This window comes from Haliotis rubra, unplaced genomic scaffold, assembly GCF_003918875.1.
Source record: "Haliotis rubra isolate DU_JTF1 unplaced genomic scaffold, ASM391887v1 Scf1498, whole genome shotgun sequence".
Lineage (NCBI taxonomy): Eukaryota > Metazoa > Mollusca > Gastropoda > Lepetellida > Haliotidae > Haliotis > Haliotis rubra.
The window spans coordinates 98,012-167,917 of NW_025765445.1; the positions used below are offsets into that span (position 1 = coordinate 98,012).

Consider the following 69,906-nt stretch of genomic DNA (forward strand, 5'->3'; position numbering starts at 1 on the left):
ATACATATTAGTTTTAAAACTATATCTGCGATACTATAGTGCTTTTATGTCATTTGTTTTAAAGCTAAAGATGTTTTGTCAATGTATTAATTGTGTTAGTCAGGATATGCGTGAAACATTGCTGTTTAGAATATGCATACTCTCTCACCCACCTTCCTGTACTGGGAAATTCTCGTAGGGGGTCCGGGATGTCACCATGTGAGTGTTACCGGGATTAGCTGGAGGACAAACAAATGAGTATGAATACCTTTACCAGGTAAAGGCAGTCGGTGTGACCTAGTTGTATGTTGTATGTTCAGGTGCACACCGTCCGTCCATCTCCGTCAGCTTGAAGGTTTATTATCGAAATACATTTATTGGGGAATTCTGACAGTGTTGACTACTTGTGTCATCAGCCCGATTCAGACGCCGACTCAGCTCATTAACGTGGGCGGTGGGGTAGCCTAGTGGTTAAAGTGTTCGCTCGTCACGCCGAGGACCCGGGTTCGATTCCCCACATGGGTACAATGTGTGAAGCCAATTTCTGGTGTTCCCCGCCGCCGTAAAACCCAACTCACTCACTCAATCACTCACAGACCCCACACAAGGCTATTCAGCTAAAATGAGTTTAGACCCTTAGATCTGCTCTCTATATCTTAACGATTATATTGCATACAGAAGGATAGTTATATACATGTATAAGTTCATTGCGTAATAAGGTAGTAAGCTTGAAACATTCTACAATAAATTGAAGGAGCTTTGCATAAATTAGCCTGACAAAATTGGTTTATTACACGTAGACAGATTATTGAATTCGGCATTTTGTTTCATTCAACTGTTTTGTCTACTTCTTGTAACGTCTACAGCTTGTAGTGTAACAGGTCTTAACAGGTGTAACAGCCCTCATCAACATCTACATAACAATGAGTTTGGTATCCAGGTCACCTGTCCTGTCTAACTGCTTTTCCAGGGTCACGTTCCGAATCACAGAAAGCATACTCGCACTGAATGCGTGACGAATCATTCCCCTCCTCAAAACTCTCACGTGATACAGGACTCTGTAATGCAGTAAACTTTTCACGGACCTGTCAAACAAACTGTATATCTTAACTACTACATTGCATTAAGGGGGCATATATACACACAATGTTCAATGTGTAGTAAGGTAGTGCAAGAATCAGCATTGATTTTCCGGGGACAAAATTGCATATTGTGAAGGATGATTGCCTATCTTGACAAGAGTGACTTTAATATTTCATACAGTCGTCAAGCCATCTGAATTATGCTTTGGATTAAACGTAGAAAGGTTATTGACTTTGGCAAACATTTTGTTTCATTCAACTGTTTTGTCTACTTTTTATATCGTCTTCAGATTGTATTGTAACAGGTCTTACAGATCGTTCAGCCCTCTTCCACATGGACATTACAATGAGTTTTGCACCCAAGAGGTCACCTATCCTGTCTAACTGCTTTTCCAGAAAACATACTCTCACTGAATGACTTGACGAGTCACCCCCTCGCCTCAAAAGTATCACGTGTTACACGACTGTGTAATTCACGTGACCCGTCATCGCCATCACATGGATATCACGTGATATAACCTTGTGGCCATGCAGCATGACTGTCCGATCCCGTTCAGAGGTGAGGTGAGGTGAGGTAAGGTGAGGTGAAATTGGGCATAACGTTTAACGTCGGTGTTATCCCTGAAATGTTAGTTATCCATCCATTTCTCAACTATTTATTCACTGTTCACCTATTCTCACGAAATGTGCTCCATTTGTAATTTTACGTGTCTCCGCATTAAAAACAACAACTTATTTACTTATTTCATTTCATGTTTATATTAGGGCGACAAGCTTGATAGGTATCCGAGATATACAAATTGTTACTGATCTGTTATTCGTGTGTGTAAAAAGTTAGTCAAAATCACCAAAATATGCATGTTTCCAAAGATAGTAGGCCATAACATTTTGAGTGAATATTTCAAAGTAAATAGTCATCTAGTGTGAACAAAACATATACCCAGACCATATCTTCATATGTTTTAATTTTTTTAGGATTTATGTTTAATATGATGTCTCCAAAAAGTGTAATCTATGTTACCCCACGAAAATGACCATATATTACTGTTAAAAGTGTATGTATTCACTAGATGTTATTCCTTATTTGCAGTTTTATGTTGGGAGAATACAATAACAATCCCATAGCCACTAAATTTCAGTCCATTCCTCACCATGATGCTCCACAGGTTTAAAGTTGTAGAGATTTTTTAAGGACGTTATGTACATGACCAAAAGAGTTTTAAAATGAACGAGGACACTCTTCCTTTACGCTTTAAACGTTTGGTGGGCGCTCAAGGACGTCTGTGTAATCTACGTAATGTAATCTACGTTACCTCATTTCCAAAGGAGCATCATCGTTTTGTCGGATTGCACACAATAGTTACGTACCTTTGGCACTGACCGTCCACTGGTTCCAGAAGTAGTATTGACGCAGTATATCCAAGCGCCCAAAACACATGGAATGACGGACATTTTGTTCAGTGGCGTGACTGAAATGTGCACCATTGTCCAGTGACTGTCTCACCTGAGTAGAACAGATCACACACAATAAGGGCTACTCAGGTAAAACAATTTTATGGGTCTAAAGTTTTGACATGACCTCTTCTAAACGTTAAATGAGTATTTACTTTTGATTGGCTTATCATTGTTGATATTCAACATCAAGCTGAACTGATTACAGTTTGGATGAATTTTCACTGTGCTTATGTACTGTCTGTACTTTAAATAATGAATTAAACGAAGACACAGTTAATCTCTTTTGTATCTTTCAAAGTAACTCCGTGTAATAAAATAGCAACATTTCACCAGTAACGTTTCTATATTCCTATATAGATATGGTAGTGTTACGGTAACGGTAACGTAGATTACAAGATTTGTATTCAAGTTGTGTAATGACCAGGTTTTGTTGTTTATCACAATATAATACAGATAAAACTTATGTGAAATGTATTTCCAGTAACACTTTGTTTAAGAAAACCTGAATAGTAAGTTTGATTATCAATTTATGCAAATTATAGTTTACCCAATCATGATTGGCGATCTTCGTGTTCTCCTTGACATCTGACTTTTGATAGTTTGAATTTTGTGAACAATTAAATAAATGATAATAAATGATTAATATAACGACTTATCATTTAAAAAACTTTAATTTTTCATCATTTCCAGTTATCAGTTGGTGCTTATTTTCGAGAGAATATGTGTATTATGCCCAATGGAACTGTTTCGAAGGTGAGGTGAGGTGAAATGGGGTTTAACGTAGTACTTGAGAATATTTCGCTCATATCACGACGTGTGTATGTGTGGCTGCTTGTACTAGCCCCGACTTAAGCTGGTTTTATAGTGCTAGCTCACTGAGATACCATGCTGCAGTAAATCATGGATACCCCACTGATACTCCGAGCCAATCAGTCCTGGTTGTACCCATTAATGCCGAGAGCCAGGCAGGGACCACGAAGTACCATATTTAACCTCTTTTAGTTCGACGTGGCCGGGGATCGAACCCGCGACCTTCCGGTCTCCGGGCGCATGCTCTAACCACTACACCACGGAGGCGGAAACTTGTGCAGTCAACGATGATACTTCTCACACTCGAATCACCATGAAAGTAATGGTGTCTTCCCAGGAAGACGACCTTTGTGATTTCAGTAAAATCTTCTTTGAAGTGCACCGTATGTTGTAATAGGGGATAAAAGTGGTGGTTAGGTTAAAAACTAAAAAGTCGAAATCGATTTCGGAAAGAACTCAAAAGTAAGAATCATTGGTAGTATCAATGGCATTGATTACTTTATTGATTAACCAAAGATATATACTTAAACTACAAAGGATTTACCTTGGTCACTACGATTTACCTCCAATACACAGCGGTATGTTGACTGTTTCTTGTCTGGCAGGTCATACACAAGTGGCATAATCTTGCTGCTAACTCAATCATATACTGAACAATAGTTAGGGATATATTTAAATTTTGAAATTATGAATTATGATCGATTTATTCATTGACACACTGATAAAATATAAATCATAAAAATACCAATATCCCTTATTTTGTCCAGTATAGGTTATATTCACGCATAGGTTATATTCAGTTATAAACATTGACATGAAAAGTACTCATTCATCATTTATGAATCACAGCAGAGCTTGGATCACAACTCATCATTACCGTGAACAGACTATAACAACTCATGGGCGACGGTCAATACCTTATATAGTGCATACTTGTCTGTCCAGTAAAAAGATCTTACTTAACTGGATGTAGCACTGGAATATTGTTGGTGTGTCGTAAAGCAATAAATATTCATTCATTCATTCATAGCATTCATTCATTCATTCATTCATAGCATATTGGGAGCAGCTGAACCGTTAAGAACAGAAGACATTTTGCCAGTACATGCTACCATTAAATCTAAGGTGTAACACTGCCATTGATAGATTATGTTCAGCAGAGTGGTGGTTTCAGTCTCACAGATCGGGCTATTAATCTATACAATGTATATGAAAGGATTACCTTGGTTTGGTCGGCAGGTCTGTGGGGGGAGAGTCATGGAATTGTTGGCAACCACATGTACGATCCCGTGTTCAATGCCAGCTTCAGTTTTAGCACCACGGAGACTCGGTGGTGGGACGGAGGAGAACCACTGTGGGTCACGGCCAAGAAGCAGGTATACTCAGTATTTAGAATCCTATCTTCTACTACTGTAATTCTCAATGGGTAACATGGGCCTATGGCGTATACATGTATTACTTTTCTGAAATAAGCCACCATTACTTCTTTACTGTTTTCCGTTAATCAATGGTAGCCAAAGCTGTAAAAGAATATGTGTAAGGTCACAGAAACGTTAATCTAACTTCTTTCCTGCTACTTTAGTTGATCTATTATGGTAAAGAATCGGGGATGCCGTGAATAGCAATGTTCCAGCAATATCACGGCGGGGTACACCAAAAATGGGCTTCACACATTGCGCCCATGCAGGGAATTGAACCCGGGCCTTCGGCGTTGACGAGCAAACGCTTTAACCACTAGCTATGGGCTAGCCCCACCGTCCCGTTCACAATGTTAACGCTGACTTGCTAGGCCTTTGTTCTATTTATTTTGAAGGGTTTGAAGGCGGGGACATACTTTTGGCCTGGCAGCGAGGCTGAGATTCAAGGTGTGCGACCTGACTACTGGTACCCCTATACGAACGACACGCCTTATAAGGAGCGAATTGACACCGTCGTTGACTGGTTCAAGAACCAAAATGTCCAACTTGCCACTCTGTATTACCCAGAACCCGATAAAACTGGACACAACTTTGGGCCAGAATCACAAGAGGTCAGGGACAAGGTCATGTACATGGATGAAATCCTTGGTTACCTCGTGCAGAAGATGAAGGAGAATGATCTGGAAAGTGAGGTCAACGTCATCGTTACCAGTGACCATGGAATGGTTGAAGTGGATAACATCAATAAAGTAAGTCGCTTGTTACCGTAGACAGATCCTACGTTTCAAAAGGTATGCATGTTGATGACGTAACTGATGACGATTTCAGTATATCGCTACCCAGCAGAGGTGGGTGATTTCACTCTCGTATATTCTGCTCGAAACCAAGTAGATGATAAGAGATCATGCTAGATGAAATCCTTAGGAAGATATTTTTTATTGTTCGAATACCTTTGATAATTATCACACGTAATATAACGGTATTATTGATAAAATATTTTTCTCTGAACATATCAAAGCGATATTACAATTCCAGAATTGGAGTTTAAACCAGAGCAAGTCTGTTTTTGCTTCAGTGGCACTGTGGGTTTTCCCCACATGGGTATCATTCGCGGAAATATTTTTCAAACATGGTATTTGATGAGAGAAAATTTATTATCTTTAAGGTTGTGGATATTACCGATTACGTTGACATGACGAAGGTCGATCGTATCCCGATTTACGGCCCCTTGATGCATATTCTGCCGGTAGAGGGCCAGGACGACGCCATTATACAGAGTCTGGCTGGAGTGGAACACATCACAGTGTACAAGAAGGAGGATGTTCCAGAACGTCTCCATTACCAGGACAACAGAAGGATCATGCCCATTATCATCATAGCGGATGAGGGATGGCAGTTAACCACTGTAAGTTACAGGTCATGGATGTAGATGGGTCAAACGCAACGTTATCATGGAAGGGGAGATAATCACTGTATGGTTACTGTTCATAGAAGTAGATTTTTGTTTGTTTTAAACATTTTATTCACTGAGAAAAGGATTAGGAACAAGTTCTCCAACTTAGAATACCCTCTCCTTGGTATGTACATAGGTAATTTAGATTTCCGCAAATAAAGATGACAGATAGTGGACAAGAGAGTAGAATAAGTAAAAAGAGATAGAGCTTATACAGAATAATATCAATACGCTATACAAATTGTTTTGTCTCACTAATGAACGATTGCACTTACTTGAATACTATTGCATTTTGCCATGATAGATTTTTAGATATGTCATGCACGTCACTAATAAAGGGGAGCTAACCAGCGTAAGTCATTAGTCATAAGTGTAGAAGCGTCCGCTTTCCCCCTACGGTCTCTGTATTTTCTACATAACACTTGAGTATTCAAACTGATATACATGTACAAGCAAAACGTTCTAGGGAAATCTATCCAACTAAGTTTGGAAACATAACCATTAGTCAGTACGTTTCTCGGACATCAAGCATAGCTGTGGCTGGAGGCATCGATATAAATGGTCCAGTCGACTAAGGCGCCGAGTATAGCTGTGAAGGGATATATGGTCTGTTGTTCTATGCAGAGAGCTCATGCACAACTCAGTTGATATTAAGCAACGTTGGGTGTGGCGAGTCTTAGATGGGTGATCGTGTTTGGCAGCTTGTTTCCTGCGAGTTTCTAGGACGTCAGTCCTACCCCACAACGAAGCTCATGTGATACATGTGGTCTCACCTTAGGCATGTGGGGTTGTTCAAAATTGTCTCTGTTCATCCAGCAGAAAATGGGTACCCGGTGGGAAACGTCATGTGATTATCAACTGTGAGGCAGCTTGGGTTATCCTAGATAATTATAATAATAATAATAATAATCAGATTACATGTATATTTGTGCGCTTTGAGCAGGATATGAAGCCTGGAAAGGCGCGATATAAATATTCTACATCATCACTATCCCTTGGACACCCCAGAAACCTATAGTTTACCATATCCGTGTTCGTAAGCTCCAACAAACGGTGAATGTGTGAGTCTGGTCTCCTCCCACATCCTGCCGTGAAGCTCCGACATAACTGATACACTGTCCGAAGCGACGCTAAACCCACCTCACTCAGTCATCACAATTTCTTCTCATACATTTTCAGAACAAGACCAAAAAGGCCAAAAGTACTCTAAAAGCCACCCACGGTTACGACAACGCATTGATGTCAATGAAGCCAATATTCCTGGCTAGGGGACCCAACTTCAAGGCCAACCTCACGTCAGATCCAATCCAGAATGTCGACATCTACCCTCTTGTTTGTAAACTGCTCAACATTAAACCAGCGCCGAACAACGGAAGTCTGGCCCGTGTCAATGCCTTTATCCAAGATACGCCTCCAGTTTCTGGGTCTCCAATCAATACACCTGTACTGCTTTTCGAGTGTATATTTGTATTCACAATCTTCCTTATACTGTAGCTGAATTTAACTCGATCACACTTAACAGACATAGGTCTCACTAGTAATTTAAAAGTGAGTTTAGTTTTACGCCGTACTCTGCAATATTCCAGCTATATGGCAGTAATAATTAAAGAAGATAAATTCAAACGATTGAAGAATAAAATTATATTCAAGTTTTTCGGAGAAAGACTTTCGATTGGCCAATATTCAATCCTTATGAAACCGAAGTCTATTTAAACGTTTCACGGTTACTATAAATCCACCTCACCCTGTTCCAAATTTGTAATTAACCTGGCGACGAGAGCAAACAAATGCTCTTTCACTCTATTGTTCCAATCCTTGGTGTAACACCACCGACTATATATTCCAAACTATTTTAACCGATTTTACTATATGAATCCGAAGTAGGGGGTTTTAAAGAGTGTTCTACCACAGAAAAAATTCACTTGCCTGCCTGTAGAAAGTTTCTGAATGTTGGTTTGTCAACCCCAAAGGCTATGGTTTATGATGAATGTGGTAGGTTTCCATTGTACATATCATCTTATTGTCGTTGTTTAAAATTGGTGTAAAATAATTAATATGCCTGAACATCATTTACTAATAAAAACCCTTCAATTTGCATGTACATCTTGATTATCTTGGTAAGCATCATTGGACATCTCATATTCACACCTTACTATTGAGATATGGTTTTGGTTGTATTTGTTTATCATAGAGTTGGCAGTGTAAATAAGTTAATTACAGTTTCGTATTCGGGCTATTGACATGTTTAAGCAGGAACGGTATTCAACTATTATTGAAAGTTCTAGATATGTTCATATCGTCAATTTAAGTCGTTGCTTGAGCCAGTGTCTTATTTGCTCACCTATACTACAGAAATGTTCGCAATGTTTTTATCCGTTTTAGATTAGGCCTCAATGATTTAGCAATTAACCGTGGAAGATATCTTTCTACTGAAAAGACCCAAAGATATTGTCCATTCTGTAATTTTATTGAAGATGAATTCCATTTTATGTTTATTTGTCCTGTATATAAAAATCTAAGAAGTAATTATCTAACACAATTGTCTTTATCCGAAATCAATGTTAAACTATTGCCTTCCTTACTTTCCTGCAAAGAACCTCCAAATCAACACAAAGTAGCCCTATTTTTTTACAATGCATTTTTCTTAAGAAGATAATTGATCAGTTAGAAAGTTGTGTTTTTTTTGTTTTTTTTAAGTATTTTTATTTCCCATCAGTATGTTGTACATCACATTTCAGAATCAAATGCAATTTTTACATGCTATACAGTTTTTGCGTTACACACCACTTTCAAGCAGTATACATATCACATGTTACAGTATTGATTTCCAATATTTTCAGTTTTGTAAACACAGTAGTATGTGTAATAATAGATCTGCGTGGTTGCAGTGATCATGAAACGTATTCATTGCTTAGCTGATACATACTAGGGACACTGTTCCGTATACATACATATACTTCATCTATATATACCTTAGGTGCATGTACATATGCATTCTTATATACTTCTACACACATACATATGTTCATCTGCAGACACATCCATACACATGCACATACTCATGCTTACACATATACATATGTATATACACATACACATTACATGTTTATACCCGCATGTATATACTGCGATTGTTTATAAAGACATCATGAGTAATGATATTCGAAAATAGTGTATGGAAGGAGGACCAGAATGTAAAAAATTGTGTTTGCCTCGCGTTTGAAAAGGCAATGTATTTAGTGGATTTATAGTTGTTGAATATTTCCCGCTGCAAATATTGAAAGTTTGGCTTCATATTTTTCAAACTCATGTTATATAGTGTATATTTCATATATTTCATAATAAGAAAGATCACGTTTAGTGGATTATTATTTTTGCCCTTCCAGCCAAATAATATATCTTCAGGATAGAGGTTATACTTCCTTCGGATAATACATCAAGCCATCCGGATACCTCCTTCCATATTTTTACAGTATACGGACATTCACATAATAGATGTATTATCGTTTCAGGAGTGGATTCACAGAAAGAGGACATGGGCGAATCAGTATGTTTCATTAAATGTAGCCTGTACTTTGTCATTAAAATATTATGAGTGATCTTAAAGTGAAACCATCTTAACTGTACGCTCTCTGTGCATCTGTTTGCCATTAAATAAATATTAGTCCACTCTTCTTTGTTATAATGTTGCTTCAGAATATCCTCCCATTTATTTTGACCACTGGGATTGACGTGACTTTGTGGCAAGAGAGTATTATAAAAAGCTTTACTCCTTTGTTTTTTTCCACATATACAAGAGATATTAAACGGTAATACTGGGTTTTGGAATTCTGAATTAGTTTTCCCTATATCAGTTATATGTTTAGACCTGCAGTATGCCAATACAGCACATTTTATACCCTCTAAATGCAAAAAGTTTATCTTGGGTATTCCATATTTTTTTTCTATCTCAGCTTTTTGTAGGAAAATCCCATTATAGTCAAGAATATCTTTAAGAAGATGTATTCCTTTTTTTGGCCATATATTCATAATAAACAAATTTTCCCTCTATCTGTATATTATCGTTGAACCATAGAGACTGACGGAGAATTTCTGAAATTTCTTTTACCTCTGGATAACAGTTTCTTAGGTAGTAACACCATGCCAATAATGCATCTTTCCAAAAAGGATTTGTAACATTTGTCATAATATAGTGGCATACATAATCTGTATCAGCATAACATAGCTTAATCCTATCAAGTATACATACATTGGTGGGGCGGTGGGGTAGCCTAGTGGTTAAAGCGTTGGCTCGTCACGCCGAAGGCCCGGGTTCGATTCCCTGTATGGGCACAATGTGTGAAGCCCATTTCTGGTGTTCCCCGCCGTGATATTGCTAGAAAATTGCTAAAAGCGGCGTAAAACTAAACTCAGTCAGTCAGTCAGACATACATTGGCAATAGAGATACATTTTGAATTTTCGGTAATGAGCCTCTTTATCCACATTAGTTTCTGCGCATATATAGTATTTTGTATATCTGGTACGCTAATGACTCCATTCTTGGGTTTTTGAAACATGGTTTCTCGTTTTACCTTATCCTTTTTTCCTTGCCCCACAAACATAAAGCATTTTTTCTGAAAGTTTTGTATTATATCGTCCGGTGGGCTTGGAATTGAAGAAAAGAGATGATTTAGTTTTGGTGATAGCAAAGAATTTAAAATAGTGTTTCTACCCATTGGTGTCATATATCTCAACGTCCAGAGGTTCATTTCTTTGTAGATTATTTCAAGTTTGTCTTTATAGTTGTGGTCTATCATAGCGTCTAGCTCGACATCAAAGTCTATTCCTAACAGCCTAAAGTTTGACTGCGTCCAGTCTAGATTCCATTCTTTGCACATCTTATACCTAGATCTTTTTTTGGATCCTATCCATTTCAGCCTAGTTTTGTGTGTATTTACTTTTAGCCCTGAAAATCTTGCAAAGAAAGCCAATGTGTTTAAAACTGCGTAGAGACTTGATTCTGATCCATCCAAGGTTACTTGTCATCAGCAAACTGGGCATGTAAGCTTTGAATATTTCCTATTTTTATTCCCTTAATTTTTTTTTTTTCCTGATTAGTAAAGCTAGCACTTCGGCGCATAGAATAAAGATATACGGTGATATTGGGTCTCCCTGGCGACATCCCCTGGTTATCTTGAAAAAATCGCTTGCAAATCCGTTTGCTAATACGCTAGATTCAATATCATTTGAGAAAATATTTATCCATTTCTGTATGCTTGGCCCAAAGTTAAAAAACTTTAGAACATTCTGCATGAAATTTCTGTCAACCGAGTCAAAAGCCTTTTCGAAATCGATAAGTAGTAGTAATCCTGGAATTTGGTATGATTCTGTATAATCCATAACGTCAAATATTTGTCTTGTGACTTCCCCTATATACCTTCCAGGAACGAAACCTTTCTGGTCTTCATGGATAATATTCGGAAGTATTGTTTTTATCCTATTTGCAATTACGGCCGATGCTAATTTGTACGAGGTATTTAGTAATGATATAGGTCTCCAATTCTTTAGGAAATTTTTGCTTTTGTTACCCTTTGGCAAGCATGTGACAAGTCCTTGTTTTTGTGATACAGACAGCGAAGCATTTTCATAAGCATAATTCAACGAATTTATGAGGTATATATTTAGATCATTCCAGAAAAAATTAAGAAATTCACTTAAAATCCATCAGGGCCTGGGCTTTTTCATTTTCTTTAAAGCAGATAGTGTTTCATGGTAAGTTAGTTTCCTTCCAGGGAAGATGCTACATTTTCAGACAGTTTTGGTATTTCAATACCTGTAAATAAATCTTCTAGATTTATCTGTTAGAAAGTTGATTATATATGCCATTGTTAATATGTATCTCTTTTGTATATGGGCCTATGGTCTTTCATGCAAATACATAATTGAATTGAATCTCTCAACAGTAGGTGCCTGGTAGACGGTAAGACAAAGTCACCGTTTCTTCAGAAAATGCATAAACGTCACTTCTGACGGCATGTTTACAAGACAAGTGTTTGTCGTCCTTTTCAAAGTACTGACTTCATGTCAAGGTGAACTACACTGTCGTGGACCTACTCTCAAACTATCCAATACAAGAGGATAGTATACGACCTAATAAACGTACTCATCGTCCACGACACGTGACTTAACCACATCATAACCGACGGCCTGCAAGTAGCTGTAGTCTGTTTTTAAACACATTAAATCAGTACAAAACAAGCAGTTGTCACCAAGGTGACATAATTCCCCGCCGCAAATCATGAAATCAAACTTAAAATGTAATGAAAGTGAAGGTCGTAGTTTAAGATGAAGTCCAACGTCAACAAAAACATGACCAGTCAACCCTCTCTTGATATCTTGCGCTGCTGCTATTCAAACACAGAAATATTTTCAGGATTCACTTTGACCTTAACATGACTGACTGACTGAATTTAGTTTTACGCCGCTTTTAGCAATATTCCAGCAATATCACGGCGGGGACACCAGAAATGGGCTTAACACATTGTGCCCATGTGGGGAATCGAACTAGGGTCTTTGGCGTGACGAGCCAACGCTTTAACCACTAGGCTACCCCACCGCCCCTGACCTTAACATGAATGTGATGGTGAATGAAATATGCAAAAAATAGTAATAAAGAAAATTGCTTATCAAAAAAGACGAGTCCTGAAAGTCTCTAAAGAAAATCCAGTGAACCTTTCTTAAGATATCTTGCTGACAATCCCACTTGTGACCTTAAAATACTGTAATGAGCCTAGATATCAAATATGAAAAGCATCTAGACAACGGGTACGTACGTCCTGACCAAAAGATCTTGTTTTGAGGTAACCCTATCCTCTGCACCAGTCCTACTGCGCAGGTGTCAGGCAATGGCATATCATTTCAAGGGTGGCAATATTTACGTACCGATGGCGTAATTTCCGGTAGAGGGGACGCCTGTGATGTCATTTCTGGTTTCAAATATAGCGCCAAGACGAGACAAACCTGTAGAAAATCATTTTAACACCCAGTTCCATTATTCCAAACTATGGCCAGAGATATGCCCACCCTACCACCAACTCACCTTCGTGTTTTGTAACTTTCAGGAACCTTCCTTTTCTGATGAAGTGTTTTAATTAAAGTCACATCGGCAATAGCTGAACAGGTATTTTCTCTGTTTCTTTGGGGTCTAGATATGCTGTCAGTGGTATTTGAGCTCCGATGGGACATTGTGGCTTGCAGAAAATCCATACGTTTTACATCAGGCAGTGATAATTGCCTTGACACATGGGAGGCCAAATGCTGAAGTCCGATTTGGTGAAAAGATTAAAGTGGGGACTTGAGTATTGACCTCTAGCGTTATGCTTGCGTAACTGAGGAAATATCAACAGCATGTAGATCTGACACCATGGCAACAATTGCCATAGCTAGGAGAATGATTTCTGGTTTTCTCTTGTGTTTCCATGAATGTTTACTTTTATAGCCACGTTTCTCTTTGTTAGTAACCGAATTGTCTCATCCGGCTGTCATGGGTGATATGTCTATGAACTAGCGACTATTTCAGATTCGAACTTGCCTTTGCTGTGATAATTGTGATAAGAGGGAGTGGAGGGTGGGACAATATGTGAAGTTCTCAGCTGGTAGAGGAAATCCTGTCATTCTTGTAGTCAGAGAGGCTCTTCCATCAGAAGGTGACAGCCTCTAAAACATGCCAGAGCTTGCAGAATAACCAGTGTCCTCTGTCAATTTACTACTCTGTCTATGGTGGTGGGGTAGCCTAGTGGTTAAGTGTTTGCTTGTCACATTAAAGACCCGGTTCGGGTTCCCAAATGGGTACAATGGACACAGCACAATTTTCTGCATGAATGATAAACCTGCATGTTAGTGACCAATTTCCAGAGAAATAACCCAATATTGTCATACAGGTTTTCGGGAAAGGGTAAACCCGCCCTGTTCTACAAGCAGCACTCCCATATCAAAAGTGAAATATCTTCGCCTTGTGTCACAGCTTAAATCATCATCAAGTATCATCAGGAAAAGGGTCATGTCCTGCCCTTCCAGTTTTACCTTTGTAGCATCTGCCGCTTTCTTTAACTGGAATAAAAACATATCTGGCCTGAGCTGCACAGCAGTCCTCCTAAAGCCACGAAAACCCATACTAAGTTACTGATCCCACAGGAAACAAACAACAGAACACAGAGAGTATGGTATTGGCTTATGTGATGATTCAGCATACAACAAGGTTCTGAGGTGCTAGATAAACCAGTTATACTACAATATCCTGTTGAAAGACTGATATAATCAATGATCTCACAGACACAGTTAAATATTAATCTTGTCATAGAAACTTCATGCTACAATAATAATGTCAAAGATAATGTTTTAGTAAGGATTTTCTCAAGCATACCAGCACAATCAATGCAATAAAATCACAAAGGGTTCTTGTTTGTTCTGGTCCCTTTGTCTCTTCTGGTCAGGACTTCCAGTCTTTCTGAACTTGCAAGCTGGATGAATGGTCTTGGGAACCAGATATAGGTAAACACACAGCAGCCATTTCTCACACGGCTTGGTGTAGGCTTTGTGAAGAACAGAGTAATAAAATATTTACTCATATAAAAGGTACCTTTCACATGAAACGTTTGCCAACTTGTACTGATGGAGCATGTTAGGTGTCATTGTGATGTATCTAGAACAGGTATTTAAGCCCATGACTCCATGACTATCTGTGAATGAATATAATAAAATATTTACTCATATAAAAGGTACCTTTCACATGAAACGTTTGCCAACTTGTACTGATGGAGCATGTTAGGTGTCATTGTGATGTATCTAGAACAGGTATTTAAGCCCATGACTCCATGACTATCTGTGAATGAATATAATAAAATATTTACTCATATAAAAGGTATCTTTCACATGAAACGTTTGTAAGACTTGTACTGATGGAGCGCGGTTGTTAGGTGTCATTGTGATGTATCTAGAACAGGTATATAAGCCCATGACTCCATGACTATCTGTGAATGAATACACTCATCAGCTAGTATGATGTCGAATTACAATAACATCAAGAATCTCTCTGTTCTATTTACAGTCAAGACACTGGTTATTACATACATATACATACTAACATTTGTATAGCACCGATATCCAGCTCAGCTGCTCAAAGGCGCTTTGTTATTACTGTTTACAAACTGAGGAGAAGTTGCTGAAATATTTTGGATGACAAATTGAATCCTTCCCTCATGATGTCCAAGTTCAAATATATCTAGACTTATTGGTGAGCAATTTTACACTGCTGTGTCTAAATAAGATTTATTCAAATATTCAAATACTCTGAATGACAAAACAGTTTCCAAGCAGATTACTTTTTGGAACACATAATAAATCTAACCTGCCTTCTTAGTTAAAAAGATATCAAGGTAAATTTATCCAGGAATATACATGTCAAAGTTACAAATATCTGAAGCTTGATGACCATACTTCAACTTTTACCATTAAGTACTACCATATACCTAGATTGGATATCATGAGGGAAAGATTATATTTACCATCTAAAAAATAAATAATTTATTACTCTAGGTGTAAGTGGTATGCAGGCCATTTTGCATCAACTCCTAAACTCCAATTTAATAACACTGTGAACTGAACGCATTGCAGACAGACTGAATGAAATCATAATGTCCAGTAGCCAGGGCTTGAAGAAGAAACCGGTAATTCAAGGAGTTCTGGTTATTTAGGGTGAAAAAAAAGCAGCACATTAGCCTTTCCTAAATATCTTCTGAAAAAAAAGAACAAAACAGATTCAAAATTTAAATCCCATCTCGTTGAACAAGTTATTATGAAATATCTGGTTTGTTCCAATTGGAGATGAAATGAAACATAAAAAACTTCCAAAGTGTCCCAAAACTTTCCTGTATACTAATCAATGTCATCGGTCTTGGTAAATGGTTAGATAACTAGAAAGGTAAAATATTTGTCAAGACAAATCATGAAAGTGATCATGCAACATACGGGTCATACATCTTCTAATTATCACTAAACTGGACTTGTTGGAGTATATTGTTCACAAAATAAAAAATAGGTTCATATCTGAACGCCTTTTCTAATAAATAACCTACAATGCCTATGTCTTGCTAAGAGGGTTCGATCGGAAGCTATTTTATAATTGAGTCATCTCGCACCTCAGAATTGGTAACAATCAAATAGATCTGATTCTGCAACAAGCATTGATATTATTTTCACATTCTTCAAATTTTAACAATATGACTGGAAAAAAGATAAACAATGTTCTTTTGGAGTTTCTTCAGATCAACCAACACTGAGAAAGTTCGGCTCTTCCACATGTGCAGTCAACATGATTCGTGTAAATAAATACTGACAACACTGAGAAAGTCTTCATCTTTCCACATATGCAGTCATTTTTCTCATCACATTGGTAACGCTTTCAAGCCTAGTAGGCCCAGGTCAGATGCATAATATCCTCTTCCTTGGCTCGACACTGAGAAAAGTCTGCTTTCTACAAATGGCAGCCATTTTGGACTTCTTTCACAGGGTTGAACTGGGCAAGTTCTTCTTACCACAATCACATACACCGCACTCACACAATTTATTCATCACTTCAGGAAATAGTTAGGAACATAGATCCAGCACAATCATCTCACTGGATTCTGCAATTAAAACACACCTGGCAATACATTGTAAAAGTTCTTCTTTCAGCAAAATGCCAACGGGACGATATGTCATTAAAATTACTCCATTATGTGAAAGTTCTTCTTCCAACAAAAGGGAAATACCAGATCTAGTTGAGGAATAAAGCACTAAAATATTATTGCACTGCTCGCAGTGTAAAAGTCTCTCTTCTGACACCCTGCAGCACCGATGTATAGTCAAATGACTTCAAGTTACCTTAGTAACAGGGTCACATGACATAAGTTTCTTGGCAACAGTCACATGACCTGTTGATTCCTTGGTTTTTACTCCTCCTGACAGTAACATTGTCAATGGTTGATGTTGAGTGGAATATAAACCTTTCAGTTGTATAAACTGTGGAATATTTTAGATAAATCTTCTACCGTGAATGGACAAGCACTCCTTGAGGAATTGTGGACCATAGGTTAGATGGACGACGAGGTTGACGATACTCAATCCATGGCTAGTATTGGCCAGATGCAGGTTACATGGTTTTAGAATCAGAGGCTATGATTGGACAATTGCTGGTCACATGGTGGCAAATTAAGGTGAAGCTGTGTGTATGGGATAGTCTCCATTACCAGTTGTTCAGCTCTGGAATGACTTTAAATACATCGTAATTAGACAAAATGATAGAGAGGCTATGCATCTATGACACAAAAAGCTTATGAACAGGGTTTGGAAAACATTACTATCTCGCACTAAAAGCAGTTGTTTTAGTGTTCTGCCAAGAATATGTCCTTAAAGAATTACCGAATTTACAAAAACATGTTCCCTCAAATGCTCAAACATAGTTCTAGATTATGTTGTGAAACCCCACATTCAGAAAATAATAATATTATCAAATGGATACTGACTGACTGAGTTTCGCTTTACGACGCTTTTAGCAATATTCCAGCAAATATCACGGGTGGGGACACCAGAAATGGGCTTCACACGTTGTAACCCATGGGGATTCAACCTCGGTCTTCAGCGTGACGAGCCAACGCTTTTAACCACTAGACTACCCACTCACTTCTCAAACGGATACAGTCTTTTGTTTGTAATAATGTGAGTCTTTGAACAGTAGATTCATTAAAAAAGGTATTCACAGACACAATATGGGTGACAGAGAACACTGCGCTCAAAACGAACACATTTCTTTGGCAAAACATTGTATTAGTAGGCAAATAGCCACTGGCCCGGCTTAGTCCGGGGGCTAGAAAAATCCAGTCAGGCTAGTACAGTATATCTTTAATTCACCTTCACCTAGATATCAAAATTGATAGAATTTCAGAACATGAATAAAAACAAAACTTCTTTAAAAGAGGGTATTTTTAGAAATATTTCTATTTTCAAGTTATCAATGCTTTCAACAAAACAGAAATGTTTTCCATCCCGCCAACCGCTATAATGAAAACAAAACTCAAACAATTCAAATCTCTTCTAAAGGAATGCATTAAAAGAAACAGGTAGCTAACTATTATGTCAGGTACCAAATGTCATTCACACCATATTAGTAAATTTGGCTTTTCACTTATAGACGCTTTATTTGATAACCCATAAGTTTGAATTACTAATTTCCTTTCAGTCATGAATCTAACTTACAAATTTCTAAAGGTAATATAAATAGATGGTACAAGGTCCCTTCTATCTATTTAACCAGCACTGGTGTCTGTAAATATGTAAAACTGGGCTTAGGACAAACTTAGTCTCAGCATATATAGTCGGCTTGCATATACTTTTTATTATTATTATTATAGGATATTTATATAAGCGACATATCCAGGCAACTAGTGCTTGCTCAAGGTGCTGGTATTTTTCCCTCGATCACTGGATGTCAATCTCAACAGCACATCATATTATCAATCTCAACTTCCTGGGCAGTATGCAACTCGTAAGCACGCCTCTTAATCCTGTTGTTTATTATCTACCTTGTTGTGACAATATGTATGCTGGATAACAGAAACCAATAGGGTTATACCTGTTAAAATTCAGTAAACAATTCCTAAAAGAGAAATAAATCACACTCTGTAAACACCCAATAAACCGGATATAAAACCATGAAAAATCTAGAAAATACAGACACACCTCAATCTCCATGGGTTTGACATGACCGGTAATGGGGCCATTGTTGTTTAGAAGTTGCTGAGGTTTGTCTGTATTGTCAGAAAAAGCCATACAAGTTGAGTGCAAGCCCACTTTCTAAAGAAACCAATCTTCACACGCGAGAACCAGGACAATATGAAGACCTGATGTGTGTTTTCTCACAGTAAGACTTGACCTTGGGACGACACTGCTTAACATTAACAGCAAAAATGGCTGCCAAAACCATTCATAGTGGAGGAGTGAGTTTGGTTTATGCACGCTTTTAGCAATATTCCAGTAATATCATGGCAGGGGGCACCAGAAATGGGCTTCACACATTGCACCCATGTGGGGAATCGAACCCGGGTCTTCGTCGTGACAAGCGAACGCCTTAACCATTAGGCTACCCCACCGCCCCCAAACCATTCATAGAAGTCTGGGTCAATGCAATATTTTGTGACACAATTTCAAATAACATGGACCGTTAAGAAGATAAAATGCGTAATTTTACTTTCTACTGAGGCGTCCATTCTTGTCTCTGGTGAGGTGAAATTGGGTTTAACGTTGTGCTTGAGAATATTTCGCTCATATGACGACGTGCATGCGTGTGTATATGTATGTGCGGCTGCTTGTACTAGCCCAGACTTAAGCTGGTTTTATAGTGCCACTTAGATACCATGCCGCAGTGAAGCATGAATACCCCACTCAGACACATTATACTGACTCTGTACCACCAGTCTTGTTGCACCTATTAATGCCGAGCGCCAGGCAGGGACCAACAAGTACCATATTTTCACGTCTTTTGGTATGACGCACACGGTTCGGGGACGCGAGAAATAGACATGAGTAGACTCAAATCCCTGTCTTCGGCATGATCAGCCAATGCCTTAACCATGAGGCTTCCTCTACATCCATGAAAAGATCACTTCAAAACATGAGTAAGAAAGGATGAACCTTCAGCAATGGCAGTGTTTACCCAAAAGTACAACAAAAATATTTGCTAGCCATGTTGCTGTCTGTGTACCCAAATAAGTTCAGGGGCTTGTGATTTATCCAAAAGATGCCTATCACTTGTGTCAAACATCCAGGAGAATAAAAAAATGTAACCCATGTTTATACCCTATTTTACAAATACTAAATACCACGCTCCTTGAGAAAGTTATTATTTGCCTGAAACATATTCCTTTGGTTGATAGCATAATGGATGCTGGATGACTGCTAGTGACAAAATAGATCTTGAATCATACTCATAGAAGCAGAGTATGAAGTGCTCTGTCCACAAGGATAAGCAATAATGTGAAATTCACACACCAGTATTATTACATATGATCAAAAGAGTGTAAAGGAAGGAAAGCACATTGATAAATAAGTCATGTGTCCAAAAGTACAAAAGCGAATTTTACAGTCTGTGTTTAACATGTTTGATGTAAAATCTCATTCAGCTCTACTAGGCGCTATGTACTACAAATACTCTTCAAACAATGATTAACCAGTTTCAAACAATGACAAGCATTAGCAAACAGTTTCCCTTGAGAGAAGAAACTTCAACAGCAAAAGACTACTTTCTTATCTATCTGTTAAATTCAGAACAATCTCCATCACTCTGTACTCTAGAAGAGCTGTATTAGTTAAGTAGGTATATTTACTGTTTCTTTTATAATAAAGATGATCTTTTTGTTGATAATTTTTAGTATTAAGTATTCTGACACATGACAAGTTTCTTGAGTATATTTGAGAAACCACCACCGTTGATGACTGAAGGGAGATAACTCATGTTATGCATAGATGGCAATACATTACATGGCCATGACTAAATGTGATGGTTATAAACTTAACCAATAAAACTAAGAGAGTGCTCATTAACATTGGGGCTTGGGACTGGTGGGAATCAAGGGTGAGATAACGTTGAATTAAAATTGTCCCCAAAATTTGTCCGACTCTTCATGATGCTCCCTTCAATGTTTTAAATACAACAAAGTTACACATAAACTTACATACATAACAATTTGTCATAACCCCATTAAAATATTAATTATATTTTTCATGCCCTCCCCTGTGACATGTTATGTGACAACCCTCCCTTGATTCCCTCTATTAAAGTGATAAATAGCAGGTCCATGAATAATGTTTAAACTGTTGATTATACCTTTATCACTTCAGAGAGTAACTAGCTTTGACCCTCTGTTGAATTATCTCCCTTGATTAAGACCTGTGAGGTGAAATCCATTTCATAACCTTATTGAAATGTGTTTCAAATGGAAGATAGTCTTCAAATTTAAATCAGCGATTGATTAAACAAATTTACGTACCAACTGGACTTCACTATTAACTGTACATAGTATTATTATATTAAAAGCAAAATATAATGGTCATATCCTGAGAGCTACAGATTGGCATGTACATTCAATATGTGGAATAGCTTCATGAAAGTCCCAGCCCACAGACCTGCAACAAAACACTAAGTACCGTGGTCGACAAACAATAGGCTGACTATAACTTATAAGTCAAACTATAGTCTGTTTTGCAGTGAAAACGCATACCAGTGAATTGCACTTTAAACAAAAATGTAAATCGAATTAAAGTGAAATTAAGATTACTTAATCCTCATAATTCTAATTTCTGCCAATTGAACATTTAAATCTTAGATTTTAAATCAACTTAAAAAAGTTGTTTAACAAACGATCAAAGTTTCAAATCGCTTATATTGGTTTTGTATTACAAGGGGGGTAAAGCGATAGATAGTTGGAACAGTGAAACAAATGCTGCGATGTGATGCGTGATGAGCCTTAACTTAGACCAACCCTACTTGATATCAGTGTTTCATTTTATGTGCATACCCCCTTGTAATACTAACCAATAGTACCGATTTGAAACTATGATCGTTTGTTAAACAACTTTCATCCCAAGTTGAATAAAATTCTGAGATAAAATTTTCAAATGGCAAAGTAACATTATGAGGATTCACAATCTTAATTTCAATTTATTTGATTTACTTTTTTGTTTAAAGTGAAATTCATCAGTACGTTTTCACCGCAAACAGACTATAACCCACATGAAGAAGCTGATATATTTCTAGAAACTTTGATTCACAAACCTTCAATAATCCAAAAATAAATCTGGCAACAAAATATAACCAGAAAATCACTCTCGCTTTCTCTACTTTCCTGAGTATGTAAAATGAAGAATTATCTCAAATATTATTTTGCTTTCCTTCTGCACAGCATCAATTCAAAAAGTATTATATGAATACAACTATTTATGAATAACTGCACTATTCACACAACAGTTGGTGCCCTTAGCAACATATCCAGATAAAACATTTGAGATATTTACCCCCTTTTTAAAACTTATAAGAAATAACAAAATTCTGGACCAAGTGTACTTAAATAAAAAAATACATCATGCACCCATAAACTGAAAAGTATTAAGAAACACATTTAATTACAATCACAGGAAGCCATTTCACAGACTGTACGTTCATGATTTGAATATAAAATATGTTTCAAATTACATATGTAGTGCTGTTACTTAATGAAAAGTGATTATTCAACAACAATTATTTCCCCTGACTCATTCATTTCATCATTTTCGCTAAACTTAACACAAGATACTCTACACTGGGTGTCAGATGTTCAAATATACTCAATAGTAATTTTTCCTCATATACTGAAACCTATCTGAAAGCAATCAGAACCTTCCTGACCATTGCCAATGCAAGATCCTGCTAGCAGCCAATGATCAGCATTAACTGACCAATGACAATACCTTTCGAAGGTCACATGTCATCTGGAGGAGGCGGCAGTAGCAGCATGCACAGGCATCGATTTGACAGGCGACGAGAGGTAGTGACTGTCATCTCTCTGCTTCTTCGAAATTGTGAACTTGAAGAACTCGTACACAGACCACGATATTGCTGTCGAGGGCATCTGGTAGATCACTCTCGGTTGAATGCCTCGAAAGTAACCGGTGATTCCTTGAAACTCGTAAACTGTCCTGAAGGCCGCTGCCATACCATTCACATATGAGATCTTAGTCCGAGAGCACTGCTCCTGCGTGTTGAGCAGGGTTTTGCAAACGTCTAACGGCATGGTTGCAGCAGCAGCAACAGCACCTGCTAAAGCACCTGATATCACATGACTCCGAGGGTCATACTGTCTCTGATGGTTCAGGCAGTCTTGCATAAATTAAGTAAGTCATAAAGTGCAAGCATTGGAAAGGAATATTCATAGTCAATTGTGTTGTGAAGCTTCGATAGAAGGCTCTCGAAAGCACCTTCCTCTTGAACTATAGTCTTTGCACATCAATCAATACATGTCTTGTACGGGCTTCCATACACTTGCATTCTCTGCTTGACCACTGCAACATTAACAGAGAAAACACAGTCAGACCTATTCTGGACAACAAGACACTTAATATTCATTTTAGTCTGTCAAGAGAACAATGCATGATCACATAAAATCAATCACCTTACCTGTAATATGAGTGGGTGAGTATATAGTTCTAGCAATATTCCTGCAACATCACAGCAAGAGACACAAAAAATCATACATTGTAGTGAGTGAGTTGGGTTTTAGTCCGCATTTAGCAATATTCCAGCAATACCATGTCTGAAGACACCGGAAATGGTCTTCGCGCATTGTACATGTGGGAATTGAACCCGGGACTTCGGTGTGACGAGTGAACGCTTTAACCACCAGACTCCCCCACCACCCTTGACTTAAAATAGTCAATGAGTTGAACTGTACGCCACCTTCAGCAATATGTTAGCAATGAGACATGAGACATGGACATGAGAAACCACCCCCATATATTTTACCGATATATGGAATTGAACCAGGTCTGCTGAAATACGAGTACCCATCACCTGGAAATACCACTGCCCCTTAATCACGACTACAGCCTACAATCTCTCATACACAAATAACAGTACCGGTACATTTGATAACAGTGTGGAAGATGTCATATGTGACATCAATATTAAATTTACTGTACCATCAAGATAAACAGCTGTTGAGTGAACACTGAACATCAGTGTGTAGCTTAGAGACAAATGACTGGTCGACAGCTTGAAGGCTGCAGTCATATATCATGATTGTGCTGGTGTTAAACAACAGGAAACAACAGCAATTGCAGTCCTGACTTAATTGGATTCTTAATCCAGGATTCATGACATAACAGTATATATAAAACATATAACTCCAGCAGGATTCATGGCAGCATCATGTATACAACACTAACCTTCAGCAGGATTCATGACAGCATCATGTATACAACACTAACCTTCAGCAGGATTCATGACAGCGTCATGTATTCAACACTAACCTTCAGCAGGATTCATGACAGCATCATGTATACAACACTAACCTTCAGCAGGATTCATGACAGCGTCATGTATTCAACACTAACCTTCAGCAGGATTCATGACAGCGTCATGTATACAACACTAACCATCAGCAGGATTCATGACAGCATCATATATACAACACTAACCATCAGCAGGATTCATGACAGCACCATGTATACAACACTAACCTTCAGCAGGATTCATGACAGCATCATGTATACAACACTAACCATCAGCAGGATTCATGACAGCATCATATATACAACACTAACCATCAGCAGGATTCATGACAGCATCATGTATACAACACTAACCTTCAGCAGGATTCATGACAGCATCATGTATACAACACTAACCTTCAGCAGGATTCATGACAGCTTCATATATACAACACTTACCTTCAGCAGGATTCATGACAGCTTCATATATACAACACTTACCTTCAGCAGGATTCATGACAGCTTCATATATACAACACTTACCTTCAGCAGGATTCATGACAGCATCATGTATACAACACTAACCATCAGCAGGATTCATGACAGAGTCATGTATACAACACTAACCATCAGCAGGATTCATGACAGCATCATATATACAACACTAACCTTCAGCAGGATTCATGACAGCATCATGCAACAACGTAGCAACACAGCCTGCAGCTCCTGCAACAAAACATTTAAAAAATCAAAATACAAGACATGTTTTTCTCTCGGGCTGAACGTGTTAGGTGGCTGACTTTGCGTGCTGGCAATTAGGTGCCTGACTCTGAGGGTGTGGGTTCGAATCCTGGATGGGACTCAACCCAACAAAAGTACAGTGAGTGAGTGAGTTTAGTTTTACGCCGCTTTTAGCAATATTCCAGCAATATCACGGCGGGGTCACCAGAAATGGGTTTCACACATTGTACCTATGTGGGGAATCAAACCCGGTCTTCGACATAACAAGCGAACGCTTTAACCACAAGGCTACCCCACCGCCCAACAAAAATGTAATTTTCTGAGTAAAATTGATATTTTATACTTATCCTGACTCATGCTTATTTGCTTGTCTTCTTCTTCATTGCGAACACAGTGGAACACTTGTATCTCCCAATTGAAGTTCCCTTCAATGTAAAATCACTAATTAGTACTCACCACGAGTTATCTTTCCCCTCGCAAGCGCGTGAACGAGAGCGCCACCTCCCACCATGTGCCTCACTCTCTCCTTTTATAGCGAGCCCAACACTTGAATTTACAGGGAAATCCAAAGTGTTATGTGGGGAGGATGGGAGGGCTTACCTCATGAGTCAGGATAAGTATAAAATATCAATTTTACTCAGAAAATTACATATTTTTCCTTATCCTGACTCATGCTTATTTTGCTTGTAGAATCCTGAACGGCTATGGAGGTGGGAATATATAATACTTTGGATTTTGATAATTAGTGATTTGAATTGTAATGACTGTAATAACCCTATGGGAACTTCATAAAGGCACTGAACTGATGAATTCCTGCTGCTAACTTATCAGCTGCCATATATGGGTTATTACAATATAACTATTACAATATACTTATTATGATAAAGTATGTACAACATTAATACAAAGCTTAAGACTAGTAGACTTAAGTTGTTAATGTGATAGCATAAACTCCTTGAGTTTATAGTTAATATACTTTTATGAAGTAACCAAAGTACTAAGCTTAAGATATGCATAAACTTAAGCTATATGAGTATAGTACTGTGCTTAAGATATAATTTAACTTAAGCTATATAATAGCAAAAACTCCGTAGAGTTTGTTAGCTAATATATATATAAATGTGACCATATTACTGAGCTTAAGATATGATGAAACTTAAGCTAAATATAATAGCAAAACTCCTTTGAGTTGTTAGCTAATATATTGTATGATATAATAACCATAGTACTGAGCTTAAGATAATAGATTGAACTTAAGCAAAATATATATATAGCATGTAGCTATTTAGTACTGATATCAGATAAGTATAAATCTGTAAGATTGACTTATCTTCTCCAAGGAACTGTCAACTGTTGAGCGAGGACCATGGGACCGAAATGGTGGATACCTGAGACGTCCTTGGTGGTGATATCTCTCAGATAGTGGTTGGCAAACACCATATCGGATCTCCAGAAACAACCCTCCATTATGGTATTCAAAGAGCAGTAGCCGTGTAGAGCAAGTGTTGATGCTAGCTCTAATTTCATGAGGATTAGATGGTCTTGGAGGGTCGAGTCCTGCAGCCTTGTAGGCACGTAGTATGACAGTTCTGATCCAAATTGAGATAGTAGTAACGTGAGACTTCCGTCCTCAGCGTAGCTGTAGATAGAGGGATAAATAATCTCTTGAAGTTTCCTCTCCTCTGTTTGGATCGGTGGAGATATATTTTCAGTGCTCTGACTGGGCATAGTGATAGATCCATCGTATCATGAGGTCCAAGTATGGATGAGAGAGCTGGGACATGGAATAATCTGTCTGGTTGACCTGGCAATTGGTTCTTAGCTATAAAATCCCAGCGTAGTCCCAGATGAACGATGTTATGAATATCATCAAAGCGTGTTCTCTCGTAATCCAAAGCGTGAATCTCTGACATCCTGGCAGCCGTAGCTAGCGCTAACAGGAACAAGTTTTCTGGGTCAGTGATTCAAACGATGTAGATTCTAACGGTTCATAAGCCTCACTTGTGAGGTGTTGGAGCACTATATTTAGATCCCAAGCTGGAGCGTGAAACTTCCGTTTGTGATCCTCCAATCGGAATGCTTGTAGCAAAGCGAGTAACTCTGGGGTCTTTGTTAACTTGACGCCTGTTCTCATAGTTATGACAGAGCTTAATGCTGCAAGATAAGTGGACAAAGTTGAGCCTTTTAGATTCTTAGTTTGTCGTAGATAACATAAGTAGTCCGCCACTTGAGGATGAGTAGCATATCTGGCTGTAAATCCTTTCTTTGCAGCATAATTGACAAAACTGTGCCATTTGTCATGCAGTATAAGGTTATGAGTTGAGTTACGCCCAGTGCAAAGCGTGACTGCTTTTGCCGCCTGGCTGAATAACCTCTTATTCAGACATGCCTTGATACAATCCATACGTGAAGTTGGAATACTTCTGGTTTTCCGTGCACTTGTTTGGTGTGCGGATGTATCAATAGATTCGAGCGCTCTGGAAGTTGTAGAATTGGTTGTCCGATTTCTTGAATAAGATTTGGAACCACGCGTTCGCTGGCCAGTAGGGTGACCAAAATCAGATGGAGGCTCTGGCGCTTGACTGATTTTCTGTAAGACTTGTGGGATTAACGCTGGTGGCGGAAAGCCGCGACGCGATTAGAGTCCCTCCCACGATATGCTTAGTGCGTCCGCTGCCCATGCTAGTGGGTCTGGAACTGGCAATAATAAAGTTGTCAGTTGTTTGTTGAATCGAAAGTGGCTTAATAGGTCTACTAGTGGAGATCCTATTTCCATGATTATTTGAGTGAATATCTCTGTGTGGAGCATCCATTCTGTCGCATGCACGGTAGGTGTGGCGAGAGCCGCCTGCTAATACATTCTTTGCTCCTGGAATGTGGCAAGCTCTGACATGTATGTTTAGATTGTTGATTAGATCGAATAATCGGAAACATAGAGACAGTAGGTTCGGTGACCTTGTTGAGCCTTGTTTGTTCACATAAAACGCCACTGTCGAATTGTCTGTGTGAATCATCAACTGAGCCGCTCTGTAGTAGGTTGCTCCAGTGACTTATGGCATTTATGACTGCTTGCATCTCTAGCAGATTTATGTGACATTTGCTCTCTTGATTGCTCCATAGGCCTGACGCTGTCTTGTAGGCGCAGGTGGGCTCCCCAACCTTGTAGTGACGCTGGTTCATCGTAGAGATGTGTTTCCGACCGCGCTCTATTAAGGAGACGCCACGCAAACATTCAATCTCTTGGTCCACCAGAGTAGATGAGGTTTGACGTAATCTGGTAGACTGAACGGTAGAGGGTCCTCGAGATGCGCATTGATGAGGACTTGTAACGACGAATTGAAGCCTGCCTCTGACTGTCAAGTCTTGGGCTGATGTGAGTAGTCCCAATAGGATCTGCCACCGTCAGAGTGGTAGCGGAGAGAGTAAGGCTTGTGGGATTAACTGTTGGATCTTGATCCATCTGTCCTCCGGGACTACTATACGATTCTGGGCTGTTAGAATTTGTGATACCTAGAAATTGCAGATCTTGCGCTGGTTCTAGGTCCGACTTGAGTAGATTTTACTAACCATCCTAGTTGTGTTAGTAACTTGATTATAAAGTTCAGCTGTAGTCTGAGACGCTGTGGATCTGGATCCACTTGTATCCCGGTCGTCTAGGTAAAATGCGCCATGTAAGACCTTGACGATGTAGGTATAAAGCGACAATAGGCTTCGGCCACTCTTGTGAATACCCAAGGGGCGATGAGATTCGAAGGAAATACTTTCCATTGGTAATGTTTCCCCGTCTAGGATAAATCTTAGATATTTCCTTGAATTGGGATGAATCGAATGTGTAGATATGCGTCTTGCAAATCTATGCTGGCCATGTAATCTTTGGGACGAATTAAGTGCGAGTTGCGGTAAGTGTATCATGCAAACGCGCTGGCGGTTTGCTTAGATAGTCTTTGTTGAAGATGCTCATGTTGTATATGAGATCTAAACTTTCCTTGGAATTTTTCTTGGGCACTAGGAAAACTGGGGAGTAGAAACCTGGTACGATGTTTCACTGATCCAGAACTTCTAAGGCCTGTTTGTTTAGCAGAGTAGCTACTGTTTCTCTTAACATAGGTAGTTGTGCCGGTTGAAAGTCGAACCTTGGAGGGATGACTGTTAACGGAGGTATGGCCTTGAGTTGTATTTGATATCCGTGCTGTAGGATGTTGGATACATAAGGATCTTGTAGTAATCCCCAGTTTTCCCAGTGCACCTGAAGGCGTCCACCCACTTGAGAAGGTTGTACTGGAACGGCTGGGGGTGGAAGACTCCAGTCGTTCCGAACCTGTATTTCATCGTCTAAATCCGCGGGAACCTCTGGATGATCTGCCTCTTGCTGATCCTCCTCTGAAATTGCTGTATAGGCGTGAAAAGATTCCTGGGACCTTTTGCTGTAGCCAATTTCTTTTGTCCCGTGCTTTCTGTAGTCCAGAGAATTTAGACTTGCCAGAGTATCTCAAGGATGATTGCTTAATGACGCTCTCGCTAACGTGATCCATGGACTTGATCATAAGCACCTCTCTAGAGTCCTTAGACACCTCTTTGGAGACCTTGTCTATGTTACCACCAAAGAGTAAGGGCTTATGACCATGGGGCAGCGTAGAGTGATTCCGTGAAATTGATTATCCCAATTGCAGGAGGCTAGTAGACCCTGACGACGAGCCATGGTAGTAGCTTCAGTAAGCGCTGACAAATGATCTGTAAGGAACTGATGGTCTCTTTTCTGCATGAGTAGAGCCGAGTAATATTCTATCTTCCTCCTCTGTAGAATCTTTGAACTTGGTGATGAGAGTTTCATAGACAGTTCTAGATCTATTCAATCCAAAAAAAACATTCTCCTAGAAATGGTATCCAACTGGGCTAGTTTGCGATCGTCTATTCTGTAATTTCTGGACTTGGCATCACTGATTAAATGAAAGTTGTCATCAATCTCTTGAGCCTTGGAAAAGGAGTCCATATTGTGACCTGCAAATTTCTTGGCGTTGAAAACCGGGAAATGTGTTGATTGGAATTTCGTAGATTTGGTAAAGGCTGTATCCAGATTAGCTGGAACCGCTGCTATCGGGTCAATAGGAGGTAAGGAGATAGTGTCCGCATCATCTTCCTTCATCAAATAAGTATGAGCTGAGTTCTCGTTCTTAGACGGGGAAGCAAGTTCCAATCCATTCACCATCCAGTATCTAATTTCTGCATCTGAGAATACGATACCTTCTTCCTCTTCTGACGTAAGATCACATATAATAGAGTGAGGTGGAGTCCCTAGATCTGTAAGAAGATCGATTTGCAGAAGATTGTGGTGAACGGACTGACGAAAGTGGCTAGTATAGGGAGACCTTGGAGGAGACTTCCTCGCTTAACGCTGGTGGCTTCAGATAAGCTCGATGAATCCCTTCTAGATATTCGGGGTGAAGATGACTTGGAGCCACTTAACCTTCGCGGATGGCCTTCGGGAAGGTATCGAGTCAGAGTCCCAATCATTATATGGGAGCCTGCTTCGCACAATCCACCTCTGTGTTCTACAGGGTCTGAGCTCGGGTGAAATACTCCTCCTCCGCAGCCCCCTTCGCAGAACTGGTGAAGATCTGATCCTTCGCGGAGGCTGACCTGGGACGCTCTTCGCGAAAGGCTTCGAGCATCGGCTGGGTTGCCCTTCGTGGAGGCACGCTTTGTGGGCTCTAGGGCCCTACACGAAGTCATAGAAGGGCTCTGGGGCCCTTCATGACTTATTACGGGTTGGGCTCTAGGGCCCTTGGCTGAGGCTCTGTAAACCGTGATCGGTCTTCCATCAACATCATGATTTAGTTAACCAGGTCGCCTGGGACGGTCTGCGCTGGCGCTGAGGGTGTCCTCTGTGACAGTGACGGGACCCTCAGTTATAATCTCAGGCATCAGCGTAGGCATCTCTGGTTGGCGCGTGTTGATCTGCGCTGAAGTGACGGTAGCCGATACTGGTCGCCTCTTATGCCGTATTACATCTGGAATGATAATCGGAATGTCATCATCATATAAACACAATTCTGAAACAGGTAGAATGTCAGAAGCAAAGTTTTTAGTAGCCTTCGTGGATTTCCCTTTGACGGTTGTAGACCTGGGGGTTCGAGCGACGCTTGAGACGCACATAGAAGCTCTTCTAGTCTTAGACTGTGATGATGGAATGTCCTGGGATGCAGGCGCTTCTTGATATAGCGATCTGCGCCCCACGCTCTCGAAGGTAACTCAGGCGGAACACCAGACGGTAGAGGTCTGCCAACAGTTGACAGGGTATATCTGACTCTGATCTATTAGCCATGACTGAAGATTGTTTCCAGATCTGGAGTGAGTGAGTGAGTGAGTTTAGTTTTACCGCGACTCAGCAATATTCCAGCTATATGGCGGCGGTCTGTAAATAATCGAAGTCTGACCAGACAATCCAGTGATCAACAGCATGAGCATCGATCTGCTTAATTGGGGAACCGATGACATTTGTCAACCAAGTCAGCTTAAACTGACCAACCCGATCCCGCTAGTCGCCTCTTCACGACAAGATAGTCGCCTTTGTTATGGCGCAAGCACATGGGTTGCTGAAGACCTATTCTACCCCGGATCGCTTCCGAGATCTATCTGCCGCCTGCCTCAAGACGGAATATAAATATTTATCAAAGGCAGAATTAGACAAATTAATACATAATTTGCAGCGTGAAACAATAGAGCATGGAGTTATGCAACTAGGGCATACTAAATGCGGATCGGTAGCAGAGTAACGTAATTTACAAACAGTGCAGATTTTCATTAACGCAAACTGCTGAGCAAACACGGCGAACCGTGAATAAAACAGCAGAAACACGAATAAATATCAATGCATGTTGAATAAGGATCCTAGTTACACCTCTATAGATGAATATAAGAGGTAACAAACTAAATATAAATAAAGGATATAGTGTGGGAGACACAGGCGCTCTCACGTCCAGCTCACTGGGCGAAGAAGGAGAGAGTGAGGCACATGGTGGGAGGTGGCGCCCTCGTTCCCGCGCCCTTGCCAGGGGAAAGATAACTCGTGGTGAGTACTAATTTGTGATTTTACATTGAAGGGAACTTCAATTGGGAGATACAAGTGTTCCACTGTGTTCGTAAAGAAGAAGAAGACAAGCAAATAAGCATGAGTCAGGATAAGGAAAAATATACAAGAATCTGTACTTTACTAAGAAAGTGTAACATATGTTACAAATGACCCATGGTATTGCCAAATGTCCCCAACCTTTTGGGCTGGGTGGGGTCATTTGGTCCCACTTTTCAAATTTCTAAAATGAACACTGCATGACAGACTGCAGTCACGAACATTCCTTCAGGTTAGCACAACTAAGCATAGAAAACATAATGAAATAGTTTTAAATTACTAGTAACCTTTCGTGCTTTCAAGTTTACACAGATTCTAACGCTGGTTGGTTGAGAGAGCGGTCATGTGATCTAAATTTCAAGGTTCATTACTCTTGAACCCCTCTAATCGCTCATACTTGTGTAAACACCGCTCATAATGCAGGTGAACGCTTTTTCGGGTTTCAAGGACCCCAATAATTGGTGATACCAATTTCGAACTTAATCTGTTTCAAGTCACCCCAAGTTTGGCAATGTCACTACCAAACGGATTGCCTCAACATTGTTCCTTTCACAGGAGTTTAATGTTTCGCGAAGTTTGCATGGGTTCATCTGGCGGTTTTCTGCCCGAGGTCTGAGTTTTACAACTGCTCAATAAATTTCACAATAAACAATCACAAATAAATAGAATACAACAAGATCAGCTTCCTATTCGCGCCACGCTAACAACTTCAAGTCGGTCAGTGTATTATTACGCAGTCAAACAAGGTATTTGCATATGAAAAGGTACAATGCCAGTTTGTTAAAATGGTATTGTTTATTTTCTGATATTTGTTTCTGTTTGATACTGTTATTGATTATACTTATTGAAGCAGTTTCAAAACCTCATAACTAATTTGTTGTTATATTTTAAAGATCGTAATACTTTGAGAACTATTTCTTCAAGGGTTGGGATACATGTGTAAAAAAGAAATCGCTGTGTATACAAACATCGCTGCAATACGACGCTCTTGAACCGAATGGCATTACAACATTTTACAGGTATTAAAACACACTAAACAATGATCATCTACAAGTGGGTGGAAAAACGTATGTGTAAACTTCAAAGTGCGAGAAATTATAAGATTGAATGTGTTTGTTGTTTGGGGAAAGAATCGAAGAACGATGTCAAAGCGCTGTTCAACTTCCGCGTGAACTCTGAAGCCAGAACTCCTCGCTCGCTCACACGCAGTTTGAACACCGCTTTGACATCGCTCTCATTTTTCAGTGCAAACACACAAACTGACATAGTTTTAAATTACTAGTAACCCTTTGTGAAGAATATTGTTTACATCTATCAGTTAAACGTAGCTGTCTGAGAGAACAGAAGAATTATTGATCCTTGTGTTGTTCAACCTGTCCACCACCTGCTGCCATGCCTCATGATAATACCAGCCAATACCACATGATAATTGCATGCCATCAATACTTATCCCCCGCAGGTGAGCTACAGTACACAACACTATCATACATTGTTGTACAGCACCATACAGCTATGAACGGTGATGTTATTACAGAGGCCCAGATAAGCTGCGTATCCGGGTAAAATACGCATAGAAAATTTCCACTTACGCATTGAAAAATAATTGTTGCGTACCAATTACGCATTTAAAATGTCAGGTACGCAAAAAGTTTAATACAAATGCGTGAGGAATATATCGATAAAAATCGCTTGCGTAATGGAAAAAAACATCGATTGCTATCAAGTTGAACTGGCAGTATAGGATGAGTGAATTTTTTTTGAAATCATTTCCATTATATTTAAGTTGGTTTTGCTTCGGTATGACATAAGGCAGAACATACCTGCTTAGTAAACTTACTCAATGACATAATACTTAGGTGAGTAAAATGACTGAAATACGCTAGAAATATGTGAAATACGCACATATATGAAAGCAGTGGGTAACGGAAAATGAAATACCCACTCAAAATTCATAATACCCACTCCAAAAAAATACAGTGGGTACAGTACCCACATGAGCTAAATCTTATCTGGAGCTCTGTTATTACTTTACCAAAAGCACCACAGCTGGCGATAAACTGTGTTATATATGTAATGGTTGTGCTATCTGATTCATACATTATTAAAGTCTATAATCCTGATAATATACTAGCATATGAATCCACTTTTGTTTTCCCCTTTAGAGGACATACCACCAGATAACAATGTAGTTGAATAGAGCCTAATATTGAAAACATGACTGCAGAAACTTTAAAGCAGGCAGAATTCTATTGTAAAATATATTAATATTTTTGCTTTCAGTGCATAAAAAGCTCCCTTACATACACAGAAAATAGAGGATGACAAACTGCTGTCACAGCATATTCACTCTCAGTCGTCAATCAGAGCACAATCAAATTAACCCTTCATGTGTCCATAGCCCCACCTTTCTTGCAGTTGAAGGTATATAGCCATCTATGTATATTATAGAAACCAATATTCTATGCTTTGTCGAAGCTAACACAATACGTGCCATTAGACTAACCCATGTCTTCCAAAAATGTTGAAGGTAATGAATCATGTTTCTTAAACCAACCACCATATTTGACGTGTTGAATTACCCCTTCATATGTCAACAGATCACCCCATCTATGATGGTTTGTCAAAGTTAACCCTTTATGTGTCAGAACTCTATCCCCCTCTTCCAACAATGTTATATTTCAGCCCAACCTCTAAGTTGTGTTTGAATTTAACCCTCCTGTGCTACTACACCACCCTGTTTTTCCAAACAGTGCTGAAGTTAACCCACCATTAGCCAAGTGGTTGCCCTGCTTCCCTTTACTGAGCGTTGACTTGATCTTCTCGTAGCTGGCGAAGTACATAGCATGTGCAGGTCCAGCCCCCACCACCATGGCGCTAATTCCACGCACAGTGTTCTTGATGCCTTCGTAACGCAGGATCTTCACGAAACCGTCGGCCAAGCTGCGATAGTTGGCATTGGGATCAGGCACAATACTCTGCATCCGAGTCTAAAACAAAATGAGTGAGTGAGTTTAGTCTTATGCAACTCTTAGCAATATTCAAACAAGAGAAATAAGAAGATGACATATCCCCCCGGCCCCAACATACTTGAAAGAACAAATCATCTGACAGTTACATAAAGTCCAGCTTGAATTTTTTATAGACTAAGTCTGAATCGTTTCCATGGAAACCGGTAAAATACAAATGCCAAAAAATCTGTAAATAGCAAAAGGCACTACTTCAAGATCTGCCTCATATATCTGCCCAGTACTGTTGAAATATATTAAACGGTTTTCGAGATGTGCTCTGGAAATGAAGCCCACCCTTCCTTTTTGAGACTAAGTCCTAATCGCTTCCATGAAAACAGAGAAAATAGAAATGCCAAAATCTGTAAATAGCAAAAGCACCTCTTCAAGGTCTTTCTCATATATCTGCCAAGTTCTGTTGAAAGATAATCAACGGTTTGTGAGTTGTGCTCCCCTCCCTTTTGAGACTAAGTCTGAATCGTTTCCATTGAAACCGGAGAAAAAAAATGCCAAAACTGCAAATAGCAAAAGGCACCACTTTTGGTTCTGCCTCTGCCAAATTTTGCTGAAAGATATTAAGAAGTTTTTGAGTTGGGCTCCGGAAACGAAACCTACACCTCCCTTTTGGGCCAAAGTCCAAAACATTTCCATGGAAACCGAGAAAAATAAAAATGCCCAAAGTCTGTAAATATATCTACCAAGTTTTGCAGAAAAATATTGAATGTTTTTTGAGTTATGCTCCGGAAACAAAATGATTACGGACAGACAGACAGACGGACAAGGTGTCGACTATATCCCCCCGCATTACATGCTGGGAGGATAACAATAACACGGCAGGGGACACCGGAAATGGGATTCACACATGCGGGGAATCAAACCCGGATCTTCGGTGTGAAGAGCTTTAACTACTTGTACTAGGCTACCCCACCGTCCCTAAAACAAATGAAACTGTGATCAGCAGTGTAGACACAGCCATTTGTCCAATAACTGTTTAAAATGATGCATCAAATTCCAGGGCTGCTTTTCAGAACCTAATGAAAAAAATCTAAATATAATGTAATAAAAAATAAGGGGTCCCCTGTATCTAAATACATTAAATAACATAAAAATATAACTAAATGATCAGGATGTTGTTTTTTTTCCATTATATCAAAACCTTATATTCTCAAGCCATAACATAAACTGCAACTGGATTCTTTCACTGAATCCTTATCATAATAATTGCAGAGTTTCCCCACAATCTATGATCCAAAACTGGCTTCAACAACAGATTACATTAAGACATCCCTTCAATAAGGGAATCCCAGTCATTTGGGAGGGCATTGTGATATCATCTGTTACCATGACATCACAATCGACATCATAATCCCTCTGCCTCTGAAGCTGGCTAGCTGGAGTCATTACACTCAAGATACTGGTTATATGAATGTTTACAAACTTTAAAAGTTGGACGATGATGCTGGCTGATACAACATTCTTCAGTGTCTTTTCATATTAAACTGATCAACACTTATGTATGAAAACTTAACATTCCTAAACAAACCTTGCAAAATTGTAACTTTATCATGTTGATCAACTAGTGTTGATATAGTTGATATCAAACTACACTGGGGGAGACTATGTATCATGTACATAAAGGTTTTAGTTGTACATGTCAGTACATATGGTACATATTTCACTTCTCAGGAAGGCTCTGTGCCACAACTGACTGTGGAACTACTACTATTTTCTGTTATGTTACAATGAGTATTGTGCTCATACAATCATTTCGCGGAACTGTGGGGTTACAAAGGTGTTTAGTCTATTTTGAAGTGTGGCTATTGTGCTCCTCTTAGAGCTACAATCATCTCGATGAAAAGTATTTCTCCATGAATAAACACAGATTAGGAGCCTATATTCATATGCAATCAAAATAAAGCATGCAGTTAGAACACACTGAAAGTTGCAGGGACATTGTGAAGTGAGGTAACATGAGCTTTAACGTCGTACTTAAGAATATGTGTATTGTATGTGTATGTGCAGCTGCTTGTACTAGCCCACACTTAAGCTGGTTTTATAGTGCTAGCCCACTGAGATACCATGTCACAGTTAAGTAGGAATACCCCACTCAGACACATTATACAGACTCTGAGCTGACAAGTCCTTGTTGTAGCCATTAATGCCGAGCGTAAGGCAGGGAACAACAAGTACCATATTTTAACGTCTTTTGGTATGACGCGGCCAGGGACTGAACTCGCGACCTTCCGCTCTCCGGGCGGTTGCTCTAACCACTACACCACAGAGGCAGCTTGCAGGGACATTGTAAACCATCTCATTTATGATTATACCCATAGGAACTGAACATGTGGAATGGTGTAAACCTATTTTATTTCAAATAAAATGTTTGAAATTGTTGCAAAATTCTAAAACTTATTTTTATTTCCACACCAAAACTGAAATATAAATCATGTGATATTCCATCCTTTAGCTAACAAATGAACATTTCACTTGCATTACATTTTGAACATGTATATTTGAGATCTTTACAGTGTAGGAATGTCACTTCTCCCATCAACATCAACAAATGACAAAGACACTTTACATAAAACAATTAATAACCCCTAATCCCGCAGAAATCAGATTCATTAAAGATATGACATGCTTCTTTTCAGAAGTGTTCAAAAACGAGGACTCACAACAGTTAAACGAAATAATGAAACTCAGACCGGGGGATCTAGTTTCTAACCCTACATTTTATATATGCTGCACAATTCCTGGCCTAGACACTGACTCAGTACAGCACTTCAACAGGAAGCATGTATGGTGAGTGGCATGTTTCCAGTAATATATTGTAGAGCCAGGTTGGCAAGGTCATGTGTAAAACTGTTTGAAACCAGTATTCCCGTGGTCATGGTGTAAAATAACAAGACAGGGAGGGGGGGATTTGGTGTCACTGTCAACATCCCCAGTCAACCATGGCAATAGAGGGACACGGATTGTACCAACATCAGAATTGTCCCAGAAAAACACTTAAAAAAAAAAAGCAAGCCCCCTTCATCCCAAGACTGTCAAATGGTTTTCCTTAATGGATGTGTGACTTGGATAAACCAGAGACAACTTTATATTACCCGCAGTAATTCATGCAGTAGTGGCATGAAGAAATGTAATGTACTTGGTTAACACATATCATCACATGCTAACTGCGTAGATCGATGTTCATACTGTCAATCACTGGATTGTCTAGACCAGATTTGATTATTTACAGACTGATGTCATATAGCTGGAATATTGCGGAGTGCGGCGTTAAACAACAAAAAAACTAAATGAAGAAATGTCATCAGCCAAGTCATACATATACATAGATTACCTCAGAGTTGAAATTTTAAACTTTTATGCATCAATATAAATGTACATGTTGTTGGTAGGTTCCTTGATATCACGTCAACAAAGAAACCACACTGTAACTTTGGGATATAGTCTCGGGTCAACAGAAAATCAACTAACTCAACAAAATAGCAATAGCACAACAATGTGACGCACTTACCTATCCTACTGATACTATGTATGTCACATTACGGAAATCACCAAATTCTCCAACTGAGCCAATGGATGCTCATGAACTTAATCACTGGATTGTCTTGTCTGGACTTGAATATTGAGAAACAGCTGTTACATAGACAGAACATTGCTACATAGACAGAACATTGCTGAATTCGATGTTAAACAACAACAAAAGGACATTCACTAGGTTTGCTATATTTATGTGTTTAACAAAGATTCAAGAAAATTAGAAGGGTAGTATCCAAATTGCTTCCAGAACACATGGAGGAAGGGTCTATACAAATTAGGATTACCTTGAAAAAGGGCAGTCCTAAACTACTTTAAACGAGTATAGTTTTATGTCAATTTTAGCAATATTCCAGAAGTTTCATGGCAAGGGACACCAGAACAAAATGGGCTTCATACATTGTACATATTGGGAGAATCAAACCTAGGTCTTCAGCATGACAGGCTGACGCCGTAACCATTAGGCTACTTCACCACCCCTCAAACTGTTTTATGATCATTACTCATAAGGATGTCATGCCAGTGCTTGTTTTCTGTCACTGAATTTGATTTCTTGTGCTTCAGACACACTCTACAAGTCATAAAGGAGCCCTCGAATTATTACACGTACAGTCATGACGGTACATTGACACGTTTTATTCCACAAGTTGACTGTAAGACCCCACATGACTACAGATAAGGCATGAACACATGATGAAGGTGCATTCACTTATTTTATTCAACTGGATGATTTCAAGACAACGGAATTGTAACAGATAAGTCATGAAACAACAACACATGATGTCATGAAATATAGTTTTTAATTAGACAATTGCTAAGCCTCTATTTGTTACAGTTAGCTCTTAAAGTCAACATTTTTTTTCTTACTCAATTATTTCCTGCTTTGTCTTAAAATTGAGCTTATTAGACTTGTAATATTTTTACTATTATATCGCAGGCAAGGAGTACATTCAGTTGATGTAAGGAATGCAACAATCAGTTGATTTACAGGTAGTTTAAACTTTAATTACAACCCTGGAACAGGTAGAACTGTATTACCTGGGAGCTCATCACACACTCATTACATTCATTACCATAATCATATATCACATTTAGATACATAGAAGAAATGTGGACTACAACTTGAAATGCAAATCGTTACTTACAAGTGGTCATGTGGACTTGTCAATGTTTGACCTTGACCTTGATACTATAGTTAGAAGCACAGGTAAATTTACTACAAGAGAGGTGAGGTGAAATTGGGTTTAACGTTGTGCTTGTGAATATTTCGCTCATATGACGACGTGCATGCGTGTGTAAATGTATGTGTGGCTGCTTGTACTAGCCCACACTTAAGCTGGTTTTATAGTGCTAGCCCACTAAGATACCATGCCGCAGTGAAACATGAATACCCCACTCAGACACATTATACTGACTCCTAGCCGACCAGTCCTTGATGTACCCATTAATGCAGAGCGCCAGGCAGGGACTAACAAATACCATGTTTTAACGTCTTTTGGTATGATGCGGTCGGGGATCGAACCCGCGACCTTCCGCTCTCCGGGCGGACGCTCTAACCACTACACCACGGAGGCGGTTACTACAAGAGATGGACTTAAATATACTCATTACTGACATTGCTAAAATGGGGAGAATGTGACTTCAGGTAGCACATGATGGTGCAGGGATGAATTTAACACAATCAATAGATCACCAAACATTATGTTACTACAGATGTGGCATAATGTGGACTCTGTTTCCAGAGTCCTATTATTTCAAATTTATTAATACTTGACCCCAAATCTGACATCTGGAAGTCAGTAAACCATCTTTAATGTTTATTTTGTCACAGGACCATATTTAAGCCGTTTGTGTAAATAATGAAGTCAGGGTAGGACAAACCAGTGATCAACCTGAGAATAACTTTCCCCCCAGTCAGGGTTTCCATGACAATCAACAAACCTAAAGACTTCTTTGGAGAAACACATAATAAGGTAACTGAGATCATTTTCTATACCAAAGTTCCAATGGGGTTAATTTGGGTCAGAGTGAGGTATTGACTAATTCTGCTACTGTTCATGCTCTTAACATGGGCGGTTCACGAGAAAACAGTATCTGTTGTCCAATGAATGATAGCCGTAACCAAGTCACCAAGTCACGATCATCCGACATTTTTTAACATGCTATTCTGACATATCATAATATCAAGTTTAAGAACAATTTAATTTCCATGCAAGTGTGTGTCAGTGTGTGGTCTGACAGTGTTTGGCACGATGCAGAAAACCTGCATATTTGACTCAAAGTCAAAAGCTATCTCAAATACACAATGAATTTAGAAGTTTGTGTCATTGTTGACACAATACTACTGGGCCCTTAGTTCAGATAATCTAAACTTAGTTTCTGTGCAATGACTGTTTTTTTGACTGCTCAGTGCTGATTAAATACCTGACCTGCCTTACCTTGTTTTTTGTCATTATTAAACAATCACAGTTGATGTCTTGAAGAAAGTTCCAAACTGAAGTCAACTCCGAAAACATGTCAATGACTCCCTCTCATGACACCAGGGGGTCATGATGACTCCTAAATTTTTATGCCGAGAGCAAACACTGTAGTCTGCTTGGACTATTAATTGCTGAATTTACGGTTCTGCATGGATACCCAATTCAGACCTGCGTATGCTGATTCCAAGCCGACAAGTCCTCCACAGTTACCCATATGGTGAGAGCCAGGCAGGACAAGAAGAAGTACCATCTCTTTACATCTTTTCGTATGAACCAACCTTCCATTGTCTGGGCAGAAACTCCATCCACTAACCCATGGAGGCGGTACAAACTACCGATATTCATAGAGTCTGGTTTTAACACTGCTCCAGCATTAATTCAATTACAAGATGAAATGTCAGTTTAGTCAGCCATGTCTCATCGAAAATAGTTGCTATCAATGCACAGGATCAAGCAGGGAAACATTGATCACTGGTTGATCAAATGACATTCCAAATGTTTTGGTTGAAGGTAAGTTAATAACGTTGACATGACACAGATGGGCCCAAATGATACCCAGTGTGTATCCAAGGGACCTGCATATGTTTTGAATGGATGCCTGCTTTTAAAGCATCATCAATGAGGATGATGTAGCTTGACAGCTGCGTTGTCACTACCGCCATTGAACACAATATCTGATAGAATATGAAAATGTGCTTATAATTTCCAGCGAGTCTGATGGCTCTACGTCACAACTCTGTACTATGACAATATTTACCTCACGTGCACCTTGCTAAGTTATATAACTCGTTGGTCACGAACTGGTATTACATCATCAACACTGATGTTGGGACCTGACATGCGAAAGTTGGCCCCTGCGATACCCGCCCCAGCCCCTCCCTGTGTCACCCCGGGTAGGCCCTCGTGTATTTACCTTCACGCAGTCAACGGGGTACATAACACAGTGTTCCATGACTCCGGCCGCCGCCCCTGCCACCATGTGGGTGACCATAGTTGATGATGCTGGCAAGCTTTCATATGGGTCGTCTTCTTCCATTGTAGATTATATAACGCTCAAGTCCGAGACTGTTTCACACGCCGATCTTTACACGCTGCCGCTTTTAACTGCAATACACACACGTACCCTTGCGGAGCTCGCTAACCGAACTCCGCCATGCTTGCGCTGTGGCAGAAATGTACTACTTTCTAACTGACTAGTTACATTTATGTAGAAAACTCGCATCAGTCACGGTCCGGTAGACACTATATTAGTTGACGTTTCAACACCTGTCAGGTCACTCGAGACGCAGAATAGTGGCTCAGTTGTTATAATCTATGTACAGAGATACACACGTCACATGACTCTCGGAAAGGATTGCGACTGTATGTCATGTATTGATTGGGCCGCCCAGTTTAACAGGATATATATTCAGTAGAGCGAACTTCTTTTTTGTCCCCTGTATTGTATTGTACAGTTTAGTATTGTAAATAATGTGTCAGCAGAAATTCGGAAAAGAAGGTCGATACTTTGGAATTAAAATATATAAGCATTTATTGTGTGTCGTGAAAAGGGTACTGCGACGTGTAAACACTAAAAATATCATTGGCCATTTTTGGTTATCTAATGATAACTATTATCCTCTGATATTTTACCATTCCCCACCCCATGTATTTCATATCCACGCATTTGATCCGTTAAAATCAGATTATCTTCGCATAGAACTTGTCAGTTTGGACAGGGCAAAAGAGGAACCTCTGGGATTCTATCAACTTAAAATTTCATTTACTAATCATAGCTGTACACAATTCACGAGAGAGTAATGATTTAAAAATACGTAATTTGGTTTTCATCTTACTGGAGCCATCGGGACTTATCGTCAGTTTCAAGCGACAAGACGAGTTATGAAGTAAAGGGTAGTTGTGAGGGTTACCTATTATCTCGCGTCATTACGTTTTCTGACAGAGTGTCTCTAACTGGGACGTATGTGAACCTCACTCGACCTGAGTTCGTTTCAGGTCAAGACGCACGTAAACTCCAACCGTGGATTAGGAATTTGTCTCGACAAAAATAATGACAAGGTAACTTAATAAATTACACAAAGTATTCAGTACATGAAAGTAAATAAACGTACGTCCTACCTCGTAAATAGCACATTTTGAACCTTCAACTAAAAACGTGTAAACTTGTGTATCCCACATTTATTTCACACGGTCAACTACGGAAAGTTAATTATATGAATTTAAAATAGCAGTTTGTCTCCCTATAGGATATGATTCAATTATATGTTAATATGTATGCATCGTTTTTCAGACACGGACGTTGGCATCTGCTGAAATCATTTCAACTCAACGAAATCCTCGAGTTAACTCTGACAGTCTGTGTTGAAGCTGTTCAGCGTGTATTTTTACAGAACCGCAACGTCACGTACCGATAATACTTTATTTCATACTAACTCTCAATCCAAGATATTATCACATGCACTCGAGAACAGGCGTTGTTTTTACAATTAATTTGATGAGCACCTGAGTTGTGCGTGTGCATAAGGGGGCAGAATTTGACTTCAGTAACGCATGGAATAGCTCCTGACACGCCCCGGGTCACGTACTCGCCTGTATCTGTCAAGATTGCAAACGAAATCTTCATATTTGTAATATGCATGAGTAAAATTGCTAATTATAGCACACCACACACCACACACCAGCAACGCGGATTTTCGTGGCTGTCGACCCAACAGAATAGGTCACCTGTGTACACGTAACATGTGTGATACCCCAATAAATGAAGCAGCGCGCACACAGAACCTCAGTGCATCTGACCCCTACTCCAAGATGTCTAGGCGCGGTGGGGTAGCCACACACCACACACCAGCAACGCGGATTTTCGTGGCTGTCAACCCAACAGAATAGGTCACCTGTGTACACGTAACATGTGTGATACCCCAATAAATGAAGCAGCGCGCACACAGAACCTCAGTGCATCTGAACCCTACTCCAAGATGTCTAGGCGCGGTGGGGTAGCCTAGTCATCTAAGCGTTTGCTCGACCCCGGTTCGATTCCCCACATGGGTACAATGTGTGAAGCCTATTTCTGGTGTCCCCCGTCGTGATATTACTGGAACATTGCTAAAAGCAGCTTAAAATCATACATACTCATTCATAGAAGCCTGAATAACTGATATGTATACCGCCTGTAGAGATATCTCTGCGTTTGATCAGCCCTACAGGATATAAGGTATATTAATGGCAGCCCGTGTTGTACACCATACTCAACATCTAGTCATATTCATGATTAATGTTGCCGCCTACCTGCATGGGATATGAATTTAATAATGTGATGATAAAATCCTTTTCGATAGTTTAAATAACAGGAGCGGTGTTCATTACTATCTAGGAATGCTTTAGCTTTTAGCTTATCAAATTGACTGTCTTGTTTCGAAAAAAAACAATAGAATTTTTTTTATATAACATCCCCAAAACGATAATTATTATACATATATAGAAGGGGAGTGGCGGAGACAGCGTGACAGTAACTGTTGGTTATATATATTCTTTATCTGTGTGTAGTCATTCACTCACTCACTCACTCACTCACTCAACACATGATGTGCTGTACACATTGTAATTGGCAATAGAGACAGATCATGTGCAGTGCATATACCATACATTCCAATCTACGTGTGCCGTCTTTTAATTCTACAGATACACCAGATATAGTTTTTTTATATCCAATGCTACATCGTAGCAGTTTCAGATATACACTCTTCAAAAATAAGAAACGCATTAGCCATTTTAGAAGAAGTTATAGCGTTAGTTTAAGAGCAATTATTTCATGTAGTTTCAGTGGTAATAGGTTGAAAATTCACGCCTATAGACAAAAAGATCGCCAACACAACAGCAGCCTTTATTGTTGTGTTTCTGTTTACTTGAGTGAGTTGAGTCCATAAGATGGCGTCAAAGTCAATACTTTGTATATGGCTACCATTGGCAGCAATTACTGCTCGGATAAGTCGACAAAGTCGCTCTTGCGGAATTCTTCCCCTCTCTTCCTGCAATGCGATTGCCAAATGTCGAAGTGTCTGAGCCTCTGAGCCGTGTTTTAACGTTGACGTACACGTCGATCGAGTTCATGTCACAGGTCTTCTATCGGGTTTAGATCTGGTGATCGGAAAGGCCATGGCAAGACATTGACGTTAGAATATTGGCAAGGTAGCGCACCGTGACGCGTGCTGTATGCGAAGTAGCAATATGATGGAACATCTCCCGCTGTCGGCCCATAATTGGAACATGTGACGTGCAAGGACTTCGTTGATGTACCGATTTGCTGTCAAATTCCCCTCAACCACCGCTAAATCAGATCTTTAATCAGATCTTTGTGTGCTGGATATCTTACCCCACACCAAGACACTTTCTCCACCGAACCAGACTCGCCTCCAGTTTCTAAGGTTTCAGTTCCGGACTTCACATATTCTACCCATGTGGGGAATCGAACCCGGGTCTTCGGCGTGACGAGCGAACGCTTTAATCACTGGGATATCCCACCGCACCCGGCAAAACGACAGAAAAAGATCTTTCACCTAATTTTGTTTTGGGGTCTGGTGCAGTTAAATACATTTGATCGACAAAACGTAGGTTGTGACTTGACTTGTGATATGAAAAATGAATGCGAAGATACGGTGGGTATTGGGGATGGTGAATGGGGTTGAAGGTGATGTTGAGCAGCTTGAACTTTAGCCATTGTTTGACAAGCAACCAGTAGAGACTCGGTAGTACTGGTGTGATGTGTTCTGTGGATTTAGTTCTTGTAATGATACGAGCCGCAGTGATCTGCCTACGCTGCAAATGGGTCATCGTGTAAGAAAGCGTTACAATAGCTTATCCTGGACAGAACGTAGCTGTGGACAAGCATCTTTGTGGTTCCAGCATGAAGACATTGACGGATTTTATTCCAATGTTTCTAAGGCGAATAGAAGCTGTCCTTCTTTCCCTGAGGAAAGACATTCTCAAAGATATAGTATGACCAGAAATTATTGAGAATTTTAGGAATATGTTTAATTGGATTTCAACCTTGACCAGCTATCAAGTGTTTGGTTTCATTCAAGAGAGACAACTCCGTTAATCCTTTTTCATTAGTTTGTGAAGAGTTATCCCCCTTTGCTTACTTGCTAGCAGACGACATTTTCAGTGATCCTCGGTATGGATGATTTAGAGTAGAGAAAGTTGATTTTAGAGGATTATAACAAGGACATCAGATCAGCTAAAGTGATTTCAAGTAGAACAGACATCCCTTTGTCCACTGTTTATCGTGTTTTGAAAAATATTGCAAATGGATATGGCATTGAGCACCAGGGAGGCGCAGGTAGGCCCAGAAAATTGACTGTCGGTGACAGGAGGCGGCTTGGTATTCTTGTTTCTAAAAACAAACGAAGGAGTTTAGAAAACTTAAAGCTGGATATGATTGATAAAGGAACTTTGGCTGTCTGTAAGGAAACAATTAGAACTGAGCTGCATGCAATGGGTTGGCAGAAAAGTCGAGGAATTACATCACCGATCATGAAACCTGAACAAAAGGAGCGAAGGTTGAACTGGTGCTTACAGCATAGAAATTTTAACTGGGACAATGTGATTTTCTCAGATGAAAGTTCTGTGAGGCTGTTTCCTAATACACTGAAATTCTGGACCAAACAAACTGAAAAACCTTTGTATCAGCGCCCAAAGTACAGTCCGAACTTTAACGTGTGGGGTGGCATATCTGTGTTAGGGGCAACGCCCCCTCTGTGTATTTGAAGGGGAATATGAACAGTGAGCTGTACACAGATATTCTCGAGGGACATTTACTTCCATCTGCTCACGTGTTCCATGGAAATGTTTGGATTTTCCAGCAGGACAACGACCCAAAACATCGTTCAAAGCATTCACAGGCCTGGTTTCGGACCCAAAATATGACATTATTAGATTGGCCAAGCTATAGCCCTGACCTAAATCCAGTAGAAAATGTTTGGGGACTTATGAAGGAAAGTGTCAATAAGAAAAATCTGACAAATATTGCTGAAATGAAAGAAGAGGTGGTCCGATATTGAGACAGCATGGACCACGACTTTCTAACTTATTTGATCAGTAGTATGCCCCGCCACATTGAAGCCTGCATTGCTGCCCATGATGACTTGACAAAATACTAACTGTTCACCTGTCTTTGAATCTGGAGTTATGTTCTGCTAATATTCACATTAATATGTGAGTAATGAGTGAAAAAAATATAAAAGATTACAATCTTAAATTCTCAATAATTTCTGGTTGTACTGTATAACATGTCACATAGAAATTATTACATGTGACATTGCATCATTGGTAATAATAGTAGGGTTAAATACGTCATCGAGAATATTGATTAATCTTCTAATCTATCAATTATCACAGATCGTAGACATAAGGATATTCATGAACATGACACTTAGGAGTTGTTTGGGTTGTATATTTCCAAGGGAGCTGGCATTTAACCGAGTACATACTGATCCTGTGTTTGATTTCATTTATTTTCGAAGCTGCTGCGACAGCGATTCGATCCACATTGTTGAGTACATAGCGATCCTGTGTTATTTTCGAAGCACACATCCACGACAGCGATTCGATACCACACATTGTTAAGTTGAATCAGTCAATAGTTTCCCTGGGGAGCTAGGAAATCAACCGAGTGTACACTGATCCAATATTAGTAATGGTAATAGTGTGGCACTTTCAGCATGACCGTGGTGTGGACAGATAGCACAATATAGATGTTGTTTGTTTCTGTTGTTTGTTTCTTAGTAGGGATGAAACGGTATACTGACTGACTGACTGACTGAGTTTGGTTTTACGCCGCTTTTAGCAATTTTCCAGCAATATCACGGCGGGGGACACCAGAAATGGGCTTCACTCATTGTACCCATGTGGGGATTCGAACCCGGGTCTTCGGCGTGACGAGCCAACGCTTTAACCACTAGACTACCCCACCGCCCCTGAAACGGTATACAGCGGTATCAGTAGAACTGCGGTATTTTGCCTTCGGTTCGGTACATACCGTAACGCAATTAAAAAATTCAGTATTTTCGGTTTTCGTACCGTCATTTCTATTTTGTCATAAAATGACAGTTTTGTTCATTCAATAATGATCTAACAGAGATTATGGTTATTTTTTATTCCCATGTTATTGAACAATGTAAGGTTTGGCTCTTGTCAATTTTCTCATATACCGAACCGAAACGGACCTAATCGAAGGCCTTGTACCGGAATACGTACCGTACAGTGGTAAGAGCGTACCGTTTCACACCTATTTCATATATACCCCAGCACACACGCACACATGCACGCACGCACCGACGTACGCACACACGCACGCACACACACTGCTAGATATGCCCAACACCGACTCTATACCATGATCAGATAGGTTAAGCATTGTGCACTAAACAGCCACCTTACACTGTATGAGTTATATCCCACGGACAATCCCCACTCCGATCATCGTGAATAGTTTATGCCGCCGAGAAACTGCTGAGTCACTGAAACATTTCGCCAAGTGGCTGCGTGGTAAAATAGGTCAGAGTATAAACAACCAACCAGACCTAACTTTCATTTCATTTTCGATGTAAAACATATATAAAAGAATATCAAGTATATTTTCTGAAAAAGATAATTAAAGCATTGGGGCCAGCCACATAAACGCGTCTACGATCTGGAGCTCTGATCACGCGTGTGAACCAGCCGCGCCCAACAGTGAATTAGCCTACCTGTCAGAATAAACACCTTCTCTATACGCCAACCGATTAGAACATACAGCGTATTGATTTAAACACGTTTTATTGACAATGATGTATTAATTAATATGAAAAACACACGAACGTTATAAAAATTATATGTGGCTCCTGTTGGGTATATGTATGTTGACACTGAAATGAAAGCTATACCGGATCTGTCACTTATTGATCACACATGGCATTTACCTAACGTTGCATGCGACATCGATAACAATGAATGATCGTACACTGAAGCTAATTAAGCTAATGTCTGACGGTAAGTAGTGAGTGATGAGTGAGTGGGTGGGTGGATGGATGGATGAGTGAGTGGGTGGGTGGGTGAGCGAGTGGGAGAGTGGGTGGATATGTGAGTGAGTGGGTGTGAGAGTGAGTGAGTGGGCGAGTGAGTGGGTGGGTGGGTGAGCGAGAGAGTGAGTGGGTGTGTGGGTGGATATGCGAGTGAGTGAGGGTGTGGGTGGGTGAGTGAGTGAATGGGTGTGACAGTGAGTGGGTGTGGGTGGATATGTGAGTGAGAGTGAGGTGAGTGAGAGAGGAGTGAGTGGGTGTGAGAGGAGTGAGTGAGTGAGGTGTGTGGTGAGTGAGTGAGTGAGTGGTGTGAGAGTGGTGGGCAAGTGAGTGTGTGGTGGGTGTGAGAGTGAGTGGGTGAGGAGTGAGTGGGTGTGGAGTGAGGCGTGGGTGAGTGATTGGGTGTGAGAGTGAGGTGAGTGAGTGGGTGTGGGTGAGGTGTGTGTGTGGGTGATATGTGTGTGGTGAGAGTGGTGAGTGAGTGTGGTGAGTGGGTGTGTGAGGAGGGTGTGTGGGTGTGTGTGTGTGTGGGTGGATGTGTGGGGTGGGTGTGAGAGTGAGTTGGTGAGTGAGTGGGGTGAGTGGGTGTGAGAGTGTGAGTGGGCAAGGAGTGAGTGGGTGGGAGGAGGAGAGTGGGCGAGTGAGGGTGAGTGAGGTGAGTGAGTGAGTGGGCAAGTGAGAGTGTGTGGGTGTGAGGAGTGAGTGGGTGGGCGAGTGAGTGAGTATGAGAGTGAGTGAGTGGGTGGTGGGTGGGAGTGAGTGGGTGAGTGTAAGAGTGAGTGGGCGAGTGAGAGTGGGTGAATGTGGTGGGTGGGTGAGTGAGTGAGTGAGTGGGCGAGTGAGTGAGTGGGTGGGTGAGTGAGTGGGCTAGTTAGAGGGTGTGAGTGGGTGTGAGAGTGAGTGGGTGTGAGAGTGAGAGTGAGAGTGGTTGGGTGTGAGAGTGGGTGAGAGTGAGTGAGTGGGTGGGTTTCGATTTAAACATATTTATTCAAGAGAATGGATTGGGTACAAGTTATTCCAACTTAGTGAAACCCTCTCCTATTTACAGTGCTTACATGCAAAAGTGAAACAAACTATATGTACAGGGATAGAAAGATATATACAAAAGGAGAATAAGACATTTAAAATAAAGAGTAATACATTGAATACATGAATTATTTAGATCATAATTACTGAACCTTTTGAAGTTTGATATACATTTTTGAACTTCTTTAAAAATTTGAATATTGTCACTGTACGGAAGATCTGAACTGCCATTTAATAATTTAATAGTTCGTCTAGGTTTGTTGGTGCTCTAATGTTACAAATTCTGCTAATATTTTGAAACATTTCCTATCTGATATCAGAATACAAAGAATATTCCATAAAATAATGATGAGAATTTTGACAGGTAAATTTACAATTACATTCGGGGTTCTCTATAAGACCAATCCTATATAGATCACCATTTAATCTACTATTTGAATATCTTAGATGGGTATGAATTACATTGAGTTTTCTATTACCAAATGAGAAATATCCAGGTGTTTTTGACTTACGCGAGCTTATATGCGATTTAAAACTTTTAAGGGAAACTGATTCTCTAACATATAAGGGGAAATTATTCCAAAGTTGTGAAGATGATGGGAAAAATGGACTGCAGAGATTTGTGCGGGAATAGGACAGGGAAAGATCACGAATGTTTCTAAGATTATAATTTGTCCTAGATTCAACAGTTTGAGGCTTAAGATCACAAAGGTAGGATGGAGCATTTTTGCTGTAGATATTATAGAATAAGGACAGTTTACGACATCTTCTTCTTTCTTTTAACAATTGTCAACCTGTTTCATACATTAGACTAACTCTAGTAGCATATTTGGTAAACCAGTAACTATCCTGGCGGCCTCAAACTAAATTTTCCAACTTTATCGGTTAAATCTACCGAACAACCATCCCATAATTCACAAGCATATTTAAGATGTGGTCTTATAAATACAATAGAAATCTTATTTAGAGTGTCTCTGTTTAACATGAACTTTATTTTTCTCATTGATGAAACCATCAAGGCTGTTGTTCTTACAATGTTATCAATATGGGTGTTCCATTTACAATCAGAAGAAAATGTTACTCCAAGATGTTTATGAGATTTTTCCAAACGTAAACACTGATTTTCAAATTTTCAAAGTGGGTGAGTGAGTTTGTTGAACATTATTGCAGGTATATCACGCCGTTTCATTCTGAAGAAGACTGTGGGAGGACACACTGAAGTGATACGGGTCTTAAACGTTTAACGCTTTAGTGAAATCCAAGAGCACAGGTAATCAAGTCGAATCCGAATTCGAATCCACAATCATAGGCGTACCCAATGGAACTGTGATACTCACACAACCGAGCCACCCGCGCCCGTCTTAGGTGAAAACTTAGTCCTTTAAAATTAAGTTTATTTTGATCTAGACTCGCTTTTAGGTTTTTAGTGCGCGCGCGTGCATAGCCACACACACGCACGCACGCACACACGCACGCGCGCATGCGTATGTTATAGTCAATACATTTTAAGATGTTTAATATTTTGTGAAGTTAAGGTGAAACAGCACGCATGGTTGACCGTGTTACATATTTACTCTAGACATGCACAATTTATGTCCCGTTAAGTGTATGTTTGATTTTCTAAAGGAAGTAGGACTAATGTTTCGTGACTCATCATATATACTCCAATAAGTAAACAGTTGTGAGGTGACGTGGCATAGTGTATTCCTAATAGAGATACCTACCTGGTTATCTCCAAATCTTAAACTCCAGTGTACGTGTGTGAGCGGAAGAGATAGTACACTTAGGGGTACACTCAGTTGTGGATGGGTGCTTGGTCTGACTATATAGACCACAAGCCGTTTTGGTCTGTGAACCTGTAATACTTATAACAGAAACATATATTTCAGCCACTTTTGAAAGACATTTAGGGGGAAGGTTGACCCAGTCGTTTCAGGAGCCGCAATTAGCCCTGTGGATATGCATCTCTTATAGGGGTTCGAATCCCTATTGACCCACGTAATATTTCTATTTTTGAAAGCTACATAACTCTGCTTGTGGGTTCAACGTATTACATGTGTTACGTCTGTATTACTTTGGGAGTTCCTCCCACACCGAGTTGATAGGTGATCATATAACTGAAATACCGGTTAAGTGAGTCAGTTTTAGTAGTAGTATCACGGCGGGGGACACCAGAAATGGGCTTCACACATTGTACTTCTGTGGGGAATCGAACCCGAGTCTTCGGTGTGACGAGCGAACACTTTAACCACAAGGCTACCCCACCGCCCCGATATACCAGTACTAGTATTGTTTAAACACGACCCGCCGTGATGTTGCTGGAATATTGCTAAAAGCGGCGTAAAACCAAACTCAGTCAGTCAGTCAGTTTAAACACGATCAATGATAACTGACCATATAACTTTTATATATTCACAGGCAGAAATCTGATTGTACAACAAAGGCTGATTCCTCGTACTTGTTTATAATAATATGTCACATAAAAACATACAAATTATACAGCTCTTGGAAGCAAGATACGATAGAAGATCCCTCCATGAAAGAATTACTGTACCGTAGCTTCTGTTACACTTAAATGAATTCTCCCTGATAATGTTTCTTTGTTTGTCAGAGCCAAATACCTGTGTTCGTGGATTTGCCGCATGTTGTACACGCCAGTCTTTGACCCAGTTCGGCGTTCCTACCAAACCGTGATAGAGAAAAAACTTTGTTTAAAACGGTCTTAAACCCATCTAACACTAGAGCAACAGTTCTAACCTCGCCATGTTGACACGTCACGCTCTGCGGCGTCATGTACAAAAGAATTAGCGTTATACAACAGGATACGAATGAACTAAATACTGACAGTGGTTGGTTGCGTAAGGGAAACACACTTTCCGACCCCGAGTGACGTGTAACGAGAACTTTACGTGGCGTTTTATGGCGGATGTGAAACATGTAGTTTTTTCAAAAATATATCTATATTAAAATTACTGGTGTTCAAAATGGTTAAAAACCTTTGGGAAAAGCTATGTAATTTTATCCACATTGTTTAATTGCACATGACATGACACAGAGAGCTACACAGTCTTCTCGGCCGTCGTATTTCGTTGCGCAGCTCTTTCCCTTGTTCCTGACGAGATTTTCAAACGTGTCCTCGTTAGGGGCCGTTTCATAATTTATTGCTAGGGGTGGTGGGGGTGGGTGGGGTGTTCATGATTTTTATGGAGAAGCATGTACCATGTAAATGACCCACACCCCATCCCCCCATGTCAGGTACAAAATCAATTACCGCCACTCCACCCCCCATATTTTTTAAGCATATTCGGTAAATATTTTAATGTACAACATTTCTGACCCCACCTACTTCATTAGAACAAAATGGGTGACCACCCCATCTCCACCCCCAGAACATCCCTTATAGCACTCGTATATGTGTACATATGGGTATTATATATATACCCTTATCCATAGGGACACGAATAGAGACAATCCGGCACTACAATGTCTGATTCGGTCGTGTTGGCGAGTTTTTTATCATAGCTCCATGTTTGACACTGTTTTCCAATAGTCCGCTAGGGCAATCAATGTAACCTCATATGAAGGCATTTTTTAGAAATAATTTAAGATGGTTTACTCTGTGAAGAGAACACGTTGTACAGAAAGGTACGGATACACTTGAGACATGCTGTTGTTGTAATCAGGGCTACTCTGAAAGTTGAGGGGGCGGTGGGTTAGCTTAGTGGTTAAGGTGTTCGCTCGTCACGCCGAAGACCAGGGTTCGATTCCCAATTTGGTACAATTTCTGGTGCCCAAAAAGTGATATTGCTGGAATATTGTTAAAAGCGGCGTACAACCATACTCACTCACTGCATGTTGAGGAAGTTAAGTCGTTTGAAATTCGTAAATTATGGCTCGAAAATACATTACGTAACAGTACATACTTCAACGACAGACAAATTCAATGTTATATACCCAGTACCACAAAAGTGCAAACTGTGCTCCAGACGTCTTGTCACGCAATGTCGTCGACTAGTTTCGACGAAGATAGCCTTGCGTGGTTACATAAGCTCCTTACACTGCACAATGAGGTTATACAATTGGGTGAGTTTAGTTTTACGCCGCACTCATCAATATTCCAGCTATATGGCGGCGGCCTGTAAATAATCGAGTCTGGACAAGACAATCGAGTGATCAACAGCATGAGCATCAATCTACGCAATTGGGAACCGATGACATGTGTCAACCAAGTCCCCAGATAGCATTAAGACGTTGGCCCAATGTTGGCAATGGTTTTGCCAACATTGCCAATGTTGGGCCAACGTCCGAATGCTATCTGGGTCAGCGAGCCTGACCACCGGATCCCGTTAGTCGCCTCTTACGACAAGCATGGGTTGCTGAAGATCAATTCTAACCCAGATCTTCACGGGTTGTAGTTACAACAAACGTCACAAACGTTTACCTTATGAAATGTCTCCGCCTGAGATCGGGAACGAGCATGTAAATTGCGTAAATAGAAGCAGACGATAGAGCTACACACTATCTGTGAGAATGCACTAGGAGTGGAGGCGCCATGGTTTAGGACTAGACGTAGAAACTAATTAGAAGAAAAGAGATTGCCATGACAACCAGTAGCTACAATATATACATAGCTTAGCAGATAACATGCCAAATAACCTTGATCACCATTCCAAGTGGGACTCACTAGTATAAGGTTCTTACCATTATAGAACCGCGCTCAACTTGATGCGACTGGATAACCTCGGGGTTACAGCTTTCAACGTCATTAAGGTACTTGTCTGTGAATAACTAAGTCTGGACCAGACAGTCCAGTGACTGACATCGTGAGCATCGATCCACTTAACTGGGATACGATGAGAAGCAGGGATCGCTGAGGATTAATTCTAAACTGGAACAACATATACAGCGGCATACACAAATACATGAACAACATACGGAACGATATACACAAATACATGTATGAACATACAGAGTGAGTGAGTGAGCTTAGTTTTACGCCGCTCAGCAATATTCAAGCTATATGGCGACAGTCTGTAAATAATCGAGTCTGGACCAGACAATCCAGTGATCAACAGCATGAGCATCGATCTACGCAATTAGGAACCGATTACATGTGACAACCAAGTCAGCGAGCCTGACCACCCGATCCCGTTAGTCGCCTCTTACGACAAGCATGGGTTACTGAAGATCAATATTCTAACCCGGAATTTCACGGGTATGAACATACAGAACGTTATACACAAATATATGAACAACATACAGAACGATATACACAAATATGTGAACATACAGAACGGTATACACAAATATATTAACATGCAGAACGATATACACCATACATGAATATACAGAACAATATACACAAATACATGAACATACAGAACGATATACACCATACATGAACATACAGAACGATATACACAAATATATGAACATACAGACCGATATACACCATACATGGACATACAGAACGATATACACAAATATATGAACATACAGAACAATTTTCAGAAGTATATACAGAATATACAACGACATACACAAATACATGAACAACACAAACAACGACATGCCCAAGTACATAAACAACATATAAAACATAGTATTGGTGAGCTAAGGTTTGTTTTAAAACCGCCGTAAACCGTATTTACATCAGATGAATGTGGGGTCGTGTTGACGGTCACCTCGTTCATGAAACCCTCGTAGGATGCTGAGAACCAATCAATCAATCAATTCTTTATTGTATGAAAGGCCATAGGCCCATATACAAAAGAGATACATCTTGACAATGGCATATATAATCAATTTTCTAACTAATCAATTCTTTTCTTAACAAAAATGCATTGTAGATAAATAGAGCAACTTTGTGTTGTTTTGGAGGTTCTTTGCAGCAAAGTAAGGAAGACAATAGATTAAAGTTGATTTGAGATAAAGACAGTTGCGGTAGATACTTATTTCTTAGATTTTCATATACAGGACAAATAAACATAAAATGGAATTCGTCTTCAATAATGAAACAGAATGGACATAATCTTTGGTTGTTTCCATAGAAACGTATCTCCCACGGTTAATTAATAAATCATTGAGGCCTAAACTAAACCGTATAGAAGCATTGCGAATATTTCTGTATTGAAGGTGAGCAAGATAACACTCTGGCTCAAGCAACGACTTAAATTGACGATATGAAGCATATTAGCCCGAAAGCATATTTTTAGGTAAACGATGTTCAGGCATATTAATTATTTTACACCAATATTTTAAACAACGACAATAAGATGATATGTACAATGGGAACCTCCCACATTCACCATAAACCATAACATTTGGTGTTGACAAACCAACATTTAGAAACTTTTTACAGGCAAGCAAATGAATTTTTTTCTATAGTATAATACTCTTTAACACCCCATATTTCAGATCCATACAGTAAAATCGGTTGTATCTGAGAGTCAAATAATTTGAAGTAAATAGTCGGTGGAACAAGACCGAGCATAGGAACATTAGAGTGAAGTTGTAAAAGAGCTTTCTTTGCTCTCCTCGCCAGGTTAAGTACGGACTTATTCAGATTCAGCGTATGGGTAAACAATATGCCAAGGTATTTATAATCATTCACAACATTCATACGTTTATCTTTAAAAAACCATTTCTCTCTAGCCGACAAAGGACCACCTCTACGGAATATAACGATGTTTGTTTTATCTAGATTCACACTCAACTGCCATTTATCTGTATACGCTGTGAGTATATCTATTTGATTTTGAAGACCAATTACAGAGCTGGACATAAGAATGACATCATCAGCAAATAATAACATAAAAAGTTCGATTACATCGGGAGAAAGTTGGATGCCATGTTTACCAGACCTCATGATATCTAAATATAATTCGTTAATGAAAAAGGAGAAAAGTAAAGGACTTAAAATACATCCTTGACGCAGACCGACAGGACAATCGAAAAAGTCACTTACACCATAGCAACAGCGGACACATGACTTTACATTGGAATACATCGATCTTATGATACCATACATTTTACCTCTCAAACCTATATTTCTTAAGCATTTCCACATTCTACCTCTATCTACAGAATCAAACGCCTTTTTGAAATCTACAAAAGCTACATACAACTTTCGCTTGCTAAAGGATAAATATCTCTCAATAATAGCATACAAGGTAAATATATGATCAAATGTTGAGTAGTCCTTTCTAAATCCAGCTTGAGGTTCCGGTATTAAATCTCTCATATTCGACCATTGTGTTAACCTACTGTTGATAATAGATGTAAAAGTTTTACCTAGAATACTAGTCAGAGAAATACCCCTATAATTGTCAGGATTTTGTGCATTTCCGTTTTTATATAACGGGATAATAATAGATTGCGCCCATACGGAAGTCCAATGATCAGTCCAATGATCCAGTATAAAAGCCTCAAGTTTATCAATAAGGCAACCAGAATTATTATTTCTGTTGTAAAATGTAGAGCCTACAGGCGGAACATACATACACAACAACATGAAATCATTAATTAAACTAAATGTAGCTTTGGGAAATTTTAAACATATCAAATTGTCTATCTGTGTGTTAAGTTGAAAGCACTGGTTCACAATTTCTTGTCTCACACAAACACACACACCACCAGAACATCTACCTGATGAAGATAGTTTCACTGCTGGGGCAAAGTATGTCTGATATCCAGGTAGCCAGCACAAGTTCGCAAAATCAGTGATAAATGTCTCCGTTAAACACACAATATCAAATGACTTGAGATAAGCCATACAGTCAAGGTCATCAAACTTTTTACACAAGCCACTAATGTTCCATGATAATATTGACAGTTTATTGTTACCGGTGCGCGAGTAGTTTCCATCCCTGAGAGAGGATCCTGGGCCTGACCGCACTGCTATCTCCTGTTATGAATGACATCCACACTCAACCGATCCTGGCACAACAGATATGATTGTAGTCGGTCCCTGCGTTCGGATTGGAGTAGTGCCGAAGAAAGATATGGAAAGTGAAACGATTCCTTTAATATTCCAATTCATCCATTTCCGCCACGTGGTACATCCTTTATATGCATCCATCAATCAGTGAAAATACCATATTCCTTGACCACTCGCCTGTTTTCAATAACCTACGCATCTTGCAAAGGGCTTCAAATGAATAACACCGTAAACTACAATTTGATACAACATCAAAGCTTATACTCTGACAGAATACGTCTCTTGGCCCGGAGAGAGAAAAGAAATTGATTTTAATGAGATTGCCATTACATGATGATATCCAAGTACAAATTAACCACAGGTATTTTCTCAGGCATCCACAATCAGCCAGCACTGTGCACATACTTGAGACATTCCGTGAGAGGGAGAATGTCCTTCTCATATCGGTTTAACAGGTATAGAACTCTCGCCTCTGAACCAGACCTGCTGATGTCCAGAACAGGGGTTTCGTAGTCTGTAATATTTGGGATCTTTAGAGCACCGTCTTGTTCACTTTGTGGCATTTCTAAAATCTTTACAAAAACATTGTAGTGTCTCTCTCGCACTAATCTCTGTACAACGGTCGGTTGAACAGCCTTTCCCGCTAACACATTTTGGAGAATCAAACCAACACTACTAAACCGGTTCTCAGCTGCAACCACCTGATTCCGGATTGGTGAAAAGCTAATGTCATCTTCTTCCTCGTTGCCTGTCAGTTGGACAGTCTGGTTCAAGAACAAACCTCCATCTAGGTTGGAGAACAGAGGCTCCAGCAACACACGATACGTCTTGATGAAGCTGTTGGGAAGAAACAAAGCAACCGGAAGTCGTCTGCTTCGGGAGTCTGACAATGTTTTCAGCATGGTTAAGGTCCGGTTGAGTGCAGGTGTGGTTTCAGCAGCGTAAAGGAAGAGGGGATGTTGTTTGAGTTTAGCATTTCCACATTCTTTTGACAACGGAGTTTCCAGACGGGGGTTTCGAGGTGGGATTAATGTCCTTGAAATCCCCGTATGTTCCCTTGACCTGGTCCCAGGTCTCAACCTTTTCACCTCGATTTTGGAACTCTTTATTATAGAAGTCTACAATACTTTGATCTTTTGTAGTGGAATAAAACTTGTTTACCCATTCAATGGCTGATGTCTCAACGAGGCGTTTTACAATGTTTTTTTCAACATCTGCCGATGCATCTACTTTGAGAACGATGTGTTCATCGGCATGGGTATTGTCCATGATCCACTGACCTATGTCGACAGTTGGAACAGACCGTTGTCTCGACTCACCGGTCAGAGATTTCAGTTCCATCCGCTTCGAACCAGTCGCGGCGTCGCACACAGCCGGTGACACCAGTGTATGGGACGGGTACACAGAGTACAGGGGAGCGTAGGTCGCATCGGGGATGAACGAAAATATAACGAACTTATGTGACGATGGATAAGTGTCGATGAAGAGTTCCACACTCCTGGGAGAAGTCCCTCCACAGTTGATGAATATGTGCCTAGGTTGATAATCCCCTGAACTGTACACTCATGTCTTTCTTCCGACTCTTCGCCTCTTCGGCTCCTCTTCTCTACTTCTGCTATAAGCGCTGCTCTTTTAGCAGCTGGTGGAATGTTTTCTGTGTCAGCAGACGACATTTTCGACCTGTTGATAAGGAGCGTAAAGATATGTCCGCAAAATAACCCAACAGCAAAGAACACAACAATACACGTCATTTTCTTTACATCTTGCGAATCCGACCATTGGTGCTGCTAGACCAGTTAGTCTGCTGAATGAAGACTGTCTGCTCAGAGAAATTTTCTCACTTTTCTCCATGTAGGGTGTGTCTCAAACAGGACAATAAGTTAGCCTATCTTTGACGTGTCTCATGCTCAGAATCTAGCACAATTTGTTATCGGAAACATCTGACCTTGACCTTTGGTTTCTGGCATGACATTTCAAGAGAAATGATAGTCCGTGATTCGGGACGATATTGCATATAATTATGTAGGGCACCAAATAACCAATATCTTCTACGTTAGAAGGAGAAGACAATTGGTGAATGAAATACACAATGCCATTAGAAAGTGGATTTTGTGTGCTGGGGATTAGGTGCCTGACTCTGAGGGTGTGGGTTCGAATCCCGGATGGGACTCAACCCAACAAAAGTACCAGAATCTGTACTTTACAAAGAAAGTGTAATCCCAAATATAACAATTGGTTGAATACCGGAATGAGGCCCCACAGAGCTGCATCGCTCAGTCGTAGCAAGAAACTCCCAGATCATTATCCATGTTCTGTCACCTCATTACTCACAGGCAGGTCTTTAAACTGATATCTCCGAAATGAAAAACATTTTATAGAAAACACATGTCTTTATCTTTTCTTGCTAAAATGTAACCAGAAGGAGCCCCCCAAAACTCTCTTCATTTTCAGAAACTGCGGTAATTCTTCCCCACCTGCCCTGAATGGGCTGTAAAGGATATGTACAATGTACATTCAAACACCTTTATGTCGAGCTTACAGTTATTTCGGAGAGAAAGAGCATGGTTCATATTCCTTTATCGTTAAGAGCTTTGGAGTAGCCTCGTGGTTAAAGCGTTCAATCGTCACGCCGACCCAGGTTCGATTCCCCACATGGGTACAATGTATGAATTTCTCGTGTCCCTTGATATTACTGATATGTTGCTACAATGGTACATCGAACCCCGGTCTTCGGCGTGACAAGCGAACACTTTAACCACTAGACTACCCCACCGCCTCGGCATAAAGATGACAAAACAAAGACTTGTGGTCTGGGAGTCAGTTTAAGGTCTGTACGGGGAATTCATGTAACTGTGCCGTGGTATGTCAGTGTGCTAGCGTTAAGAAACTGGCTTTGTCCTGGACAGCTCTAGCAGCCACACCCATACGTGCGTGTACGTCGCCAACTAGCCTCGCTTCTCATCACTGCATGGGGACAAAAAAAATGAGGGTCTACGCACAGGCCCTCGTGTCTTTGCGAGGATTAAAGATTTAAAAAAAATATAATTATGAATTTGAGATGACCCCCGACTAGGAATGCTTCACAGTATTACTGTGAATCATTTCGAGATGGGGGTCATCTCAAAAACAATATTTTTTAATCATTAATGAGTGAGTTAATATTTAACGTCACATCGGCAATATCTCAGCCACATCGTGACGATTTAATCATTAATCCTCGCAAAGACACGAGGGCCTGTGGGTCTACGAGCATATTTCAAACCTTCCTTTCCTCTTAATCTCTCAGTGAATTTACCGTGTTTATCTAATATATGGTAATTAAAACTAGAATCGAATCCGTTCATTCCGAAAATAGAAGCAGAGAGCCCCTAAGAGGCAATATGATTCTGCTTACGGAATAAGCAGATTCGAGTGAGTCCTCCAATTAAACTATGTCATGGTTGATGTCAAATTTCTCTATAATTATGCATGAGCTATGGGTGCTTCAGTTTTAGCTGTTCAGATTCAGTTCCTGGCCATGAATCAGCAGCAACAACATAACATGAGGGTTCACATGAGACAGAAGGTGTAAAATCTGTGCCAGTCCCAGATCCTCACCCCTTAATGTTAGCGGAGCTCCACATCACCTGATGTTGTAACAGCTGCTGTGTAACACGTAGAGCTCTACGACTGACTGATGTATCCCCAGTATGTCATTAACTGATGGAGAGTTGAGGTGAAATCTCTCTAAATCGCATATTAAGCCACTGCTGATGGTATCTTTTCTCTTATCCATGAAAATTACTTTTATTAAATCTTATAAAATTAAATTTGGAAAATTTCAAACATGTTTAGAGTCCATGTACCTGCTAGAGTATGGACTCATTTTTACTGAAAAAGTGAATTAAGTGGGTTTTTCACAAAATTACCCAGCTAAAGGAGTGAGTGAGTTTAGTTTACGCCGCACGGAGCACTATTCCAATTATATGGCAGCGGTCTGTAAAATAATCGAGTCTGGTCCAGACAATCCAGTGATCAACATTATAAGCGTCGATCTGCGCAGTTGGGAACCGATGACATGTGTCAACCAAGTCAGCGAGCCTGACCTTCCGATCCCGTTAGTCGCCTCTTACGACCAGCATGGATGCTGAAGATCCCGTCCAACCCGAATCTACCGAAGATCAATTCTAACCCGGATCTTCAATAACAATTCAATTTATATTGTTGCACGAATGGTGATCATTAAATATCTATAGTCAACGGTTGTCATAACTTTTAGTTTCATCCACAACAAACTCTTCAAACAAAATGCTTTTGCCTCTCAGTCTATGTACGTTCTAATGTTACGAGCAAAGCTGTTTTGTGACATATATGTACCCTATATTCCTTCTACCTTATATTTCAGTCATTTTAATTTGATGATATGATTAATGTACATGGTCTCCTTTTCAAAAGTACTAGGGTGATCGTAAGTCACTAAGGTAACCTTAGTGCAATGTTAAAGAATAGGAGTTAAGGTTAACCTGTAGAAAATGTTGATTCGTGAAAGGAACCCTAGGTTTGAGGAGCGTCCGTCTGCGTGCTTGTACTATCCAGGCCGCAATATTCCTGTTCTTTTAGCGCTGGCATCCATGACGCAGTCCAACACGGATCGACAGGTTACACACATTATGCTTTATCTGTCCTTGCTAAATCCACTCAAAGCCGAACGCAACAAGTATATTATCCTTCAGAGTCTTTTGGTATGACGCATCTGGCGAGTGAACGACCTTCACCCCTCGGAGCAGACGATCTATATCCACCAGACCCAGAAGCATGAACTGACTGACTGACTGAGTTTAGTTTTACGCCGCTTTTAGCAATATTCCAGCAATATCACGGCGGGGGACACCAGAAATGGGCTTAACACATAGTGCCCATGTGGGGAATCGAACCCGGGTCTTCGGCGTGACGAGCCAACGCTTTAACCATTAGGCTACCCCACCGCCCCTGAAGCATGAACTGATGAATGGACCACATATACGACAAGTGAACACGTTTTGTTTGGTTCGCCCCGTAGTCAGCAATATTCCAACAATGTGACGAACAGTCCCGTCTGGACTAGACAAACCAGTGATTGGTATAATGAACACGGTCCTGCGTCGTCTGTGTATAACGCCACTACAAGTCACCGAGCTCTCTGAAAAGTGCGAGACATGTTGTTTGTTCGTTGTTTAACGCCGCACTCAGCAATATTCCAGCTTCATGGCGGCGGTCTATAGATAATCGTGGCTTGACTAGACAACCCAGTGATCAACAGCATGAACATCAACCTCCGGAATTGTGATACTATGACATGCGATAACCAAGTCAGCGAGCCTGACCACCCGATCCCGTTAGTCGCCTCTTACGACAAGCATGGGCTGCTGGTGACCAGTTCTCACCCGGATGTTCACAGGTCCTGGGCACTGTCTGTTCGTGGCATGTATGTATGCTAACGTGAACACAGCAGACACTGCAGCCAATAAGAATAGGCTTCGTTTATATGACGACTCACACTTGGTCACAGTTATGTGTGACGTTAAAACCACTTTACTACTTTGACACGGAGTTTTATTCACGCATAAACAGTCTAGAGTTCTTAAGTCTCTACGCGAGGTTGAGAAAAAGTGTGCTGCACCTGACATAAATTAAAGTGTAGAAAGAAACTTGTTCGATAACACGTCTCTTTGTAGTAATTCAAATGTTTAGAAATATAAATTTCGTTTCGGGATATTACAACCCTTGTTCTTTCCCCAACTGATCACGTTTGTTTCAGATTGGTGTCATGTCTCATTGGTCAGCTAAAATAGCATACGTCATGTCTCATTGGTCAGCTAAAATAGCATACGTCATGTCTCATTGGTCAGCTAAAATAGCATACGTGACATCGATGTTCATCATGTACACGGTTCTTAAGGTGCAGGAGCGGTGGGGTAGCCTAGTGGTTAAAGTGTTGGCTCGTCACGCCGAAGACCCGGGTTCGAATTCCCACATGGGTACAATTTGTGAAGCCCATTTCTGGTGTCCCCCGCCGTGATGTTGCTGGCATATTGTTCAAAAGCGGCGTAAAACCAAATTCAGTCAGTGCGTTCGCTTGTCACACCAAAGATCCGGGTTCGATTCCCCACATGGGTACAATGACTGAAGCACATGCCGTGATATTGCTCAAATATTGCTAAAAGCGGTACAAAACTAAACTCACTTACTCTTAAGACGTACAAAACAACGTACACAACTAGGGGTTTGGGATTTTTTCCCAAAGATCAATTTAAATATTTCGCAAAATGTTTGGATTGTGACTTACAAGTCACAAACATTACGTACATGTTGCCAAATACGTCAGTCTATAAACACCTTTGACAAATCCACTGTGCAAGATAACAGTGATTGAGTGATCAACCTGATATTGGTTAAAAATATGGTGGACGTTTTGAACATGACAGATTCACTGTAGACATGTTTAAAATAGGATATTCTTGAGATTCTTTTGAGTGGCTACCCGTGAAGGTCCGGGTTAGAATGAACCTCCAGTAACCCATGCTTGTCTACCCGTGAAGGTCCGGGTTAGAATGAACCTCCAGTAACCCATGCTTGTCGTGAGAGGCGACTAACGGGATCGGGTGGTCATGCAGGCTCGCTGACTTGGTTGACACGTCATCGGTTCCCAAATGCGCAGATCGATGCTCATGCTGATGATCACTGGGTTGTCTGGCCCAGACTCGATTATTTACAGACCGCCGCCATACAGCTGGAATATTGCTGAGTGCGGCGTAAAACTAAACTCACTCACTTCTTTTGAGTGGTACATGCTTGTAGAAAAAATAACATAAAACATGACTTCAAAACAACTGGAACATTTAGCTAACGCCAAACTGTGCATCCACAGCTACCACCAGGCACAGACAGCTTGGTGCAGATGTCCGAGGTTCAGAACACAAGACGGGACAATTTACAGTTCACTGATGAGTCAATGTTTCGTCTAGACAGCACTGCTGATAGTAAAGTGTCCACAGGTGGCAAGAACGTTTCAGTGGTGCCTGCCTAAACCAAGGTCGTCAGTTTGGGGCTGGAAGCGTTTGTTTGATCAACATTCTAAAGGTTGTTGGGTAAATAACTTGATTTAGAACTTGTGTAAGAAGCTACATCGAAACGTCGCCCTATGCAATCATCCAGACGCTCTTATCCATTGATAAAGTTGAGTGCTTCCTTACAACTACGCATGGCAAGTTGAATAGTGTATGCTACTCCGTGTATATGCAGTGACATCACGTTGGGCAGGATGTTGCTCGTTGCTCCACCCCGTTCCGCTGTCGCAACAGATCTTTTCAGGAAGCGTACCACAGCAAGACCTCTCCTATTTCTCCAGACCTCTCCCCAAAGATCATTTCTCTGAAAACAGATGGGTTGACGCCTACAACAGGACCAGAACCATCTGGAAGTATACCTCAGTTGTGCTATTCTTTGGCTGACATCTGGAACATTGCACAGTTCTGTTTATCGAGTCTGGACTAGACAATCCAGTGATCAACAACATGAGCATCGACCTCCGGAATTGTGATACGAATGACATGTGGCCAGCAAATTAGGTGAGTCCTGACCACCTGATCCTCTTACTTACAAAGCTGGTTTCAGAAGACCTATTCTAACCCGGATCTTCGCTGTTATCATTATTCCTGCGTCGCGTTCTGTCTCACCTCACATTAAATAACTATTTTTATTTAACCCAAAATGGGCTTAAGCCAAGATTGGACCCATGTGGGGATCGAACTCCAGGTGTTCAGTGTGACCAGCGAATGCTTTTAACACTAGCCTACCTCACCACCCTCTCAAACAAACAAAAAGTAACAAATAAGTTCAATACTGGTCATACCAATCTACCAAACCATTTTTACAGAGAAAACAACTAACTGAGAGTAACACAAACCAATGTACCTCCAGAGAGGGCCACCACGGGCAACAAACATATGACCCATTTACATCTTTATTGGCAACAAGAGCTGATATAACAGAAAAAGCATGACTGACTTGACACCCTCACAAAGTGTCTCTACCATCAGACAACCAGCCATTACAGTGACAGTCTTGATCCCAGTTATTAGCTGTGACTGAGTAAGTTGTGAAAAGAACTTCGCTGCAGAGTTGCAGACTCATGTGAGAGGACTGAGTTTAGTTTACCCCGCTTTTTGCAATACCTGCTAAATATCGACGCAGGGACACCAGAAATGGGCTTCACAGCATAGTGCCCATGGGGAAACTGAACCAGGATAGCTGACATGACAAGAGAAACGCTTTAACCACTAGGCTACCCCACATCACTTCATGTGAGAGGACTGAGTTTGGATTTTATGCCGCTTTTAGCAATATTCCAGCAATATTAATATCACGGTGGGGGACACCAATTCTGCCAAATAACACATTGTGCCCATGTGGGAATCGAACCGAGGTCTTCGTGATGACGAGCCAACGCTTTTAACCATTAATTAGGCTACCCACCGCCCCTCATGTGGAAGGACTGAGTTTAGTTTTTATGCCGCTTAGCGCAATATTCCAGCAATATCCACGGCGGGGGGACACTGAAATGGGCTTCACACATTGTGCTCCATGTGGGAAGTCAGACTCGGATGCTTCGGTATTATTGAGCCAGCGCTTTAACCACTAGGCTACCCCTCGCCACTCATGAGAAGGACTATTTAGCTCTTTTATGCAGCTTTTAGCAATATTCCAGCAATATCACGGCGGGGGACACGGAAATGGGCTTCTACACATTGTGCCCGTAATGGGGAATCGAACCTGGTCTTAAGTGTGACGAGCCAACGCTTTAACCACTAAGGCTACTCCTTAACGCCCCTCATGTGGGGAGGACTGAGTTTAGTTTTATGCGGCTTAGCAATATTCCAGCAATATCACGGCGGACACACGGAAATGGGCTTCAAGACATTGTTGCCCGTGGGGAAGTCGAACCCGGTCTTCGGGAAAGTTGACGAATAGCCAACGCTAACCACTAGGGTTACCCCAATCACCATGCGAGGAAGGCCTGAAGCGTCAAAGGTGTAGACGATTATCACTGATGTGGTGAGTGAGTGAAAGATTATTTAACGCCACATCGATAATATTTCAGCCATATCGTGACGATCACTTCGGTGTAACTGCTGAGGCTGGGTGAAGTGCAGGAACACCAAGCATCAGTATCTGAGCTGTCCAATCAAGGGCAATGGCTTCACAACCAGCCTTTCAACAGACGAATTCACTAACTCGGCACCTCAGACACTATGGGATAGATAGGTACAGCCTTAAACACATAACAACATCATCTGGTTGACAAAGTGCTGTCTGATAATATATTCAACACATCAAAGACACAAAGACACTCACACAGACACCCTCAAACCATATCTACCACACTTGTCATTACCTGCACCACATATATCAAGAGTTATTTAAAATGCAAGTAAGTGAATATATTTAGACACTGTCATAAGAGTGCTAATATTCTTAAACACAGCATGTATATAGAACTCAGGAATAATCTATAAACAATCTTTACATACTGTATTAAATAGCTAGCAATTATAAACACACATTAATATTAACCACAATTTTTCATTCCAATTAAAAAATGATAACATCCATACTTCTTGGTCTGTAGGCTACAGATGAAGAAATGTCATTCTTATCATATCTGCTGGCAAGATACAATACTGAACTTGTTCTTCAAACCAAAATCCAAATAACACGTACGGTTTGTAGGATTCTACAAATTGACAATACATAGTGTATACACACTATTATGTACATATTTACAAATCCATGTTTTAAGTTACATCTGCTGAGATTCCAGAGCCTGCAGCTGGTCAATACGACAGTTATAGCTACTGCATTATCCATGATTCCATGCATTCATGAAGCAATTAGCCCACTATTATCTGTCAGGTTCACACTTTACATACAACCAATCAAATTAACACCATATTCATAAAACACCATATATCTTTAACATTTTGAAAAAAGTATATACCAGTTATACATGTTGGTATCAAAATGACTGGATATCATAAGCATCATACCAAAGTCTTTCTACAACACTCTTGTAGACATTCCATTAGACATGACTGACTGACTGACTGAGTTTGATTTTACGCCGCTTTTAGCAGTATTCCAGCAACATCACGGCAGGGGACACCAGAAATGGGCTTCACATGATGTACCCATGTGGGGATTCGAACCCGGGTCTTCGTGGCGTGACGAGCCAACGCTTTAACCACTAGGCTACCCCACCGCCCCCATTAGTCATGACCAAACTGCATTTAATTATATGATATTAAATTTGAAAACAAATACTTAGTTCACACTTTCTGAAAAAAACAGTATGGGATCAATAATACTACATGTATTTTGGCAAATATTATTTATCAGAATGTAAACTCAGTATTTACTACAAAAAAAATAACAGTATTCATGATCCTTAACCTTTTGTTCAGCATAAAACCAAATTAGAACTATTTGAATGGGAGAATTTAACTATCACGTCAGACTACTCATTAATTTACAAATTAGGTCCGGAAATATCTCGACATGTCAAACAACGAATTAACATAAAGATGTTAAATGTTCAACTATAGTCATTCTAATTTCAATAAATAAATACTGACAACAATCAAATCATGAAACTATAGTGGGTAATTTATGAACAGGAAAGACATAGCCTGTAATATCATTACAAACAAAATTGTACTTGTTCTACAAGCCATAAAGGTTTCATTTCTTCAACTACACTCTCCTAATCTTTGAGTGAGTGAAGCTTAGCCGGTAAACTTCACTTTCAGCAATATTCCAGCAAATCACAGCTGGGGACACTAGAAACGAAGCTTCACACACATTGTACCCATGTGAAGAATCAAACCACGGTCTTCAGTGTGATGAGCTAAAAACTTTATCCACTAGGCTACCCACTGCCACTGTAAATTTTGAAAAGAATATAAGCTACCAGTACTCAAAGAATTCTTGCTTCTTTCATACTGCCATAGTTAAACAATCATGGCCATGATCAATAATTTCTAGTCACAGGGAAAAGATTGAGCTGCCAACTTCATTTGAAAAATGAGTGTCCAGTAGTGACCAGCTTTTAATCTTGTGGTTAAGAAATGTCCCTGTATAAGTGACAACCAGCTGGTCCCTCTATAATGTGATTAGTCAGTTACAAAGCTGCTAGGAGTGAGTGAGTATGGTTTCTGCGCGCTTTTAGCAATATTCCAGCAATATCCGCGGGCGGGGACATCACAAATGTCCTGCTAGGGTGGAAATATACACAGTCACAGATTTGTCTCTAGTGCTCGAGGGAAACTATACTTATTTGATTATTTTCCCCAGAATATTCAAGAAATGTTCAACGGTAAAGATCCTACCCCAGTTAACACCTGACATTTTCTATTTCACAGATCACAAAGGTTGTGAATTTTGTCAATATTATCAAAAAGGACACATTTAGCGCAAAAATATCAATACAAGATTTGTGAAACAAGCTTCAACATGTCAGTGTATTTAATTCCCTGCTCATTGATTATCTGTTTGACTTCACATAAAATTGTTCATTCTCTGTCTAACCAGAAATATGGTTTAACATTGCATGTATATCTCCAACATTATCCGCACAATCAATTGATCTGTTATAAATCCACACGAGTAGTAGTCTAGTACCAACTGAGACAGCTCTAACATTAAAACAACTGCAGTACGTATAGCTTGCTGCGTGCACCACAGA

General features: G+C 40.1%; 2 protein-coding genes across 2 annotated transcripts in view; one reads left to right on the forward strand and one right to left on the reverse strand.

The window, feature by feature from the left end:
• LOC124270077 (ectonucleotide pyrophosphatase/phosphodiesterase family member 5-like) overlaps window positions 1-8,292 on the forward strand; it is an 8,990-nt gene extending 698 nt beyond the window's left edge. The window contains exons 2-5 of the mRNA XM_046705098.1: window positions 4,566-4,702; window positions 5,140-5,493; window positions 5,910-6,149; window positions 7,377-8,292. Of these exons, the coding sequence (XP_046561054.1) occupies window positions 4,566-4,702; window positions 5,140-5,493; window positions 5,910-6,149; window positions 7,377-7,691 (1,046 nt within the window). The 3' untranslated portion in view covers window positions 7,692-8,292. The remainder of the gene's footprint in view (window positions 1-4,565; window positions 4,703-5,139; window positions 5,494-5,909; window positions 6,150-7,376) is intronic.
• A 9,029-nt stretch (window positions 8,293-17,321) lies between these two features.
• Window positions 17,322-42,413, reverse strand: LOC124270079 (mitoferrin-2-like). The gene is given in 7 exon segments (XM_046705100.1): window positions 17,322-17,484; window positions 22,714-23,129; window positions 23,131-23,208; window positions 23,210-23,304; window positions 24,901-24,957; window positions 34,866-35,085; window positions 42,043-42,413. Coding segments are annotated over 6 exon segments (972 nt in total). The 5' UTR covers window positions 42,166-42,413; the 3' UTR covers window positions 17,322-17,484; window positions 22,714-22,730.
• Between the last annotated feature and the right edge of the window lie 27,493 nt (window positions 42,414-69,906).